Source organism: Lathyrus oleraceus, chromosome 5 (genome assembly GCF_024323335.1).
Source record: "Lathyrus oleraceus cultivar Zhongwan6 chromosome 5, CAAS_Psat_ZW6_1.0, whole genome shotgun sequence".
NCBI lineage: Eukaryota > Viridiplantae > Streptophyta > Magnoliopsida > Fabales > Fabaceae > Lathyrus > Lathyrus oleraceus.
In genome coordinates this window covers 111,348,051-111,420,139 of record NC_066583.1, presented here as the reverse complement: position 1 = coordinate 111,420,139, position 72,089 = coordinate 111,348,051, and the positions used below count along the sequence as shown (strand labels likewise).

The following is a 72,089-nucleotide window of genomic DNA, read 5'->3' as shown; positions in this document are numbered from 1 at the left end:
ATAAGAGTGAAAGATGCCCACATATGATAGCTCAAATAAGCACTTTTGGGCATCTAACAATGCCATGCCCAGAAATATTGAAGTTGGATTGGTTGATTTTCATGCGCGCACTGTTCTATTGGATCATAGCCAATCACAACATTTCGTTGTGTGCTTCAAAACGCTGCAGTTTTGATTAGTGATATCCAGAATTACATTTTTGCCATTCCTTTGACCTATGTTTGACCACTTGCTTTGCTATTGTTTCATGTTTCACCAATTATTTCACTCAACTTCAACAATTAATTTCTCCTTCATTTTTCATCAAAAAATTATGAAATTTTTTACACATGTTCACAAATGAGTCTAGAATTTAATTGTGAATTTTAATTAATTTTCCATTGGTTGGTTTTTAGTTGACAATTATTTTCTCAACATGTGTGCATGAATGATACCCTTGGCCATTTCAATTGTGAAATACTCATGTTATATCCAATGCCTTTGAGTTTTTTTTGTGGTGAAAATAGACTCCTTGACCTTCATGTCCATATAGACTTTGTGCATTTATCATTGGTGGATTGAGAGTGATGAATTTTTGAAGTTGTGTATTGCATTGGGTGTCATACCATGATCATGTATTTTCACAAATTTTGTTCACACACTTCCCCACATCCAAATGACTCCAAATTTTGCATGAATGATCCCTTGTATGTCTAATTGATGTATGAATTTTCTTGGAATTAATCTTGCTGTTTTTTCATTTGATTGTGAATTTTCTTCCATGCTTGGTCATTTGTTGACTTTTTGTGCTATGCCTCGCCAAATCCTTTGTGAAATTCTCAAATCATATTGTATGATCATGAAACTTCATATGTGATAACTAGACATCTCAAGCTTTGCGTTGGTGTTAATCTCATTCATTTCTCTTCTGTTTTCAATTTGATATGATTTTTTGAAGTTGACTTATGCTTGTTGACTTTCACCATGCTTACTTGAATTTGGTTTGACTTCATGATTTTATTTGACTGCCTTCCTCTCATCCAAATGCCATGAAATTTTACATGTCTACCATGTTAGATGTTAGGATTGAGTGTGATTTATTTGGTGATTTTTGAAAATGCTTAGGTTGACTTTTGATGCAAGTCATTCTGTTGACTTTTGTGTGCTTCCCTTTGCCATGTTTTGACTTCAAATGTTCATGAAATGATGATGATGCATGATTTGATTGTGGGCCCAAGTGTGTTAGCTTCCCAAATGTTTGACTTTGACTTTGAGTTGACTTTTCCTTGCTGCCTTGACTTTTTCTTTCATGTTTGACCCTAGGCTAGTCCTAGTGGTCCTTTGGACTTATGTTGAGTTCATCTGTTTCAGGTTGAGCACAATGCTTCAAAGATCACTCAAACTTGTTTGAATTTGATTTGTTTATCCCATGCTAACCTTTGTTTTGCAGATGGTTTGACTCATAACTTGAGTCTTATGCTTTGCTCAGTTGATCCACTGTGTTGACTGTTCGCCATTTCTTTTGATTTAAGCTTTTGATTTGTTTACTAATAAGTTTGACTTTTTCAGGTACTTTAGTTGCTTAAGTTCTCTGAACTTGCTTGCTTTGCTATTTTAGCATTTGCTCTTGAGGTATAAACCTTTCTTTCTTCATGTAGTCTGGAGACCCGGTCTGTTATTTGACCGGGCAAACTGTCTGAAGTCCTCCTTAAGAGGCAATGCCTGTGTTTGTTTAAAATTGTCCCAAGCAGGAAAAGTCCTCATTTGAGGCTATTGGTGGAAGGTAGGGATAAGCAATCTATCCCCCACTATTCAGTGTGTCCTCTCTCTGCTCCCATTACATGGTTGAAGCATCGAGATAAAAACCCAAGATCTATCGAGTCAATAATGGGGAAAGAGTTCCATCTTTCTGAACTCCCCCACTTTCTATTATTTGATGCTCTCCCTGATTAGGGATAGAAGCAATGAGGCACACCCCTCATCTCCTTTCATCTGCTTCACCTTAGCCTCTCAATGGCAAGGTTAAGAGCAACACTTACCCCATTCCAGTTGGCCCTAGTGCCTAACCTTTGATGTTTGAGCCCCCTTGTTGGTGTGTTTATTCTTATGCTGTATGTGTTTGTGATTGCCTTGTTTGCTTCCTTAGGCTTTAGTTTGTGCTTGCCCTTGTGCAATAGCTTTGTGCTTGACTTGCTTCCTGTGCAAGTCAAGTCTGTGTGGCTTAACCCTTGTGTGAGCCATGTTTAGGGTTGTTTGGCCGAACTACGGCAACTCTGATTCTCATATTCAGATGAGATACGTAGGCACGAGACGCGATGTCTTGCCGAGTTTGACTGACGACTAACAGCTAATCCTTGCTTGCTTTCGCCCTCGTTGCGATCCTTTCTCTCGCCCTCGTCGCGATCGAGACTTTTCCTTTCTCTCGCCCTCGTTGCGATCGAGACTTTTCCTTTCTCTCGCCCTCGTTGCGATCGAGTCCTTTTTCCCTGACGGCCGAACTACGGCAACTCTGATTCTCATGTTCAGATGAGATACGTAGGCACGAGACGCGATGTCTTGCCGAGTTTGACTAATCACTAACACTAACTTCTTTTCTCTCACCCCTGTTGTGACTGAGATATTCTTTTCTCTCGCCCTCGTTGCGATCGAGACCTCCCCTTTCTCTTGCCCTCGTTGCAATCGAGACCCTTGCTTCCTGTGCAAGCCGTGTCTAGGATAGGTTGGCCCGTGTGCCATTTAGCTAGAAACCTTAACTTAGGGTTGACTTTGCATGACAACATCTAGGCTCGAGTCGTAGTCTCCCTAGAGTTGTGTCTCCCTCTGTTATCTGGTTAGGCTAGAACCTTTGTCCCTGCGTAGGGGAACTACATCGCCCTGATCTTCATACCAGATGAAGTATGTAGGCAGGAGATTGAGCTGATCTCTCCGGGCGCCCTTTTTTTTTCTTTTGTGTGTGTTGTTTGACCTTTGCTAAGCTCGAGTCCGTGACTCCTTAGCATTTGCTGTCTGTCTGTTTGTTTGTGTTTGATAGTTGTAGGCTGAGTCCCCGACTCCCTATCTATCTGTTGTGTTGTTTAGGTTCGGATGTCAATGTAAGTCCAGTGATTGGCATTTGGGCTCCATGTTTGCCTTTTTTGCGTGTGTTTAGGTTCGGATGTCGACATAAGTCCAGCGATTGGCAGTCGGGCTCCACGTTTGCCTATCTGTGTTTGTTTGTGTGCGTGTCAGCCGAGCTACGAATGCTCTGATTCTTCTCTCGTCCGAGAAGATACGTATGCATAGGATACGATATCCTAGCGAGCATGTGTCGTTTCCCCAGTCCGAACTACTTCGACTCTGATGTCTATGTCTGATAGACTAAGTAGGCCCAGGATGCGACATCCTGCCGAGTCAGTTTCAGTCAGTTTCTTTTGTCTCTTTCAGCCAGTGTGTGTGTGTTTGAGCAGTGTTTAGCAACCATATTCCTTCCTTTTGTGCGTGGATCCCGTAGAGTACTACGGATGCGTAGGGTGCCTAACACCTTCCCTTCGCATAACCGACTCCCGAACCCTTTCTCTTTGGTCGCGAGACCATGTTCTTTCCTAGGTTTACTTCGAGCGTTTCCTTTCCCTCTTTTGGGATAAATAACGCACGGTGGCGGCTCTGTTGTTTCTTTCTTTTCCCGCCGGTTTTTCGCGCGATGCGACACCGCGTACATGTCGAGTCAATGTTTAGTACATTGCATAAGTGTTGCATTTGTATTGGTTGTTGTTGATGTGTTGTTGAATGAGATGTTGTTGCATATGATGTTAATGATAATTGAGATGTGGTTTTGTATGATGTGAATGATAATTGAGATGTTGTCGTGTGTGATGTTGATTATGATTTGGATGTAAGAATGTGATATATTATTGTGCATGATTGTGTAGATGTTGTACTTTATTCTTCATTCTATATTGTTATTATTGAAATGAATTCTCACCCCTTCTGTTTGAATGTTGCCTTTACATGAGCATCATGCAGATACTCAAGAGTAGTATTGCTGAAGTAAATGGAAGGTAACTCTTGGGTTACTTCTTTATTTTGTCTCTTTTACTAGTGGTACCTTGCTCTGATCATGTAACATCGGGTTGGGTTAAACGCTTATTTCCTTCCTTATGTCTAATCATGTTGAAGTCATGAGACTAATTTTGTTGTTGAGAATTCTTAAGATGTTGAGTTGATTAATTACAACTCTCTTATTTTGTTATTACAATTGAAGTTGAGACTAGATGTTATTACTTGCTTTATCTTCCATAATTGTGATGATAATTCCGCTACGATGATACTTTAAAATGGAAGTGAGCATGCAGTGACAAGTTATGAATGTCTTATTATGTGAATATATAATACTGATCAGATGAGATGGATGTCGTGTAAACATCCCGGGTATGATTCAGATAAGTGGGATGTCGTGTAAACATCCTTATTACAAATGTGTGTTTTAAAATTTACTATTGAAACACGTTTTACGGAGCAGGTCGTGTGTGTTATGAATGTGTGACACCCTACGTGGTTTTATTTTATATTTAATTTATGTGATAAATTATGTGTGGGGATTAGGGTGTTACACTTATCGCTTTAGGATTCATGCTTCTCTTATTTACTCTAGCATGATCACCTTATATTACTCATAACTTGTTATTATCCATTGAACCTATTTCTTGAGATCTCCAGTCATTTAGGTTGGGTTATCATCATGAGAAACTCATTTTTCTAAAGGAATTAGTCACATCTTATTGGATGTATTATAGATTTTCTCTCTAGCTAATCCTTTTGTCAAAGGATCTGCTAAATTTTCATCTTTTAAATTTTATCTCTAGCTAATCCACTCATACAGCTCCTTTAGAGACACAGTCTCTAATAGTGTTGTGTTTTCTTCTAATTTGACTTCTTTTACCATTATAATAACGGTTCTAAATTTTTGTAATAGCTGTGATACTATTGTAGTGTATTAACACAGCTGACATAGGTTCTTCCCACACAGGAATCTCAGATAGCAAGCATCTTAACCAACTTGCTTTTTCACTAGTAGACGCTAATGCTATCATATCAGTCTCCATCGCGATCTGAGCAGGGATAGTTTATTTCTTTGATTTACAAGATATAACTCCTCCAAATATATTGAATATATAACCACTAGTTGCTCTGTAATCATCTGATAAGGTATTCAAACCTACACCATTGTATCCTTCAAGTACAATAGGAAATCTCTAATAATGCAAACCAAGATTCATGGTATTTTTAAGATACCACATGACTCTCTCAATAGATTGTCAATGCTTGATACTTGGTCTAATAGTAAACTTGCACAACAATCACACGACATATGCAATTTTGGGTCTAGTATAACCAGTGGCATACCTAAGACTGCCAATGATGCTCGCATACTCTGTTTGTTTGACACTTTCACCAGTGTTCTTAAACAGTTTCACACTCGGATTGTATGGTGTGCTCGCAGGTCTACAGTCAAAGTAATTATATTTCTTTAAGATTTTTTCCACATAGTGTGATTGATCCAAAGAAATTCCTTGCTCAAATATTATGATCTTGATACCAAGAATCACGCTTGCTTCTCCGAGGTATTTCATATCAAATTTGTTGCCCAACAATGATTTCACATCATTAACAGTCTGAATGTTTAATTCAAATATGAGTAGATCATCTACATAAAGACATATGATAGTGTAGATACGATTCTCAGACTTGTAATAAACGCATTTGTCACTTTCATTCACTTTGTACCCATTCGACATCATTAAGTTATCAACTTTTCATGTCATTGCTTTGAAGCTTATTTTAGACCATACATAGACTTATCTAACTTACAGACCTTGTTTTCTTGTCCATGAATCACAAAACCTTCTGGTTGGTCCATATATATTTCTTCTTCTAAGTCACCATTTAAAAACGTTGTCTTTACATCCATTTGGTGTACTATTAAGTTATAAATAGAAGCAATTGAAATTAGTACCTTAATGAATATAATTCTAGTGATGGGAGAAAAGGTGTCAAATGAATCTATATTTTCTCTTTGCCTAAAACCTTTGGCTATAAGGTGAACCTTGTATTTCAGTTTCATCATATTTTAGTTTCTTTTTCAAAACCCATTTACAACTGATTGATTTGCAACCAGGAGGCAAGTCTATAAAGTGGCAGGTCTTATTAGATTCTAGAGAATCTATCTTATCATTAATAGCTTCTTGCCATAAATCTGCATCCATGGATGACAAGGCTTCTTGAAGATTCATTGGATCTTTTTCTACTGTATATGTCGCATAATCAGACTCATAGTCTTTAGCAAATCTTACTCGTTTACTTCGTCGAAGTTTTATTTCTACTTCTTTATTGCTTTTAGTGCTTCTTATCATATGAATATTGTCATACCCCAATTTCCCCCCTTATTCAATAAATAAATTCATGTACCACAACATTCACATCATTTGAATAACATAATATGCATTTCATTTTGCATAATGCCTGAAGTGTCAATCAGAATAAATTTTCGGATTTACAGACAGACCGGTCGAACTGGTCCTTAAATGTACGTAAAATTAGCGAGCGAAAATTTTCAAGATCTATCTTGCAGACGTCAATTTTATTAATCTATGGTTCGTGTAGTTTAAACTGACGCACTCGTTTCAATTTTTCGACTACTTTTTTCGGTCGCATTTTGGTCAATCTAAGCCTTTTATTTTGATTATATATATATATATATATATATATATATATATATATATATATATATATATATATATATATATATATATATATATATATATATATATATATATATATATATATATATATATATATGACATTGAAGGGGGAGAGACCGCTAAACAGAACTAGTTGTTGCGCCTCTAATTTCCACATCTTGAAATCTTTTTTTTTTCAATTGACAAAAAAGAAAGCATACCCCTTCATTATTCTTGGCTGAACATGTTATTTTAACATTATTCATCGTATTCCTCTCCTTCGATACACACTACCACACCATTAGGAACATTTCTTTTCATTCTGATAACATATACCTGCTATCACATAATATACTCCCACATCTCACACATAGAATTTACTTGTTTTTCCACTAAAAAATTGATAAACCAACCACATCTTTCATTTTAAAAAAATACTACTAGCTAACCTTTCTATTTCTTCAAATGCAATGTGATTTTTTTGTCCATTGTTTTCACTGTTCCCTCTCTCATATACTCCCTCACAACATCGGTTATTTTCGCACATACTCCATGTAATGCAAACTCTTTTTTTAATTATTATTTCATTTCTAATTTATTTTATGATTATTATATATTATTATTATTATTATTATTATTATAGTAACTTTAAGTGAAGTTTTAAGCTATTATTCTTTATATTAAATTCATTAACCATTTTTGCATTTGTTCTAAATAATTTAGTGTTTCTTTTTTTAAGGGAAAAACAAAATAAGATGGATATCAGTAGAAATTTAGAACTTTTTCTTTATATCTATTTTTAATTTTAATTTTTTTTAATGTTTAGAAGTTCTCTTTTATTCTTTTTTTTTTAAAATACATGAAAATTATAATAATAAAAACATAAAAAGATTTCTCATTTTCTTTTACCTTTTTGTTTAGTATTGATATTTATTTAATTTTTTTTAGAATGATTTATTTATTTGGTCATTATTAATTAATTATTTGCTACTAGTATTAAATTGAATAATATGATTAATTAACCTTTAATTAGTTTTTATCATTCATTTTATTATTAAATTAATTTTTCTATTTATTTATTTATTTGTTGCAAATTAAATAAATAATTGCGATGATATTTGGGTCCAATACCAAACTTTTTTTAAACCCGATTAAATCGTCTCTTATCCGATTCAAACGTCTTAGGTTAAAATATTAAAATCCTTTTTCTAAGCAAACACGAAAGAAGGGGACCGTTGGAATCTAGCATTCCGGTGGGAACCCTCGAATCACTACGCCAAATAAGGGAAAAGAGGGCGCTTATTTTGGCCTATAACAGCGCTTTTAAGCGCCCTCTAAAGTGGCGCTGGCATAGGTAAAGACAGCGCTTTGTTTTCCTGGAGAAAGCGCTGTCTAAAGTGGCCACATTATAGTGCGCTTTCAGAAAAAAGCGCCCTCTGGAGTGGTCCATAAAGGGACACCTTAGAGGGCGCTTTCTGGAAAAAGCGCCCTCTAAAGTTGTCAATGTAAAGTGTTTAGAGGGCGCTTTCAGGAAAAAGCGCCCTCTAAAGTTGTCAATGTAAAGTGTTTAGAGGACGCTTTCAGGAAAAAGCGCCCTCTAAAGTTGTCAATGTAAAGTGTTTAGAGGGCGCTTTCTGGACAAAGCGCCCTCTAAAGTGTTAGTTATTTTAAAAAAATTTGTTTGAAAAACAGTGGATATTTAATTGGTAACCTGTTCGCATGCTGCAAAAGTGTAAAATTCATATTGATTTCATCCTTTAATCCAATGTTATACACCATTAATCCATTGATATATACAACATGAATCCATTTATATACAACATTAATCCTCCATATATACAACATTAATATATGATTCTTTGATCAACAATATACAACAACATATTCATGATTTAGTAAAAGTACAACAACAATATACAACATATATACAACAACAGCATACAACAACAACATTCCATACATATATGTACAACAATATACAACCTAGCTATATGATTCTTTGATCAACAATGAATTGACACAATTCATCCTTCATTTCATCCAAATGAGCTCTTGAGTAAGATTTGTATTCCTCAAAGTACTACAATTAAGAGAATAAAACATATTCATGATTTAGTAACAAATTAGATGAAATATCCGATAATATTAAAATAAACCCTAAGTTATTATTCCATACCATTTTTGGGATGTCTATACGATTCAACGCAATGATATCTCTCATAAATCTCAATACAAAAAATCCGCAATCGACCGAATTATTTTGCTGAGGACACTACATAGAAAAACAAACAATATATATATAGTTAATTTCTTACAAACACTATTATAAGCAAAAAAACAAACACTATTGTCATACGGTGAACTGACTTTAATGTGTTTTTAATCGCAATGTCGCGGTTAGCAAGAGTCGCCACCGACTTTTCTTTTATCCAATAAGGAAAGGTGGAAAAGAACAGGAAAGACCTCAATAGATTTTGGGTTCGGGAGGTACATTATACAAAGGGAAGGTGTTAGCACCCTTTGTATCCATGGTTATCCATGGGCTCTTAATTGCTGGATCACTTATATTTTTGTCTGAAAAGTGTTCGTGAATTGTTTAAAAAATATTTCGAAAAGAGAGTTTAACTTTGTAATGATTCTCGTATGAATGTATACAAAGTATTTATCTCGTTTGATTTTGAAAACGGTTTAGAAAAATGTAACTTGGTAATGATTCTAGTATGAATGTATACCAAGTGGTGATTTTCTAGGATTTGCAAAGTGTGAGGGGTGGGAAATGTTTTAGGTTATGATCCAGCAATTGAGAGTTATACCTTCCTAAGGTCGTTATGAACGTTTCCTATCCTTATGAGGGTAAAACTGTCCTTACTATTGAGAAGTAAGTAATTTTACCCTTTGGATGTTTAAGGGTCATCGTAGGGTCATCGATAGGTCATTGAAGGCAACAGTTGTAAGGATACCTTAGCATTCGAAGGGACGATCATCATTTAACCGTAGGCTACACCGAAGGGTCATCGAGGGACGAAATCATATATTCGAAGCAACATCCGAGGGACCATGATTTATTTTATGATGATTTAACCGAAGGGTCTTTGCTAAGTGTATCCCTACATTCGCGGGACATGACCGTTATACCGTAATACCGTAGGGCAGCAAAGAGAGGTCCAAAATCACATGTTTAAAGGTCATATTTTAAAGTCAATTAGGTGATTAGGATGAATCTCCACATTAAAATCAATACATTAAAATTAATACATTAAACTTAATACATTAAAATTAATTAAGCAATTTAGGGTGGATCTTCATAAGGGTATCCCACAAATAAAGTGGAAGGCCTAAACAACACTCTTTTCCTGGGATATGTGAACCTTTAAAACATTCAGCAAACGGGTTAGAATACCAATCAGGGTGCAATCGAGGATTACACCGCAAAAGAAAACACAGCAGCATGAATGTCAGGCAAAACAGTGCATAATTAACATAGAATAGATCAGGTTACGCATAGAACATAACAAATATCAACGGCTGTCCCGTTCGCCTCTGCCTCGCCTAGCGAGATCCTAGCGAATGCTCGCTACATGCTCGCTTAGCGATGTGCTAGCGAGCGGCTGCGGGTTTTGAATTTCAGAACAGTATGATCTCAGCATGCTGCATGCCTTATTGCATTCAATTACATAAATAATATGGTCAAACACTCAGGATATTCAGGCGTACTGGAATTCACATGCAAAGTCTAATTACATATCCAAAAATTCAATCATGATGTATTATGTATTTAGAGATTTACAAATTGGAAGCATAAAACAATAATGATACACAAACCTGTTTGCAATGGAGTGGTAATGCTGAATTGGCAAGTCACTTTTGGTATCGGGTTGAGTTGGGCGGCGGTAACTTCGGTGCGGATGAGCGGTCGTCAGGGTTTCTTCACTCCGACTTCTCTGGGCTACTCTCCGGGGTTGCTATGCCAGGGTTTCCGGCCGTCTCTGTCTCGGTTTTTCGTTCTCCCCTTTTCGTTCTGGAGTTGGGGTATTTATAATACTCCTTTGATGACCTAATGGGCTCAGAATGAAGCCCGAAATTTTCTGTTGTCTGTCAGCTTCGCTAGGCGAGCGTGTAGCGAACGTGTAGCGAACGTTCGCTAGGCGAGCGTGTAGCGAACGTGTAGCGAACGTTCGCTAGGCGAGCGTGTAGCGAACGTGTAGCGAACAGGCCAATTTGGGCCATTTTCTGGATTGGGCCATTCGTGGGCTGGACCTTTGTTCCTTTAAGATCAGTGTCATAAAAATGAGTCGGAGTGCCCTGAAAAATGTCTTAAAATATTAATGGGCAAATTTTGGGGTATGACAGCTGCCCCTGTTCAATATTCTTGAACCGAGAGAGTCAGAATGGTATGTACGCCATTCGTGGTCTGGAGGTGGGAGATTATTGAACACTTAGAACGCCCCAAAAATTTGTACCTGTCAATTAGTTAGTCTGGATGGAGATGGGCTTAAAGATGCCATCTAGGAAGTTTGATGATGAGAGCTTCAGAGTGCGTCGTACGTTAGAAGATATCTGAAGTCATGGGTGTCACTAGGTCATACGCCAGACCGTATAGTGAGTCATTCATTAAGCCGTCGACTTCACTGGGGATTTAGAATGGGTCATACGCCGCTGGGGATAACAGATCAGAATGGATCATACGCTAGATCGTATCTGAGTTGCAGAATGGGCCGCCTGTTAGGCTGTATCTGACGAAAAGTAGTCGTACGCTAGACTACACCTCGGGATGTACCGTACGCTAGGTAGTATCTGAGGAATGAAGATCTGAATGGGTCGTACGCTAGACCGTATCGTTGGAGGAGTAATATGTTGTGCCGAATCAAAATGAGATAAGAATCCGAATGAGTCATACACTGCTGGGGATAAAGGATCAGAATGGATCGTACGCTAGATCGTATCTGAGTTGCGGAACGAGCCGTCCGTTAGGCTGTACCTGATGATGAAGGGGGTAGTCATACGCCAGACTACACTTCAGAAATATACCGTACACTAGGTAGCATCTGAGGAGATGAAGGTCTAATTGGATCGTACATTAAACCGCATCTGAGCAGAATGAGCCATCCATTAGGCTGAATCTGATCATAAAAGGGGGTAGTCATATGCTAGACTACACTTCAGAAATGTACCGCACACTAGGTAGCATCTGAGGATATGAAGGTCTAACTGGATCGTACATTAAACCGTATTTGAGTTATTGAAGGTCAGAATGGATCGTACGCTAGATCGTATCTGAGTTGAAGGAGTCATATGTTGAGCTGAATCAGAATGAACCGTACGCTAGGCTATATCTGATAGTATTTGTATATGTTGTATTTGCAATAAATGTCTGGGATGAGCTTATAGATGCCATCGTTAGGAGGATGTCAGAATCAATGTTGACATGGAGTGTGTCTGAAAGATGTATTTGAACCTGAACGTAATCGATGAAGATGTCCGTCTGAATGGCTCTCTATTTTGACTGTATCAGGAAGATAATTAACCTGAAAAATAAAGTTAGCTTCATGCCATGTCATGATGCATGAGATGTTTTATGCTTTCGAAAATAACTGCAAACGATGTATGCATGCGTATGCTGTGAAATGATGTAATGAATGAATTATGCATCTGAAAAGTTCTTCCTGAGGACTCTACTGGGGGAAACAAATCTCAATCTTCTGGTTGGGAGATACTGGTATCGATGACCCTTTCTTAGCCGGGGATGCTTGATTTCTGTCTGATGGTAGAAATGTTCAACAGAAGCCTGGCTAGGGGTGGAAGAGATGACCCATTTGTCTAGTAATGCCACTCTCCTCCGGGAATGACTGGCTTTGCTGGGGAATAGGATTAGCAACGGATTCATTGGAAAGCATGATTAGACCTTCTCCTCGATCCTGAAGCCTAGTAGTAATCGCTATTTCTATTTTATGCACGCATTTTAAGTAAACATCGATCATATCCAAATGCATATATTAATTCGAATTAAATCAATGGACGTTTATGCAAACAAAACAGAGAAAGTAAAACAAGAGCATTTTTTTTTTGAAACTAAAATTATATTGATTTCGACAGAGGGCCTATAAACAGGCAATTTGTGTACAAGGAGACAAAAATCCTAGTAAGAGGAAATTGTCAAGAAAACAAAGAGAAAGCTATGCCGAAAACGTCCTATTGACTTTAATTCCACTACTGCCATTATGTCTTCAAGCCTCTCATCTCCTGCTGTCGGATAGAAGTGATTAGCTTGTTCAGTCCTTTGAACTTGGATGAAGCTGTCTGAGAACGGGACATAGTCATACGCTTTGATCCCTAATTTTTGCCTGGACCGCCTTTTCAGGTTTTCAATCCACCAGGATACCCCTTTTTGCCCAAGCCGCCTTTTCAGGTTTTCGACTTGCCGGGTGTACATTTTTTTTATGTTTATCCCTAATTTTTGCCCGAACCCTTTTGGTTCGCCGGGATGCCCTTACTTTTGCCTAGGTATGTCGACCTAGCGGGTCTCTTTTATGCGTAGTATTTTTTAACTATGTCTGCGTTTACGGGATGCGGGAAGTCTTCGCCGTCCATTGTAGCTAGTATCATGGCTCCACCAGAGAATACCTTCTTAACTACAAACGGCCCTTCGTACGTGGGAATCCATTTGCCTCTGGGATCACCCTGTGGTAGAATGATACGCTTTATTACCAAATCGCCAATTCGATATACCTGTCTCTTGACTCTTTTGTTAAATGCCTGGGTCATGCGCTTCTGATATATCTGTCCATGACACACAGCCGCAAGTCTCTTCTCATCGATCAAGTTTATCTGGTCGAGTCGAGTCTGAATCCATTCATCTTCATCTAAGCCCGCCTCTTTCATGATTCGTAGAGAGGGAATCTGAACTTCCACTGGTAAAACGGCTTCCATTCCGTAGACTAAAGAGAAAGGAGTTGCTTCTGTCGAAGTGCGTACTGAAGTGCGATAACCGTGAAGAGCAAACGGTAACATCTCATGCCAGTCTTTGTACGTCACCGTCATCTTTTGTATGATCTTCTTGATATTCTTATTAGCAGCTTCTACAGCGCCATTCATCTTTGGTCGGTACGGAGAAGAGTTATGGTGCTTTACGTTGAACTGCGTGCAGAGTTCAGTAATCATCTTGTTGTTCAAATTAGTACCATTGTCGGTGATAATCCTTTCAGGGATACCATACCGACAAATAAGACTATTCTTGATGAACCGTGCCACCACATTCTTGGTGACAGAAGCAAATGAGGCGGCCTCTACCCACTTTGTAAAGTAATCAATAGCGACAAGGATGAAGCGATGTCCATTAGAAGCAGTAGGTTTAATCTCTCCAATCATGTCAATGCCCCACATCGCAAAAGGCCAAGGGGCTGTCAACACGTTTAGTGGAGCAGGAGGCACATGTACTTTGTCCGCATAGATCTGGCACTTATGACAGGTTCTGGAGTGACGGTGGCAATCAGCTTCCATGGTAGACCAATAATATCCTGATCTCAGAATCTTCTTGGCCATCGTATGTCCACTAGAATGAGTCCCAAAAATACCGTCGTGCATATCTCTCATAATCTTTTCTGCTTCCTTTTTATCCACACAGCGAAGCAAAGTCGAATCGTGATTACGTTTGTATAATACTCCATTACTCAGAAAGAATTTAGCGGAGAACTTCCTCAGGAATTTTCTGTCATTGATGGATGCCCCTTCAGGGTATTCCTGAGTTTCTAAATATCTTTTCACTTCGTGGAACCAAGGTTTCTCCTCTACTCCCTCAGTGTTAAGTTCATAACAGTATGCTGGTCCATCTAATCGTTCGATCGTGATCCTGGGAGCTTCACTATCCCATCTGACTCTGAACATAGACGACATGGTAGCTAATGCGTCTGCCAACTGATTCTCTTCCCGTGGAATATGTTCAAATGTAATCTCTTCAAAGTATGGGATTAATGTCATCACTCGTTCTCGGTAAGGGATGAGATTCGGATGCTTAGTGTCCCATTCTCCTTTGATCTGACTGATTACTAATGCTGAGTCTCCGTACACACTCAAAAACTTGACCCGCCGGTCTATAGCAGCCTTGAGTCCCAAAATACATGCTTCATACTCAGCCATATTATTGGTACAATGAAAACATAGTCTAGCAGTGAAAGGCGTATGGTAACCCTCGGGAGAAATGATTACCACACCAACACCATTGCCCAATGCATTAGAAGACCCATCGAAAACCATAGTCCATCGGGATCCTAGTTCGGGTCCTTCATCCGGTCCAGGTTCTTCATAATCAGTAACAAGCATGACATCCTCATCTGGGAACTCAAAATTCATAGATTGGTAATCATCCACTGCTTGATGAGCCAAATGATCGGCTAGCACGCTTCCTTTGATTGCTTTCTTGGTAGTATACTGGATGTCGTACTCTGTTAGAATCATCTGCCATCTTACTATTCTTCCGGAGAGAGCGGGTTTCTCAAATATGTATTTGATAGGATCCATCTTAGAAATCAATAAAGTGGTATGATTCAACATGTATTGTCTTAGTCGGCGAGCAGCCCAGGCCAAAGCACAGCAAGTTCTCTCGAGCAGTGAGTATCTTGTTTCACAGTCGGTAAACTTTTTGCTAAGGTAGTATATGGCATGCTCTTTTCGACCAGACTCGTCATGTTGCCCCAACACACACCCCATTGAATTTTCTAACACGGTCAAATACATGATTAGAGGTCTTCCTTCAACCGGTGGCATCAGGATCGGAGGTTCCTGGAGATACTTCTTGATTTTGTCAAAAGCTTCTTGACATTCCTCATTCCATATCATCTCTTGATTTTTCCTCAGTATCTTGAAGAGGGGTTTGCAGGTGGCGGTCAAATGGGAGATAAATCGGGCAATGTAATTCAAGCGTCCCAAGAAACCTCTGACTTCTTTATCTGTATTGGGAACTGGCATTTCTTGAATAGCTCTCACCTTGGCTGGGTCAACCTCAATCCCTTTACCACTGACAATAAAGCCCAAGAGTTTGCCGGATCTTACTCCAAAGGTGCATTTGTTCGGGTTCAACCTCAACTTGTATTTCTTCAACCTCTCGAACAGTTTGTATAAATGATCGAGATGTTCCTCCTCAGTATGAGATCTGGCTATCATGTCATCCACATATACTTCTATTTCATGATGGATCATATCATGGAACAAAACCACCATAGCACGCTGGTACGTTGCCCCTGCATTCTTTAAACCAAATGGCATTACTTTATAACAGAACGTGCCCCATTGCGTCACAAACGTAGTTTTCTCCATGTCCTCAGGCGCCATCTTAATCTGGTTGTAACCTGAGAATCCATCCATGAATGAGAACACCTTGTGTTGAGCGGTGTTATCTACCAGAACATCAATGTGCGGGAGTGGAAAGTCATCCTTGGGACTCGCTTTATTCAGGTCTCGGTAATCTACACACATTCGCACCTTACCATCCTTCTTTGGCACTGGTACCACATTGGCAACCCATTGAGGATAAGAAGTAACAGCCAGAAAACCTGCATCAAATTGTTTCATCACCTCGGCTTTGATTTTCTCAGACATTTCAGGACGCATGCGACGAACCTTTTGCTTAACAGGACGACATTCTTCCCTCGTTGGCAGTCGATGCACTACTATATCGGTATCCAGTCCTGGCATGTCGTCATAAGACCAAGCAAAAATCTCTACATAGTCATGTAACATCTGAATCAACCTTCTTTTGACACTGTTTTCCAAGCCTGCTCCTATTTTGACTTCTTTCTTGTCTACTTCGGTACCCAGATTTACAATCTCAACTGACTCCTCGTGCGGCTGTATAGTCCTCTCTTCCTGCAGTAACAGTCTGGCAAGTTCTCCAGGTACTTCACAATCTTCCACACTTCCATCCTCGGCTTGGTAGATCGGATTTTCAAAGTCATAATGAACAGTAGTAGAACTATTATCAACAGGATCCAGAGTGGGTATGGATCTGCAATTCGTTACGTGAGTGTGTGTAAGACAACATAGCTTGTTTGGAAGATGACAGAAAAGACAAAGAGCGCAATATTCGAATGCAAAAAGTCCATTGATTTATTGAATATGAATATGCTTATGAAAATGACAAAACCCTTAACAAATTAGCTATTGTGCCCCGGGCATAGACACAACGCTTGGAGAAGTTCAATTGTAAAAAAAACAAAAATTTGCAACACCAAAATAGACAATAACAATTACTCCTGACTAAAGGAAATCGGGATAGTGTCTTCAGCCTTCCAATTATTGAGTTCGTTGCCAATTGTTGGGAAAATCCAGCTATCCAGGTCGCAATCGCTGTCAGCGTCTTCTACAGCATTAATTTGACTCTTGGTTACCTTCTCAGAGTTAAACCCCAGGCCAAATTTGTCAGACTTGTACGGTACGTCGATCAGTTGACCCCAGCCAGTACAGCCACCATCTTCAACCACAGCTTGAGCATCCTTCAGGGAAATCATAGCAGGAGGAGTCCGAATAACCTTGGGCACACCGGAAGTTGGCTTAAGGGCAGGATTGGTCGGAGGAACTACTTCAAATGATTGACAAGGAGTCTCAATGAATTCACCATCCATCTCGACGTATCTGAAGGCATGCACACTACTGACAATGTACTCTTCTTCTCCACACACGGTGACAATTTTGCCCTCTGTGGGATACCTCAGCTTTTGATGGAGAGACGAAGCTACAACACCTGACCCATGAATCCAAGGGCGTCCCAGTAAGAAGGAATAGGCAGGACGAATGTTCATTACATGGAAGGTAGTATTGAAGACTTGAGGTCCTATCTTGATAGGGAGGACTACTTCGCCATGGACAACACTCTTCGCACCATCGTAAGCACGTACCACAATGTCACTAGGTTTCAGTTCGATGCTTTTACAGTCCAGCTTATCCAGCACAGCTGTTGGCAGCACATTCAAGGAAGAGCCATTATCGATCAACAGATGAGACAAAGTGATTCCCCTACACTCAATGGAGATATGTAGGGCTTCATTGTGATTCTTTCCCGCTGGTGTCAGGTCAGCATCGGAAAAGCCTAGGCCATTGTCAACAGCCAAGTGAGCAACATAATGTTCGAACTGATCGACAGATGTCTCCTGAGGTACATGAGCGGTCTTCAAGAATTTTATCAATGCATTGGCATGAGGTTCAGAGGATAACAACAAGGATAACATCGAGATCTTAGACGGGGTATGCCCCAACTGTTCTACAACATCAAAATCACTCTTGCGAATGATTTTCAGCACTTCTTCCATTTCTTGTTTGGCAACATCTTCGGGAGTAACTTCGACCGGTGTCTCTGACTGAGAAGGATTGACTGGTTCCTTTCCTCGAGTTTCAAGGACAGGAGGTGAGATTTCTGGAGAGAAGATCCTTCCACTTCGAGTAATTTTACTAGTCCCAACGATGCCATTAGGATTAGTAGCATTGTCAATTTTCTTTACGCCATGGACGTAAACATCACCGCCATAATTCCACGGAATAGCTTTGCTTGAGGAATACGGGATCGGGCCAGGTGCAGTAATGATTAGGGGAGCTACCCTGGGCTCAACAGTAATCTTCACAGGCGCCCTAGTAGCGGTAATCTTCATTGGAACTTTGGACCTAGCAATCACAGATATTTCTTCAATAGGGTTTTCCGCCTTAGGAATCTTTTCGAAGAGAACTGTACGATCATCCATCAGCCGTTGAATACCATTCTTCAATTCCCAACAATCATCTGGTTGGGATATACAGAGATTGCAATCTTCAGCACAACCTGGAAATAAACCAGCTTGCAATAAATTCCTCTTTATGATCGGGAGAGAAGATGTTAAGTCCGCCACATTGGAAACGTGATCGTCGTCATCCACGGAATTAACCGTTTTGTCATGATTAGGCATAGGAGCAGTGATGACATTAGGGGTCTCCGGAGGCTCAAACTCAATTTCTCCAGCTTCGATCATATCCTGAATCTTATTCTTCAATGACCAGCAATCGTTTGTATCATGCCCGGGGCTATCGGAGTGATATGCACACCTGGCATTAGGGTTATAACGAGAAGAAGTAGTGTTGGGATTCGTAGGAGGATCTCTGAGGGTGATCAAATTTGCCTTTAGCATTCCCTGCAGTGCCTGTGCCAAGGTCATATTGATCCTGGTAAACTGCCTTCTTGGCCTGTCTTGTTTGGGCTGGAAGTTTTGAGATGGTGGTGCTGCAATCGTAACTGCTCCGATGTCATGGTCACGGTTTTTCTTGTTACGACCCTTTTGACCGTACACAGCATTTGATTCATTCCTCCCCTGATAGGACCTTTTGGTGCTAGCAGAGGCAGCCGCCTGTATCTTTCCACTTCGGATGCCGCTTTCAACACGTTCACCTTTCAATATAAGTTAAGTGAAACCTGATGAAGAACTTCCCAGTAGATGGCTGTAGAATGGGCCGGTCAGTGTGCCCATGAACATATCCACCAATTCTCTGTCAGTCATAGGGGGTTTGACTCTGCCAGCCAAATCTCTCCACTTTTGAGCATATTCTTTAAAGCTTTCTTTAGATCCCATAGTCATATCTGCAGCTGTAGCCGGGTAGGTGCTAGTTCAGAGTTATACTGGTACTGTTTATAGAAAGCTGTTGCTAAATCAGTCCAGGTGCGGATGTCAGAGCTCTCGAGCTGATAATACCATTCCAACTGTGTGCCAGACAGGCTCTCTTGGAAGAAATGGATCCATAGCTTCCTGTCAGTGGTATGCGGCTGAATCTTTCTCACATAAGCTCTCAGATGCATCTGAGGACAGGACGCACCATCGTACTTAGTGAAAGTGGGGATTTTGAATTTGCGAGGAATGGTCACATCGGAGACTAGACCCAAACTTTCGAAATCCAGACCGGGCGCCTTCTGACCCTCCATAGCTAGCATACGTTCTTCCAGCAACTTGTACTTATCATCTCTTGGAGAGTACTGTTCATTTTCATAATCTTCATCGTCGTCCTCAGGGTTGAAGAGATCGACATTCTCCTCTTCTGAATCATTCTCTGTCTCCTCTTCTGGACCATTCGGGATCCCAAACTTGACTCCCGCGGCCTGTCCTTTACGCCTTCTTCCCGGGTTAATGAAACTCACAGCTTTCTTGTCTTTCTTCTTTTCGAGCAAAAGAGCCTTCAGTTCCTCCTGCCCCTTGGATAAGCTTAGCATCATCTCCTTGAATTGAGCATTCTGAGTCTAGAGATCTTTGACAGTTTGTTCGAGATCCATTTTTCTGTTTGCAAGGAAGACCGTGAGAACATTGAACTTGTAGAATACCTGTTATGCAGTGTTATGTTATGCTATGCAATGTATGAAATGTTTTCAAGGACTTTTGGAATTTAACTTTGCGTAAATCACCAACAAGAGAGAAATGTTTATTGCTAATTTCTTTGACCAATGTTCATTACAAAAGGAATAATAATAAAAATACAATGAAAGCTCAAGTCTCCCAGGGGCGGCTTCTTTTTGGGCGAAGATACGCATTGAGTCTTCGTTCCTCATTAAGCTGACTGGTAAGTTCTAACACTTTCTTCCTTTCTGCGACGAACTGAGTCTCGAAAGTATCCCTTTCTTCTCTCAACTGGATCCAGGATCTCTTTAGTTCCTCAACATTGGTAGGCATATCTGGATAAGGAATGATCTGAGGAGCGCCTCCTTCAGCTTCAGGTTCGACAATCTGAGGTCCGATTGCAAGATATGGCATGACAAGTTCACGAGCTCTGGCGCGTACCCATCTGAGATAAGGTTCCATAGGAATAGAATTTTTCTGTCCTAACGTACCTCTCTTCACCATGCCCCAAGCTTGTACAAATCTTTGACGGAGGCCTTGGGAATCGTTGTCATAGTCGAACATGATGCCTTCGATGATCATTTCATGTGGACCATCTCTTCGAGCACAACCAAACTGTCGCAGAGCTAAAGCAGGATTATAAGTAATACCTCCTCTTATTCCTAGGAGTGGTACATTAGGGAACTCGCCACAACGATCAATGATGGTAACATTTTCCTTGAACTGAGGACACCAACAGATGTCTGGGTGGGAGAGCGACATTATCCTTTGAGACCATTTCAAATTCTGCTCGTTCTTCAAGACCGATTGAGGAAGGTGCGAAATAAACCACCTAGACAACAAAGGTATGCAGCACATGAGAGTCCCTTGCTTCTTCATGGTACGAGTGTGGAGGGAATGCAAAATGTCTCCCAGCAAGGTAGGCACAGGGTTATGAGTGAGAAATATCTTAATAGCATTCATGTCTATGAATTGGTCTGGATTAGGGAATAACACCAAGCCATAGATTAGCAATGCCAGGATGTCTTCGAAAGCACGGACATTCATAACTTTTAAGAATTCTCGGGCCTTATTTGTCAGGAATTTGGCAAGTAAACCCTTAACTCCACTCCTTGTTACCCAATTAGCTTCAATGTCGGACTTCGTCATGTGTAAAGCTGCGGCAACTTCTTCAGACTTCGGAACCTTTTCTAAACCACTGAACGGTAGTTGATCAAGGATAGGTATCCCAAGCAGTCTGGAGAATTCTTCCAATGTGGGTACCAACTGATAATCTGGGAATGTGAAGCAATGATGTTTAGGGTCGAAGAACTGGAATAAAACTCTCATCATATCTTCTTTGAAACCAGTGGTAACCAAATTGAGGAGAGAACCGTGTTTCTTGATGAACTGGGCATGATCGGGGAGCTCTGACACTAAATTCTTCAGTTGAGGAGAGATTGCTACAAAATTTATCCGGATGGTCTTCCTGGGAGCCATAGCCTTACAAAACAGAGCAAAGTTAAATCCCTAAGTCCTTGAAATGGTTAGTACAATGTTATGATGTCATGATGTTATGATGTTATGAGGTTAAACAAGCACAAGCAAGTCACACAACCATCATTCCTAGGTTTTAAGGCTTGCATGAGTTCCATAGGTAAGTACCCTCCCCACTGAAGTTTAGTTGGTTCAACCTGTCCTAGAATAGTAACCGGGTTCTAGAAGGATCTCAAATCACCGACCTTCCTTTAAGTCCACTTCAGTGCAACACCAAGTGGTTGACCGAAGCTTCCCTAAACTCCAATCTCAAAGAGTGTAGTATCGAGTCTCAACCAACCCCAGTCGGAACCGAAGTCAGTTATCTCACTACTTTCTAATGGCCAGGATGAGTCAATTAGGGTTCTAAAGGTCTGGTTAATGCTTTAATGACACCACGCGGAAGCCAAATTTTTCCTCAAGTGAACATGAGGAACATCAGGACATCCAAAGTGTCACATTAACCGTAGCCATCATTTTAACCATTCCAGTATACGCCGGATAGTCGCGATGATCTATTGCTACTTACCTAAGGTACACTAGATCCGGGTGTAGGATCTTTCACTCAAAAATACCCAAGCAATCCCTTAAAAGTAAATCAGACAATTTGGAATAAGTGATCTTGTTTTTAAGGTAACCTCTCTTTTTAAAGTGTCCCCAGCAGAGTCGCCAGTTCTGTCATACGGTGAACTGACTTTAATGTGTTTTTAATCGCAATGTCGCGGTTAGCAAGAGTCGCCACCGACTTTTCTTTTATCCAATAAGGAAAGGTGGAAAAGAACAGGAAAGACCTCAATAGATTTTGGGTTCGGGAGGTACATTATACAAAGGGAAGGTGTTAGCACGCTTTGTATCCATGGTTATCCATGGGCTCTTAATTGCTTGATCACTTATATTTTTGTCTGAAAAGTGTTCGTGAATTGTTTAAAAAATGTTTCGAAAAGAGACTTTAACTTTGTAATGATTCTCGTATGAATGTATACAAAGTATTTATCTCGTTTGATTTTGAAAACGGTTTAGAAAAATGTAACTTGGTAATGATTCTAGTATGAATGTATACCAAGTGGTGATTTTCTAGGATTTGCAAAGTGTGAGGGGTGGGAAATGTTTTAGGTTATGATCCAGCAATTGAGAGTTATACCTTCCTAAGGTCGTTATGAACGTTTCCTATCCTTATGAGGGTAAAACTGTCCTTACTATTGAGAAGTAAGTAATTTTACCCTTTGGATGTTTAAGGGTCATCGTAGGGTCATCGATAGGTCATTGAAGGCAACAGTTGTAAGGATACCTTAGCATTCGAAGGGACGGTCATCATTTAACCGTAGGCTACACCGAAGGGTCATCGAGGGACGAAATCATATATTCGAAGCAACATCCGAGGGACCATGATTTATTTTATGATGATTTAACCGAAGGGTCTTTGCTAAGTGTATCCCAACATTCGCGGGACATGACCGTTATACCGTAATACCGTAGGGCAGCAAAGAGAGGTCCAAAATCACATGTTTAAAGGTCATATTTTAAAGTCAATTAGGTGATTAGGATGAATCTCCACATTAAAATCAATACATTAAAATTAATACATTAAACTTAATACATTAAAATTAATTAAGCAATTTAGGGTGGATCTTCATAAGGGTATCCCACAAATAAAGTGGAAGGCCTAAACAACACTCTTTTCCTGGGATATGTGAACCTTTACAACATTCAGCAAACGGGTTAGAATACCAATCAGGGTGCAATCGAGGATTACACCGCAAAAGAAAACACAGCAGCATGAATGTCAGGCAAAACAGTGCATAATTAACATAGAATAGATCAGGTTACGCATAGGACATAACAAATATCAACGGCTGTCCCGTTCGCCTCTGCCTCGCCTAGCGAGATCCTAGCGAATGCTCGCTACATGCTCGCTTAGCGATGTGCTAGCGAGCGGCTGCGGGTTTTGAATTTCAGAACAGTATGATCTCAGCATGCTGCATGCCTTATTGCATTCAATTACAGAAATAATATGGTCAAACACTCAGGATAATCAGGCGTACTGGAATTCACATGCAAAGTCTAATTACATATCCAAAAATTCAATCATGATGTATTATATATTTAGAGATTTACAAATTGGAAGCATAAAACAATAATGATACACAAACCTGTTTGCAATGGAGTGGTAATGCTGAATTGGCAAGTCACTTTTGGTATCGGGTTGAGTTGGGCGGCGGTAACTTCGGTGCGGATGAGCGCTCGTCAGGGTTTCTTCACTCCGACTTCTCTGGGCTACTCTCCGGGGTTGCTATGCCAGGGTTTCCGGCCGTCTCTGTCTCGGTTTTTCGTTCTCCCCTTTTCGTTCTGGAGTTGGGGTATTTATAATACTCCTTTGATGACCTAATGGGCTCAGAATGAAGCCCGAAATTTTCTGTTGTCTGTCAGCTTCGCTAGGCGAGCGTGTAGCGAACGTGTAGCGAACGTTCGCTAGGCGAGCGTGTAGCGAACAGGCCAGTTTGGGCCATTTTCTGGATTGGGCCATTCGTGGGCTGGACCTTTGTTCCTTTAAGATCAGTGTCATAAAAATGAGTCGGAGTGCCCTGAAAAATGTCTTAAAATATTAATGGGCAAATTTTGGGGTATGACAACTATTATAAGCAAAAATAAGATACTTAATATATACCTGAACTCTGACCCAGGTAATGTCCTTCCTATTACGATAATTCTTTTTCGATCTAAATTTTATTATTGCCCTAACAAAATAAAAACGTATATTGAGATCAATCTGACAGACATAATTAAATATACAAATACACACGAATATTTAGGGGAATTTCACTTACGCGTCAACCGTCTTCTTCATACTCGGATATTTACTCCAATCACCCGATAACGAATCGAGATAATACACTATTAGTCTCGAAAGATCCATAGCAACCAACACCCAGTGACCACTGTAAAATAAAACAAAAATTTAGATGAATGAAAATTTTCTACGTAAAAGATATACATAGATTAGAATGAAATTATTAGAAAGAAAATCTAACCCGTTGCCAGAATTAAATGGTAAAAAATACAAACTGGGTGTAGTATTATCGCCGGCCGCCATGAATCTATCGACTAGATCATTCTTTACGGATGTTGGATTTTTCGTTATTAACGTTGCGTTGATACGGGAAGCAGCAATAAAATTGAAACGGTTACACAATTCAGTTCCCCGCATCAATGTTACATACATATACCTTAAATAGAAACATAATAAACATTAGACTACTCATTGAAATGTGTAAATAAATTATTCAACTAAGTAAATTATAGATTGATCGGAGTACCATATGTATGTATGAATGACAGCGATGCCCAATTCGTCGTGTTCAAAAAGTTGTTGCATGTCCTCCTTTGCAATTATTTCGAAATGAGCAGCTCCGAAAACACCTTCATCAAAATCTATACTACGAATGGCCCCGTGCATAATATCGGACTCATCCACCATTTTCTCAAGACGCATCATAATTTGAGATTTTGTCCCGGACGTCGTTGGAATATCCTTAGCAGCGCTTTTCAACTTTCGACCGGGAACCTAAAAATTCATATAAAATAAATCATGACTTTTTGTGATGCAACAGAATCGTTGCGTATATAATTCAATGGGTATATATATTTGTACCTCTTTTTGAGATGCAACCGACTCGATGCGTCTTGAAATCCCTTTACCAACTTTATGTGTGGGTCTTGTAGGAGTCTAACATTACCATGTAATAAGGATTGATTAAATATCATAATTGTAGCTGAATTGAAATGTGAATACTAAATATTCATAATCATTTAGAACATATATACCTCGGCATCAGGGAAAATTAGATCTGACGGCCAACCAACAAAGGATCCGACTGCATCTCGCATCAACGTTGTCTCTGAAACAACGTCAGGTAATGGTAGAAGGGCGTTCGTATCTAATACAAGGTCAACCGAAACTTTCATATATCCCACCGGGAGGGGATTATGGTGAAGTAATTCACCCGAAGTATTGTGCACTTTTCCCTTGCCAACTATGCGATAAGTTGGTGACGATAGATACAACTGACAAGGTGAAATGCCCTAAACCAATAATAAATGTTATTGTTAACGTGTATATGTGTCAAGTAAAAAAGTGCTATTTTAATTTCATAATAACATATATAATTACCTCGGGAAATTTCGGTTGACAATTGATACTAGCTCGGTCACTAGTATCTTTTGCCTCGGAAGCGCACCTTTCCTCTCTATACCTTGCATTCTCGTTTTGCAGTTGGAGTACTTGTGCCCTTAACTCCACCAAGGTCTCCATCACCTCTTTGTTGGTAGGATTTTTTGTTTTTGGTTTTTTATAAAATGACGACGGAGTCACACCAAAACCCTTACCCCTCACACGACCGGAATACTCAGGAACATTTAGTACTCGACTAAGTACGCTCCTGCAATCCTGGACCTCGGTTGAAGGTAAGGTTTGGGATAAAGTCTCCTGAAATATTATTAGAGGAGATTAAAAATGAATTATATGTCTAACAAAATTTTCGATATAATTAAAGAAATAATGTTACATATACTTACACATTCGTCATAAACATTTTGGACCGCTTCAACGACAGCCCCATCCTTCCCAACCCGAGCAGCCTTCCATAATACGTGCTCCGGAAGAGATGTTGCGTCACTTTTCTCCTCGGCTAGCTACACATTGAATTAGATTATAAGATCATCAATTATAACATATTGTGACAATGTATAAGCTCATAGCATTTGAATATACTCACAATTCTTTGTTGTAACCGTGCATATCCCGTACGCCCTTTTTTGTACGGATACGCGGGTTTTGATGCCCTTTTCCGATTTTTGTCGCTTACTTCCTGGATAAAAAAGTTTAAGGCATATTAGAACCAAGTAACTTAACAATTGTATAATACCATAATTAATAGACATTACATGGAATTTTTCGTTTCTTCGTTTGGCGACAAAGTTATCCCATTCATCGGCTGAAATAATCTCGGCATACTTCATTGGCCGTTCTGCTTCAACAAATTTTCCTTCCTCATCCTTGAGAAATTTGTTGGACAAAAAGGATCGAAATCCTCGGAGTCTTTTTCCGGCCAATTGAATACAATATTTTTGCCGGCTTTCATCGATGTGAAAGGATCTCTAAAAAACATACACATGGAGTGTGTTATTATAAAGTAATATTATAACAATATATGGTCAACAAATAGTCAACAAAAAAACATATAACAATATATGGTAAGTACCTGTATCTCCGACCATATTTTTTCTTTGCCAACCTTCAAGTCCGGACTTCTCCAATTATCACATGTAATCGGAATATGTTGTCGAACAAGGAAACCAATGTAACTTGCCAACATTGAACCGTTAGGCTCAATTAGTTGGTCTTCAGCACTCCAATGTACTTCAAATTTTACACCCTTGTCTCTTGCACGAATGATTGACTTCATAACAGTCAATCCTCGTTTGGTTTCTTTTTCAACATTGTTACGTGATCCATTCGCGTCATGGGTATCGTCTTGGTTAGCCATTTTATCTGTAATATAGAAATGATTCAATAAGACCCAAGTAAGACAATGATTCAATACGTGAACACATTCATATACCTTCCATTTCTCTCATGTTACAACAATCTAAACTCTTTTTTTTATCATTATTGAATACAAACTCACACACACCTACTGCATGCAAAAGACCAATGCAAACTTATGGTGTTTGGAACATGAACAAACTTGCATCCATAATCATCAAACTTCCAAGCACAAGCTCAAACACACTTCAAATGATATCAGTTTTCAATCAGAAATAAAAAACTCAGTTTGCCCTAAACAACATTAATCAACATAATGCACAAAATGTAAAACTAAGTTTAGAAAATGCCCTAATCAAACACATGAAGAAAGTGAACGGTAACGATGGAGAAGAGAAATACCTTCAAGGTGACGGTAATGATGGAGAAGAAAGTGAACAGTGACGGTGGACGCAGATAACTCAGTGAACGTGAACGCAGCAGCAGAAAAAGGCGACGGCGACGATGACGGTGAGGAAGGGAGAACGAACGGAGGACGAGAGTAATCGCAGTAGAGAGTAATCGTAGTAGAGAGAAAACCCAGTTACGTAAACGAAATAGCTTATAGAGAGGGAAAATAAAGAGACATGCAATATATGTTATAATTTTAATGTTTACTAAAGGGGACCTTAGAGGGCGCTTTTGTAAAAAAAGCGCCCTCTAAAGGGGGCCTAAGAGGGCGCTTCTGAAAGCGCTCTCTAAGGCTTTCCAAAAGCGCCTTCTAAACTGGAAATGTACATGGACTTAGAGAGCGCTTTTTTAAAAGCGCCCTCTAAGGGTAACCTTAGAGGGCGCTTTCACTAAAGCGCCCTCTATTGTTGTCCCTCCATTTCCTCATTATTTTTTTTTTGGCTTCACTTTAGAGGGCGTTTTGTTACAAAAGCGCCCTCTAAAGGGGGCCTAAGAGGGCGCTTCTAAAAGCGCTCTCTAAGGCTTTCCAAAAGCGCCTTATAAACTGGAAATGTACATGTACATAGAGAGCGCTTTTTAAAAAGCGCCCTCTAAGGTTACCCTTAGAGGGCGCTTTCAATAAAGCGTCCTCTATTGGTGTCCCTCCATTTCCTCATTATTTTTTCGCTTCACTTTAGAGTGCGCTTTGTTACAAAAGCGCCCTCTAAAGTGCGCTGTCTATTCCAATAGTATGCTCCTTATTTTTTCTCTTCACTTTAGAGTGCACTTTTGTAATAAAGCGCCCTCTAAGGGGCGCTGTCTATTCCAGTTTTTGGCGTAGTGAATAATCGGTCTCGAGCCACGCGTTTTAAGTTAACTGTTCATTCTTTTCTTTCGTTCTTAAAATACTTAAGTTAACTTGGACAAAGTAAGGGTCATTGGGATCAAGCATTCTGGTGCAACTCTTTGAACAATTGATTCTTATCAAGTGTTCGTTGTTCATCAAATAATTTTCTCAATTAACCTTGAATGAAAACGGACCATTGGAACCTAGCATTCTGGCGTAACCCCGAATGTTTGATCCCGAGGCTTATGTCTCGTTCTCATCAAACGTTTGTCATTCACCTATAAAATATATCCAACCAATCAAACTCTTTTCGCACCGTCGTGCGATTGATCTCGAAAACCTTTTCTAAATGAAAGATATCTTGTTTTAAGCTGATGCGAAGCAATGCTTTATCCATAATTGTTGAGTTGAGATAAGTGACGTTTTTCCGAATAATGATTTGTAAATCCATTTGATGTGATGTATCCGTGCTCTCCTCATATGTTTTGGGTAAAACAATGTTTCTCGTCGATTAATACAAGACAACTTTCGCTAAAATCGACCAACAAACAAACATTTTATATCCAGAACTACGTAAGCCTTGATTTCTCTATTGCATCCGGAGATACGTAAGAGCGGGATTGCGAAATCTTGTCAGGCTCATTAATAAAATGTTTAGGTTTAGTTCCTTCCTGCCCCCTAATAATAAAAACCTTTTTAGGACCTTTCTAATTAATAAAAATTCAAAAACATTTCTCTTCTCTCTTTTTCTATCCCAAATAAGTAGAAGATCACAAACTGACATAAGTTAACATTCAATCGAAACTAACTAAACGGTTCCCGTTGAGTACAACGGGCGTGAGGGGTACTAATACCTTCCTCTTGCGTAACCGACTTCCGAACCGTGATATTGGTTGAGATGACCATATCTTATCATTTCTTTTAGGGGTTTTATCAATATTTTCCCTGTCCCTCTTTTTGAATAAATAAAGTTCGGCGGCGACTCTGTTCAACCCATCCCGTGAGCGAGCGATTGCGCTTCGTGAGTGTCGTGTTCTTATTTTTCAAGGTGCGACAAATGTGATCCGATTCAATGCCCTCACTATTTCTCAATTTAAAAAGGAAATTTGTCTTCATAGAGTTCAACATCATTCGATTCTATGATCACTTTAATATTTAGGTCATATCACCTATGTGCTTTACTTTTGTTGCAAACCCAATGAATACACATTATAGGCTCTACTAAAGAGTTTAACTCGTTTTGGATCCAATTTCTAATATATCCCAAACAACCCCAAGTTCATAAATAAGACAAGTTTGATTGTCTTTTCTTTAATATCTCATAAGGATATATCTTACTTTTCGACTTGGGAACTATATTCAGGACATAGCAATTAGTCAACAAAGTTCCTCCCACCAGTGAAGAGCATCACCCGAATTCATCATAAATGCAACAACAAGTTCAGTAAGAGTTATATTCTTTCTTTCTGTATTACCATTCATTTTAGGAGAATATGGTGCAGTCGTTTCATGTATAATTCCATGTTTATAAAACTCATTAAATAAACAACAATCATATTCGGTTCCCTTATCACTGCGAAGCCTCTTAATCTTCTTACTATATTAATTTCATTCGCAAAAGTCTTAAACATAACAACTTCACAAAAATATCATTCTTAGTGGTTGTGTAGAAATCTACCCCAATAGACGGACTAAACCTTCCCTTTTTTAGAAGAAAACCATAAACTAGATTCTTTATAATCTTTGAAGTACACATGACAGCTTTCAAGATTAAAGTCTTTTTAGAGGTCGACTCTGCTCCACTTCTCCTATACCGACAACATTAGTGGTGTGGGTAATCCCCAAAAACACTTTCTTATTCGTGTATGTTAGAACATTGCATGATCATTACAGACACGACAAGAAGATCCACTACCTATCCACCAACCATCAGATTCACCAATCATGTTTGTTTTAGTGATCAAAGCAATAAATTGCTCATCAATAAGGTTAACCTATGTATTATGGGCAACACAAGGTTTAAAATCGATCTTTTATTTCTTAATCATATGTCCCGATTTTCTACAATTGAAGCAAGAGAAAACACCAGTATCATGTCTTTGTGGTGGCGGTTGTTGCCTATCAATTGGAGTAATTTGGTTCAGAACATTGCGATTATGATTCTGTAATTTTTTGCTAAATGGCTTCAGAACTACACCAAATTTATGTTTATTGTTTGTTGTTTGAAACCAATACTATTTTCTTTGATTATATTCTCTAAGATTCTTCTTCAATTTGAAGGAGAATAAACAGACTCTCAATTAAAAATTCTTTTATTTTATAGAAAAGTATAATTTTTAAAAACTTTCAAATTAGGGGATAATTTTTCAATAATAAATGAAATTTGAAATTGCTCATCTAAACACATACCTTCAGTGATGATCTCATAAGCAATCTTTTGAAGTTCGTGACGTTGATCTCCATGTACCTTTCATCCTTACCATTTGATAATTGAGGTAACGGCTAACAACATAAATCTTTGCTATAACTTTTACGTCATACTTCTTTTTTAAAGTCTCCCAATCATGTTTTGCAATATCGCATCTACTGTAATAGTCATATAGACCATCTGCAAGTCTATTCAAAATAAGATTTTGTAGAGATTATCATTCTCTTTCTATATGGTGATTTCTTTTCTAAGCTGTAAATCATTCGCTTTAATCTGTGCAGCATATTCAACTTCAATACTATTAAGTGTTCCATCTAAATTCACCAATTTTTTACCGTTAATTTCGTATATATCCATGGCACTTTAAAATGTCTTAAAATTATCGTTTCATAGTTTTGAAAATCAGCCAGAGAAGAAATTATCGGGTCGAGTTGCAGACTACATCACTCTCTTTAAGACGTTTCGTGGCACTGCCCAAAATTATGCAAAGCAATCAAACTACCACGCCGCCTCCCGGATAAAACCACCCAGTTCGGTATTGTACAATTACTACTTGTATGGTAGATAATTGGTCTAGAAATATACCCTTTAATGGTACAAAGACCATTTGAATATGGTATAAATATCACTCGTAGTATCTGGTGTAACGACCAATCATAATAATTTCTCAAACTAAGAGAAATTCCAATAATTCTCCAAAGAGAATACAATAATGGTCATTTGACCACTCAAAATGATTTCTCAAACAAAGAGAATTTCGAATAATTCTCTAAAGAAAGTCCAAAAATTATACTTGATAATTTCTCAACTCAACAAGGAGAAATTAACATAATTCTCTAAAGAGAATTCAAGAAAATACTCGAAAAATTCAACAAGTAGAAAGGAAAGGGGAGAAGTTAGTATTTCGACAATTCGAAAAATGCAAAGTTATGATAGTGAGGAAGGAAACAAAGAATTTTCTTTTATAATGAGGTGGGTTAGTTAAGATATCTCACCTAAGTAATGTGAGACTAAAAAGTTTTTTTTTCAACTAACACACATTGTGGGACTTAGGGAACTAAATCATCTCCCTATATTAGAATATTGACATAATGTTGCAACACTTTTCATTCAAGAATTTAGGCCAACTCAAGTATTTCATTTGTCTCATTTGCCTCGAGGTTGCCCATTCCAAGAATGAAAGTACCTTTATAACAGAAAAAATATTATTTAAACTCCCTTTTTGATGCATGGTTACTTGGTTCTAAACTTATCACCGCACTTGTTGATCTATTAAACGAGCTTCACCAGGATGCATGTTATGCATTTCATGACAATCCAACGTATAGGTGTTTAATTGGCAGGTTTTTGTATCTCACAACTACAAGACATGACATTACATAGACATGACATTACATATACTACACATTAATTAAATCAAATTCTCTCAAACTCAACCACTTCTCACTACAGTCCTGCCATTAGAACACTCAAATAGTCGAAACAATGCCCAACCAGAGATCTCCTTTTTTATAAAGGTTCATGATAGCAATTGACATACATCTCAAAGCTAATTGGACTGGTTCTTTAAAGTCTAGAATACCTCTCTTGGCCAATGTTTTTCTTGGAATATATTTCATCTCATGTTGTTCCAAACAGCAATTGAATGTGTCTCGATCATCCTTAGAAGCAATTGAATGTGTCTCGATCATCCTTAGAAGTTGAGTATCAGGCACTTGCTGCAAACAATTGTAAACTTCAATGGATGCCTTACCTTCTCAAACATAGTAAATCATATGTTTCAAATCACGTGTGTTGTATTGTGATAATCTAATAGCAACTCATATCGCAACGACTTTTTTTATCGCAGTGCCCTAATTTTGAAAAAATATTCCCAAAATACCCCATTTTGAAAATTAATTCCCAGAATGCCCTACTTTTTGTTTTGACTCGCCCATTGAAAGGACGAGTTGCTGAATGACGAAAATTGGATGTATTGACTCGCCCATTGGTTGGACGAGTACTGCCATCAATTTTTCCCCGTGCATGAACTCGGCCAATGGATGGGCGAGTGAATGAAATGTTTTTTTTAAAATTAATTTAATAGGTTTAATGAATTAATATTGTTTTTAAATAATATAGATATTACCAATGATTTTTATTGTCCGAGCAATTGCTTTGTGTTTATACTGTCTCGACCAATGATTGGCCGATTATTCATGTTTTAATTTTCTATAAATAGCAGGACTTGTAGAAATGTAATTCAGATTACACGTCAAATTATTTTGGGAAGAATGTCTATTTGGGGTCTTGTATTTTATGGACAAGGTGAAAAAATCAGTGTTTGCCTCGATCCGCAATTGAACTTCAGAACACTGATTGCAACCATCCACACTGGCTTTCAACAATTGGGCGGGCGTCGCATGAAGGTGAGAAAAGTAGAGTATCATTGTCAATACATAATGTTGACTGATGCAAGTCCCGATAGTACGTACATGTATTACTTAGATCGTATAGAAAATGATGAAGATGTTCAGTGTATGTTTTTGCCACATAATGGTGAAGTTAACAGAGGAGTTGAAGGTCCACTTGTGTTGGTTGTTGTTGTTGATTAGTTAGTTAATAACCTCTATGAATTTAAGTTGTTGTGATTGTACTTTGTAACCAGAAGCCTTTGATTATCAAATGTATTTCATAATGTTTGTTTCCAAAATACATTATTAATACACAAGGGTTGATATATAGTACGTGCATAAGAGTGGATAATAAAAAAAAACATAATCATCTAGAGGGTCCTGCAACATTTGGACATTTCCTATGCATGTGTCCTATTTCACAGCAAATCCCACACCTTCTCTTTTCCTTTTCAACGTTGTCCATCTCGGTTCTAATCTAGGTGCTGTTTGGGCGCCCTTTCTTCCTCCTTCTCATAGAGTCGTCGTGGCAAAGAGTAAATCCTTCATATTGTGTCCAATTCTCCTCATGAGGAATTCCTAGGAAACTCTCCTTATAGACCTTAAAGACGTTAAGAATTTTGAACACGTCTGATATGTGAATGAAGTAGTCCTGACATATACTCGAACATGCTGCGATTACATGGGAGCAAGGTGAGTGAAATGCCTGAAATTTCCCATAATCGCAGTGTTGTTTCCTAAGATCAACGCTGAATGTACCGGTTGGTCGACCATCATTCTGATTAATCTTCTCTTAGACCATGAAATAGAATCTCTTGCGATCAAATTGCATGACGTTATGTGTGTTTGCTTTACTGACTTCCTCAGCCATCCCCTTGTTGCAGTTATTAGTGAAAACTTGCCCAAAGGCTAACATTTTTGTCCATTGATGGGCTCTTTTACCAAATAGTGATCATAATCGATAGTACGTTGATTTGACCAATGCAGTGATTGGAAGGTTTCAGGTTTCTTTGAGTACGAAGTTCATTGCCTCTGCCAGATTAGTTGTCATGTGACCCCAGCGTTGCCCTCCGTCAAATGCCCTTGCCCACTTATCCCGAGGGATGTTGTCTATCATGATAAAGCGTCATGGTTTGTTCTTAGGATTTCCCCCCGATAGTAGTTAGATTTCTCCTTTGTCAATGCATAACCCATGTTAACAACTATTTTGCGCAGTTCCTTGACTTTAATCTCACGCATGAAGTTTTGCGCAATGTGTCTAATGCAATAGACGTGTGAAGACGGAGGATACTGCCATCCATTTTCCGGATTGTTATATGCACTCTTTATTGATTCATGATTGTTTGATATTAGACACAAATTTGCTTGTGGAGTAACATGTATTCTCAAATACTTAAGAAAGAAACTCCAAGCATCCTTTGTCTCACCTTCAACCAATGCGAACGCTATTGGAAAAATGTTCCTGTTCCCATCCTGTGCCACAACCATCAACAGAGTCCCTCTATACTTTCCATACAACCATGTTCCATCAACCTGCACAATAGGTTTACAATACGGGAAACCATGTATACATGGTCGAAACGCCCAAAAAAGACGATCGAAGATCCTTTGGTCACCCAAATGTGATCCATCATATGAAATCACAGGTAAGGATTGCAATTCTATAATAGTACCTGGAAGATATGTTTTCATTACCAGTATCCACTGCGGCAGATCGTTGTAAGATGTCTCCCAATTTCCATACAGCGACTCAATTGCCTTACACTTTGCAATCCATGCCTTTTTGTAGGATATTATATACCTGTATTTTTTCAGCAACATGAGCGATGATCACCTTCACCTTAAGCAAAGAGTCGCGATTTACAAGCTCCATTATGCTCTTACTAATCATTTCTGAATTGAGTTTTGTATGGTCTTGTGACATAGAAGTGGTTGTGCATGTATGAGGCCCGCCAGACTTACCAACTCTCCATTTTGAGTTGCCCTTATGCAAAGAAACCCTGCATTTGAAATTGCATGCAAAATTTTTACATTTGATAACATAACGTACATTATCAGATTTATTCACAGAATAATCTAGACTATGTTTTATATGCCATTGTTGCAACGCAACAACATACACTTCCTTATTTTCAAACTTGATGCCCTCCTTTATTTCGTCAGCATTGTGAATTGGTGTGAAACTTCCAAAAACAGAATTGGTTCAACATCATCCAAACTTATATTTTGCATATGAACAGGTGGGTTGTACAAACTAATCGGCTGAACTCTTAGTGCTACGGTCGGTGTGTCGATAATATCTTCATTGCCATCGTCATCGCTAGCACCAAATAGATCTTCAAATCTGACCTCTTCTTGATCATCCTCACTATTTTCGCCAACCTCTTCATTCGGTACGAAAGGTTCATTATTTTGAGTCGGTTCTTCGTCAATGGTTTGACTCATTCCGTACTGGTGTGACTGTATGAATTGCGTTGGATATGTTTCAATATTTTCAAGTAGACGAACATATATCTCAATGGTGGGTAATTGAGAAAATATTATATGACATTAAAACATTAACTTGACATCTTCGTCATTCTCAATAGGTGTCATTACGTAAAAGACGGTATCATCGTCTCCATTAATTAATGGATGGCCAAGATAGCAAGTGAAGCCAAGATAACAAGTTTAAAAGTAGACTATAAACTAGTTGTTGCTTTGTTAGAGAGATGGAGACCCGAGACACATACGTTTCATTTACCAACTGGTGAATGTACTATCACACTGGAGGATGTGAGTATGTTACTCGGTCTCCAAATTAACGGTAAAATTGTTAATGGCCCAACAAATGTAACTAACGATGTTTACATGGAGAATTTGGGCGTCAAATCGACCGCTTCAGATAAAAATGGGGATTTTGTCAAAATTGTTTGGTTAGAAGCTCTATTAACACAGCTAAAAAATAACTCTACCCCGACGGAGGTGGAAAACATTCTCCATGAAAAAGTTTATAATTTACTATTAATTGCTACTTTTTTAATGTTAGATAAGAGTCATAATTTATTGCATTCTTCTTGGTTACCTTTAGTAGGAGACCTAGAAAAATGTAACACATACATTTGGGGTTCTGCTTGTCTAGCAACATTATATAGGCATATGTGCAAGGCAGCCCATAAAGGAGTGAAGAGCATAGGAGGCTGTGTTGTATTACTAAGTGTTTGGGCATTCACACGCATACCCTTGTTTGCCCCAGTTAGTAACGAGGTTCCATCACATCCGTATGCATTAAGGTACTCATTTTCATTTAATGCAATTTATTTTTCTCAAAATTAATTATACATCACGTTAATATTTTTTTTTCAATGAAAGATGGCGCAAACGAGGAATGCATTACAGAAATAATCCTTGTCATCATCTACGTGGGTACCGTGTTGCAATTGAACATGTGGAAGAAAATGATGTAGTATGATTATATATTCAACTTATCTAAATTTCTTTTTTACATTCTAATAATTATATTACTTATAACAATTTATATGGAGGTCGTACATACAATATCCAGTGTCTGATTATAGTGACAGCCGAGTCTGGAGTGCAACGATATATATAGTATGTTTCTTTACTGTTGAGATGCATCAGAAGGATCGGGTCAAACTCCAATTTAGATTCAATCAACACATCTCGTCTCAACCAAGATGTCTAAGTGAACACCATAATATGACTATGGTGCAAGCTTGGGATAAACATTGACAAGATTTAAACAAAGAAGAGCTCAAAGAATGGAAAAGGAGAAGGCATTTGGTGTTACAAGGTAACTCGGTACTTGATGAGTCTAAGTCGGATAGAGAATAGATGAATTGGTTTTTGTCAATTCCTTTTAAGAACGTTGCTCCGACACAATTTTTGATTGGTCCCCGTCAACATGTCTCTTCTTCAACCCAACAAATTTACAAATTTTCGATGTGGGCCAATTATACTTCATTATTTCTTATTTAATAATAATTATATGGTTCAATATCTTATTTCACATTTCTTGTCAATGCGTTGCTATTGTTTGATTTAGTCATCAATCAGTTTTTTTAAGTATCAACATGTTGTTCTATTATATTAAACTTATAAGTTTATAAGAAAATGAAATGTGCCAAAAACAAAATTTATTATTTTATTTAAAAAATATATATTTACTTATTAATATATCATCTCCTAATAAAATTTCTATGTATTTTTTTAGAGGAATAATTTATGTTTTATACTCTATTAAGTTTGTCGTGTATATTGTCTTCAACTAAATTCATGGTTGTATGAGTTAGCAATAATTTTAAAAAATAGAGAAATTTTAGCAATAGAAAAGATAAAAAAAAAATTTATAGTTGTATTTGTCGAAATATTTCTAAACAATTGTTTATTTATTTTTAGTTCTTATGCTACAATTTAAATGATATATTTTAAATTTTTTATACCTTATTGTAGGCTTAATGCATCATTTGGTATCTTAAGCTAATTTAAAATTTCATTTCCGTCTCTTATTTAATAAACGTTCGTTTTAAGTCCCTTAAATCAAGTTCAGTTAGACATTGTCATACCCCAAAACTTGCATTTTTATTTTTATTTTTTATCTGAATTTTGGTTTAAGATTCATCTGCATACATTTGTGCCAAATAAATGCAATCATTCACTCATTTTAACAAACTCCAATCATTCTTCATAGATTCAAAGGCTGGTGGATATTTATGCCTAACCAAAGCTAGGGTTTTGCTCGAGCATCAAGCCCTAGGGATGATGGTGTTGCATTCATCTAGATCAAGGTTTAAACCCTAATCCTTGAGGCTTGGGTATGGAATTGCATCATGGTATTCATTGTGCATGAACCCTAGTTCTTGACTTTGGGTATTCATTTTGCTTTGGATGGTATTAAAACCCTAATTTCATGGGCCATCTGGTTTGATTTACCTAAAGAGCATTCTTGCTTAAGTCATGTGGCTTGCAACCTAAACTTCCTTGGTTCATATCATTGATGGTTCTTGGATTGCTTGTCCATATAGTTTGGTTTGATTGATTCTATGATTTGCATGAAAACCCCAGTCATGTATGCTTGACTATTGTGGAAAGCATTGGTTTATTTACAGATTTTTGTGATTCTCTGATTCATGCATGGTGGTATTTGGTCCTTATGGTCTAGAACTTGATTCTTGGTCCATTTGATACTAGACATTGTTGAATTCATGGTTTCATTCAATTCTTATTTCATTAGTGCACTTATAATTATTTCGTTCATAATGCATATCTTGAATTCAAATTGGATTTTTGGTGGGAAAGTTCTCATTTTTTTGAAAATAAAGCATGGATTCAAGAAACCATTTTTCATCTAAAATTATCTATTGCATTACATTCAAATGAACATTGTCCATACAATTACAAAAATGAAGATTTTTGATACAGTTGACTTTTTAGTCAACTGCCGACCTTTTGCTCAACAGTTGACCAAAGTCAACTACATAATCCTAAAACCCTAATGAAGCTCTTTTTCTTTCATCTTCAATCATGCCTTTAGCATCTTTTCATTGACCTTTTCATGCCATGTGTGCCATAACCTCTCCATGTGCCATAACTTCCTTCATGAGCAAAATGCCTTGATCAAGTGTTGTTCATCCTATGACAGCCCTGCAACCACAACAACAATGCAATTAGACTCCATTCATATATATATGCAAATACAAGCCACAACCATGAACCAAATCATCCATCCGTACTTTGTGCATTTCTACTATCTCATTTAAACCTAGTTTTATTAATATTACACTAACATTTGACTTAACAGTGCAGCTAATATTCAATTCAATAACAACTAATTTTCACTTAGCCAAATCACTTACATTTCACTTACAAATAACATCCGACAAAACTAAGTCAACTAAATCTAGTTAGTTATCACAAACTTTTGCTAACAGACAGTTTTTACTAACATTTAACCAATTACTTTCAACTAACTTTACTAACAAATTGACTCAACAATTCCTAAACTCAAAAAGTTCTGTTTTAATCCATTACAGGCCCTACACCTCACTAACTACTTCATCCAAACTTCAACCTCAAATTCGATTTTATTTCAGTTCTATACCATTAATCATTGCAGCAAGCAAGCATGTCATAATAATAGTATAGCATAAAGATAACTACACACATTAACTCTAATATGAATGCATTCACATAACATCATAACAGCTAGCCCTATAATAGAGCAGAGAGAGACGATCATTTTGGTGTAAGGTTAAGGTCCATTGGAGGCGGGGAAGTTTTGAACGAGAGTGAGTTGAGTTGCGTCTTCCCCCTCTCTTGTCAACTTTGTTTTAGGCCTGAGGTTCTGAGGCCCGTTAGATTTGTTTCACTTCACACTTCCTTCATAACATAGACCCCTCAGATCTGCATGGGCCAAGGCTTCCAGGCCCAAGTCTGGATTTTCTAACACACACCACCATTATATGGGCTTGCACCGCCTTCCTAAACTTTTTTGTTTTGTGTAATCACAATTAATTATTGTTAATCATTTTCTGTTTTTTCCTCTTAATTACAATATAGTGTAATTATATTAATTAGTTAATTATAGGTTAATTCATCAACTTTGATTAATATAATAAATTTTAATTATAAATAATCGATTAATTATTGTCTTTAGAGATTTTAGGCTTTGTTAGATTGAACTTAACCTAATTTTATTTTCATCATATATTCACATATTATTCTTAATTGATTAATTGGTTTTGACTAATTCTAAATAATCTTGATTTTTGTTTCCATTTAATCAATTTGTGTATATTGACCATTTTGCCCCTAGGTTTAGGAAACTCTTGATTTTTGCATGATCCCCTAGTTTAGGGTTTACTTAGAACCACTTGATTTAATTAACCGATTAATTCATTAGGGTGTAGATAATTCAATTGATTTCCTTATATCCCATTGATTAGTGTTGATCAAATGTCACTTTGATCAACCAAATCTTTTGCATTGTGTTTAAATCTCCAAGCCTTTTCAAGTGATCAAAAGATCCTTGATCACTTGATAGGAAAGTCCATTGTGCTCAAGCTGTATTGGATATGCTAAATCTCAGGAGCTCAAGACCTCAAGGTTCAAATCCAAGATCAAGAGTTCAAAGTCAATACCAATCAAGCATAGATGACAAAGTGAACTACTTCTCAAGCACAACAAAGATATCAACATTTGTCAATCATAATTTAGATTGTGTGGCATGACCCTTAAGAAATAAAGAAGGAATGAGAGTGGAGCATTCGATTAACTCATTCTGAATATCTTTGGGTACGGGACAAATGACCCAATTGCCCATCGTATTCACCTCTATTCATAGACTTTAGCACAATTCGAATTAAATGATTGTTAACTCTCCTTCCACAACAAGCAACATTGCATCATTAGGATCAACAAGCAGGATCTCATATCAGCAACTTTTCAATCATGATTCAAGTTGTTTGCCATGAGCCTTAAGTAACAAAGAATGATGAGAGTGGAGCATTCATATCCTTATCTAGAATATCTTTGGATACGGGACAAATGACCCAGTTGCTCAAGGTATTCACCTTTGTTCATAGACTTTGGTTCAATTCGAATCATACAATTGACAGGTCTTCTTCAGGCAAACACATCAAACATCCAACACTTCAACGGTGAAGCACCATTGCTTTATCCATCATACTCTCCTCTTTGGATCCAGTGCCATATTCCCATCCTTAGTCTTTTGGAATCATTACCTTAGGGTCGCACACCCATTTCCTAATCAATAGGCGCATGCACTGCCTACAGTTATAGACTATGGCATCCTCCTTTCAGTGCCTATACAATTATAGACGGTGGCAAGCTTTCTTTTTCCCTATGGAGTTACAGACTCTGGAAACTTCATTTTTGCCTATACAGTTACAGACTATGGCAAATCCTCATTTCATTTTGCCTATACAATTATAGACTTTGACATTCTTTCTCTTTGCCCTTATGGAGTTATAGACTCTGGCAATCACTTTCGTCTGCCTTATATAGTTACATACTATGGAACATAACCTTGCTTTTTGCTTATACAGTTACAGAATTTGGAAAACAGACATTTCACTATAAGTTACAAACTTTGATCTATTTTCAACTTGCCTACCCAATTACAGACTTTGGCATCATTTTTATTTTCCATTATGGAGTTACAAACTTTGGCAACCCTGCTTTTTGCCCTTATAGAGTTACAGACTCTGCCATTCAGTTCCTTCCGCCTTGCATAGTTACAGACTATGTCGCCACACCTACGCACCTTGCCCGTTAGAGTTACATACTCTAGCAATCTGTTTCTTGCCCTTGTATAGTTACAAACTATTGCACATCTTTATGCTCTTGCCTTGTAGAGTTACAAACTCTGGAAATCTCATGTTGCCCTATAGTTTTACGGACTCTAGCATTCATTTATTTCTCTCCATGGAGTTACAGACTCTGGATATCTCTCATTCCGCCTCGTTGGGTTGCAAAACTTGGCAAACATCTTTCCCTACCTTGTAGAGTCTCAAACTCTGGTAGCATCTTTAGTTCAGACCATGCCTTCACAAATCCAATCATATCTCATTTGTTACTGTGGTTGATTACCATCATTGGTTAATGCCACACTCTTGCTTTTTAAGCAATTCACTTTGCCTCTTGAAAATCCAATCAAATATATTTCTTTGTTCTACATTAATTCCACAAACTACGGAACTCCGACTTTCTCATTGCACGGTGAGAAAACGTAAGCACGAGGGTTCGAATCCTCCGCGAGCATATTTATTCTTTAACATTTCATTCACCATTCATCATCCAATATTCCCTACCTTCATTCACTTCATGTGATATACCTCTCTCTTTGAGCCAAATACACTATTTCTTTAAGCTTCATCCAGTTTCTGCATGTGAACCAAGTGATGTTTGCCCTGATACTAAACACTTAATCCTCTTTGTTTTCGGCACGACTAGTACAATGATACCATGCCTTAGGCCCCTTACTTGTTGGTTCATGCCAATTTTCCTCTTGGATTCAGATTTCATCCCTTTTTTGGAGTCAAACTATATTATTCTTTGGTTTAAACCATACTTGTTATCACTCTTCTCTTCATCTCCCATCATTAGTTCTATGAACTACGGAGCTCTGAATTCCTTATTGCACTATAAGGATACGTATGCATGAGGACCCTAATCCTCTTCGAGCATTCTATCTATTTCATTCTTTTTTCCTTTACTATTTTGCGAGTAACCTTTAGATATAACACCTATCTGAGCATAGAATAATCAAAACGGTTCACGTTGAGTACAACAAATGTTAGGGGTGCTAATACTTTCCCCTTGTATAACCGACTTCCTTGCCCGGTTATCTCGTTCCCCCGGGTTTTATTGATGTTTTCTCTTTCCTTTAGGAATAAATAAAGTTTGATGGAGACTCTGTTGTATGTTCGAACGTGCGATGCGTTCAGGTATATTTCCGCTAGCTTCAATCACATCTGTCATTTATGTTAAATTTTGTCAAAATCCATTAACTTGGACGGACGCGATACTCAGCTAATTCAACTATGGTTGACATGAATTTTTTTTATTAATATTTTATTATTTATAATTTATTAAGCATTATTTTATCCATCATCTAAACTTCTCTTCTCATTTCTTCCCCCAAAAATCCTAGTTGTCACCTCTTTTTGTCTCTTCTTCTCCTTTCTTTCTTCTCCTTCTTCCACCACCACATTAGAGATTTTTTCACATACTTATCCTTCTCAAAACCCCATTTAATTTTTATTGCACTGCTACACAAATTAGAACATGCATGAGCTATTATGACTAACATAAACAAAGTGGGTTCCACATCCTCAAACCGACATGCATCAACGATGATGGGGTTCCATGAGAAGTCGCCTCGTTGGAGATTCTGTCAAACACGCAGTGTGCAACGTGGATGTCGCTGCACTTACCATGCATGTTGACAAGGTATTTGGGGATGACGTCTATCGATGAAGCGAGGGCTTGAGCGAATTTGAAGACATGGGCGTGGATTTGTTTGCCGAGATTATTCACTGTTTGGAGAATTTCATTATTTATGCTTTTTTTTTGTTGATGCCGATGAAATTTTCACTCTTTAAATTCAGGGTTTTTCGTATTGATTTGATTAAGTTTTCTACTTTTTTTATTTATTGTTTGAACAAATGGATTCAATTTGGTTTGGGTAAAAAACAGTTCTTTGTTTGGTTTTGTTTTGGTTTGGATGAAGGTTTTAATTTGATTATGTATTTTTGAGATTAGGTTTTAGTATATGTTTGTAAGGTTTTGTTAATGAGGATTTGGGGTTTTGGTGAAGGTTTGTAAAGGATGTGGCTGAGGTGAAATCAAAGGAGTATTGTTTTGAGAATAAGAAATTAATTGTTGCTTCTTGCTCCTCTTTGTATGAAGATAGTGTCAGTGTAGTTCATAAGTCTTTAGGGAAATGTAGCCTTTTTTTTTAGTGTGATATGAATATGAAGTTGTTATGTTTCGGCAGTAAAATGTCTCTTTTCTAGAGATGTTTATTGGAGAAAAATTGTTATATTTTTCTTACACATTATTAACAATTTGCGGGAGGTTTTAACCTCCGAAAACAAAATTCCTCAAATTTAAATAAAATATCAGTTTTTTTTAATACATATGTTGACTCAGTAATTCAACCATTGCCTTGTTGTCATGCCATATAGATAGAAGTTAACGTTTTTCATAAAATTTGATGGAAATGACTAATTCAACTAACATAATAGTTTATAAGGGACTAACTTATAATATTTATTGGATAAAAGATTTAAGTAAAATATAAAATTAAGTTTAAAAAATTCATCACTAATTAAGCTTTTATTTTACTATGAGTCTATTCTTAAAATAGGGTAAAAAAAACGAATTATCACCAAACAACTACTTCTATAATCTTTCAAATTTCTTCGATCCAAGTTGAACATAATTAACATCTATCCTCCTCCAATTTAAGAACATATTATACTACGATGTTATAATTTTTTTAATCAAATAAGCTAGTTGAAATTCACCAATTAAATATAATGTATTACAATTTAATTTACTAGTTAGATAATCATCTTAGAGTTTGAATTCTCTTAGTATGATGAACACCACCATTATTATTATTATTATTATTATTATTATTATTATTATTATTATTATTATTATTATTATTATTATTATTATTAATTCAGCAGCATCAAATTGACTAGTGATGATTTTATTTTAGTAGTTCAGTCAATGTGCATGTTTTCAAAGTCGTCGCAAATTCTTTCATTTTACTTTACGAATATTCTCTGCCTGCGTTGGCCATTTGTTTGGTGCAATCATTCCCATTGACCATATCCAATTCGAGTTGGAGTGTTTTAGACGTGAAATGTTTCAACTACATATAAAGTTTTTTTCTTGTTCTTTTGTTTATACGTTACTTTTACTATGTTTGCTTCTTCCTTTTTTTTCTTCTAGAACCCTCTTAAATAATCTTAATGGAGATGGAGATTCTCTTAATAAATGAAAATACCAAAAAAAAAACACCATGGATTATAATGCAAATACATGAAAATTGAAACAATATAGAGAAAAAAAACAAAACTAACGAGGTTGTCCTTGTCCTCTAACTTTTTCATGCGATTGAAGAAGCATCTCAACAACTTGACTCATGGTTGGTCTTTCATTCATGTCATCTTTCACACACTTCAAAGCAACTCTAACCAAATTCTCAACTTGATTCACATCATATTTCCCTTCCAAATTACCATCAACAATCTCCTCAATCCAAAACATTGTCGTAGGTGCATTTTTCACCTTATCCATAACCCAGCTCACCATTCTATGATGCTCAATTCCTCCACTATTATCAAGACTATGAATTTCCATTGGACTTTTCCCACTCACCATTTCAAGCAACACAATCCCATAACTATAAACATCAACCTTAGAAGTGATTCTAAGATTATAAACCCATTCTGGTGCCATATAGCCTCTTGTCCCTCTTATTCTTGAAAAAGCCGAACTATCGCGTTCGTCTCTATTCAAAATCTTTGATAAACCGAAATCAGCTACTTTTGGTTGAAAATTTGTGTCTAGTAGAATATTTTGAGGCTTCACGTCACAATGTAAAACCCATTCTAAACACTCTTCATGTAAATAAGCTAAACCTTTCGCTGTTCCAACAGCTACATTAAACCTTTTGTTCCAATCAAGTGAATTGGAACAAAGATTTTCTGCTAAAGAACCATGTTCCATGAACTCGTAAACCAGAATCCTATGTTTCCCTTCGACGCAATATCCCCACATGTCAATCAAGTTCATGTGGTTCAACATACCAATTGTGCTTATCTCGGCTAGGAATTCGGCTTCTCCTTGATCCGCTTCGTTTAATCGTTTAACAGCTGCGACGCGATCATCTTCGAGTATAGCTTTGTAAACGATCCCTCCTCCTCCGCGGCCGATCTCTTTAGTGAATCCCTTCGTCGCGATTTTGAGTTCGGAATAGGAGAATCTTTGAAAGCCTGTTGCTGATAAAAGATGTCTTTGTATTTGATCAACATTATCATCATGATTTTTATTGGTTCTAAACAAAAAGAACCAAACAAAGAAAATCATGGAAATTTCAAACACTCCTATCCCATATGCAACCCAAGTTAAGAAACTCAAAGTTGAGTTTTTACTTGGTTTTTCATAGAATCTATTCAAGGTTTGAGAAGAATTTTCAATGGAACACTTCATAGGTGTATGTTTAATTGGCATAGTGGAATCTAAAAGAGTAACTTTTGGCAATTTCAGATAAACATCTCCATCAATATTATGAGAATCTCTTCCATTGAACAACAATGTTTTCGGAAAACAATCGTAAGTAGAATCGCGGTTGAATTTGAATTGAACACCTTTGCATTTCTCACAAAGATCCAAACATAATTGTTGACATTGCTTCAAGCTTGTGACTTTTGCTATTCTCAAATCATAGCCATACAATTCCATGTTTTGAAGATGAAGAAAACCGTAAGACTCACCGCGATTACATGAAAGATCAGAAGGTTTAAACTCAGGCTCACACCCTTGTGTCCAATCATTATGATTCTTCAACTTGTAACCTTTTAAACAATAACATGTTCTTCCATTCACAGGATGATAAGTACACATGCTATTTTCTCCGCAAAGACCATGAACCGAACATGATTCGGGAAGAGCTTGCCATGAAACTTCCCATGTTTTAGTTTTCTCATTGAAGCTGTAAGCACGCAAGTTACCATCATGATCCATTTTAAGTAATCTACGAACTCTTTTAGGATAATCACTGGTGAAAAATTCGAATGCATCGGAGGACATAAAATGACCGAATGAATCGATTAGCGCGATTTTAGAAACATTATAAGTTGACCTTCCTACATCAATTGGTAATAGCCAAGGTGCTGGCCAGTATACGCTAGATAACAAAGGACCTTTGAAAAGAAGACGAAGAGCGTTGTCGTTATCAAAATATAGTTTGTAGAAGCCTGTGGAATAGTTTTTATCGCTTTTGGATGAAACTAAGCTTGCTTGTTCAGTAACTTGTTGGCCAAGAAGAAGTGTATCGGTTGGAGAATCAAAACTTTGCCAAATGACAGTAACGTTGCTGGTAACCGTTTCGAGAGCGAGGTTACCATCGTTTCGAAGCTTTAACTGTAAAGGAAAAGGAGAAATATTCGAAATGGACCAAGGTGACTTTTTTCTTTTTGCATCGGTTAAAATGAGGTTACCGTTTTTAAAAAGTGAGAGTTTCGAGTATTTTCCGTTTACTGGTTGGTCTCGGTTGGCCATCCAAACAACGGTTGGTTGTTTGGATTTCGTGAAGTAGACGGAGAAACAGAAAGCGTTGTCTCCGACCGGGAAGAAACCGGCGGAGAAATCTCCGTTGGATGAAATGAGGGTGTCATTAGGATTCTCAACTGCCAGAGATGAGCCTTGTTGGAGTGTGTCTGTTGTTGATGATAATGAAATAGTTTTGGTGAATAAAAAGAGAAAGAAGAAGAAGATGATTTGGATTTTCATGGTTAGAAAGAAGTTAGAGCAAATTGAATGGGCATGAATGGATGGAGAGGATGTATGGCTTATATCAACTTGCCATTGTGTTATTTGTTTATCTTTTTGATTCAATGTTTTGATACTTGACTTATGGAATATCTTTTTGTTTGTACTTAAAATAACAAGTTGAATCAATTCTATATTAAACTACACTAGATGATAAAATTTCATATTCATATGCATTGTTGAAAAAGAACTATATACAATAGAATAGAATAGAATGGTAGTTGTTGATAAGAGCTGGTTGAATTGAAGTAGCTGTTTTTTCTACCCTGGTTTTTTGGTTCATGGGTCACCATTTCCATGTTCTCTAATACAAACAATTTTATATATACATATAATACATTGATAGCTTTGCTTATGAGTTTTTTTGATTAAATATTTTATGCAAAGTATATTCAACTAGCATCTTGATTTTGTATACATTAATAAGTGACTAATAAATGGGGTGAGTTTTATCTCTTAGTTCAAGTAAATATTGCTAGTGTCACACTCGGTTAAAATATTAGAGGCTCTATAACCTTGATGATGTAAGGTGGTTGGTGGTGGATAAAGTAGCTTGAACTACAAGGTTCAAAATTGAATTTAAAAGAATACACACGTGGTCAATATATATAGTTCATGCATTCAAACAATATGCTGACATGGAGGAGAATTAAAATATACTTTCTCACTTGACTATAATAATTTCCGGTTTTTCTATTAGAGTATAACTAAGAGAGAGAGGTTAAGTCTAGTTTACCTTGTAATGACTGACATGTGTCAAGTCTCAGCAACAGGTAACCTGCTATAGCAGGTCACACAGTTGCTACTATAAATGCAACTGTGTGCTACTGTTTGTAAAGAACTCATAACAGAATTCTGTTATAACAGATAATGAAAAGTTCTTCACTACTATGAATTCTAATATGGTATCAGTTAGTTAGGATCGATCCATGGCATCGCCGTCTTCTCCGGGATCGCCGTCTTCCGCTCACGTTACGCCACCGTCCTCGCCACTCATGGCGGCGACTGATGATTCGCGTCGGCTTCAGTTCTCTCTCAAAATCGCGCATAAACTAGATGAGAAAAACTTTCATCTATGGCGTCAACAGGTGGAGCCGTACATCAACGCTCATAGTCTTACAGATCTCGTTGTTTGCACTCGCATTCCTCCTCAATTTGTTGATGACGAAGCTCGTCGTAAAGGTACGGTCAATCCTGCGTACTCGATTTGGCTTCAGAAAGATCAGTTACTGTTATCGTGGCTTCAATCCACACTTTCGAGCGAAATTTTGTCGCGAGTGCTTGGATGCTCTCATTCGCATCAGCTCTGGGATCGTTTGTTCACTTATTTTCAAAAACAAACTCGTGCGCGTGCTCGTCAATTACGTGTTGAATTGCGTGCCCTAACTCTTGATTCACAATCTGTATCTGATTATTTGTTGAAGATTCGTATGATTGTGGATGCTTTAGCCTCCATTGGAGATCCTATTCCCAATTCACATCACATTGATGTTATTCTTGAGGGACTTCCCAGTGAATATGCTTCTGTTGTTTCCGTCGTTGAAAGTAAATTTGGTGATATGGATTTGGATGAAGTTGAGATTCTTCTCACTGCTCATGAACTAAGGCTAAACAAGTTCAAGAAATCAACTGTGCCTGATCTGGGCTCTCTAAACCTTACACACACAGCGCCTCAATCTACTTCCCCTGAGGCGCCTCAATCTGGCAGCACTGACTCTCCTAACCCTCAGGTGCCACCTTCTTATGTTGAACCTGAATATTCTAGTTTCAGAGGTGGTAGGTCTAATAGAGGAGGTCGTGGAAAAGGTAGAGGTGGCAGAAACTCCAATGTTCAATGTCAGGTGTGCTCCAAAGTTGGACATTCTGCTCTAAATTGTTGGCATCGGTTCAATCAACAGTTCCAACCTACTGTTCATCCCAGCAATCCTTACACTGCAACTCCATGGCTTGTTCCTCCAGTGCCTTATGGTCAATTTCCTGCTAATGTGTGGACTAGACCTCAAGCTCCTCAACCTAGGTCATCAAGTGCCTATCCTTCTCCAAGCACCTTCATTGCCAATACTGCTCCCTCTACATCAGCTGCTTCTTGGTACCCTGACTCAGGTGCTTCCTATCATGTCACCAATGATGCCAATAACTTGCAACAAGTTACTCCTTTTGAGGGACATGAACAGATATACATAGGCAATGGTCAAGGTTTGGTTATTAATTCTGCTGGTTCTAGTCAATTTTTATCTCAAAATCATCCACACACACCTCTCACTCTTAATAATCTATTACATGTGCCTTCAATCACCAAAAATCTCATAAGTGTCAGTCAGTTTTGTCGTGACAATCGTGTTTATTTTCTTTTCACAGCTGATACATGCTTTGTGAAATGTCAGGTCTCTAATGCTGTCCTGCTAGCTGGTAAAGTTGGTTCTGATGGGCTCTATGAGTTTCCAAGTCTGCTTAACGTTTCCAAGTCTGCCATGTCTCTAGATTCTTCAAATAAAATTGTACCTTCTGTTAATTCTGTTAGTATTTCCCCTTCCTTATCAAATGTTTGGCATCTAAGATTACGCCACCCCAATGTTAATACTTTGAGGTTGGTGCTACAAAATTGTAATCTCTCTTTCAGCAATAAAACTCATGAATTTTTCTGTTCTGCCTGTTGTATGGGCAAGGCTCATAGACTGCATTCACCATCTTCACACACCACTTATAATCATCCTTTAGAACTTGTTTACTGTGACTTATGGGGACCTTCTCCTCAACCCTCTACACAAGGGTTCACATATTATATATCCTTTGTTGATGCATTTTCCAAGTTTACTTGGCTATACTTACTGAAATCCAAAGCTGAAGCTCTTGGTGTTTTTAAACAGTTTAAGTCTCTTGTTGAACTGCAACTTGGCTTTTCCATTAAAGCTGTTCAGACTGATTGGGGTGGGGAATTTCGTCCTTTTAACAAATTTTTGACTGACTTGGGCATAGTCCACAGAGTTATTTGTCCTCACACACATCACCAAAATGGTGTGGTGGAAAGAAAGCACAGGCATATTGTGGATTTAGGTTTAACACTGTTGAGTCAAGCATCCTTACCTCTGACCTACTGGGATTATGCTTTTCCAACTGCTGTTTTTCTTATCAATAGGCTTCCCTCTGCAGCCATTCAATTTCAAGTACCCTATTCTATGTTGTTTCACACTACACCTGACTACAAATTCTTGAGAGTATTTGGTTGTGCCTGTTTTCCTTTATTGAGACCTTATCATTCCCACAAACTGGATTTTAGGTCTCAAGAGTGCTTGCTTTTGGGTTATTCCACTTCTCACAAGGGGTACAAGTGTCTTTCTCCCTGTGGAAAATTATACATTTCCAAGGATGTGCTTTTTAATGAGTCCAGGTTTCCTTACGTTGAACTGTTTTCACCGCCTAGCCCTCCTACCAGCAGTGGTAACAGCCCTGCCACACAACATTGTGCATCTTCCTTAGAGTCACTTTTCTCCACTGTTTCTCTGCCTAAACCTGTTCCTCTGACAGCAGTGCCCTTTTCCCCTGCTGTAGACATCTCACCTGCCTCTACTACCTCTCCAAGGCAGTCCGCCAGCTCTCCTGAGTCCACTCCTGCACCTGCAGTGTCTCCTTTGCCTCTCACACCACCCTCACTCCCCACAAATGCTGTACCTATTAACTCCAAACCTGTTAACCAACACCCTATGCAAACCAGGGCTAAATCAGGGTTTATTCAACCTAGACAGCATTTCACTTTGTTACTCACTCACACTGAGCCCAAATCTGTCAAACAAGCTCTCACTGATGATAATTGGAAAGCTGCTATGCAGTCTGAATTTGATGCATTGTGTAAAAATAACACTTGGTCTCTGGTCCCTCTTCCTCCCAACAGGCAGTCTATTGGTTGCAAATGGGTTTTTCGCATCAAGGAAAATCTCGATGGCTCAATCAGCAGGTATAAGGCACGCCTGGTAGCCAAAGGCTTTCACCAGAAACAGGGTTTTGATTTCAATGAGACCTTCTCCCCTGTGGTAAAACCAGTAACCATCAGACTCATCCTCACCATGGCTCTCACACATAAGTGGTCAATCCAGCAGCTTGATGTTAATAATGCCTTCCTCAATGGGCTGCTCCATGAAGAGGTGTATATGGATCAACCCCCAGGCTTTATTACCTCTGATTCTTCTCTGGTGTACCGGCTACACAAAGCTCTTTATGGCTTAAAACAGGCCCCTAGACAATGGTTTGAAAGACTACAGGCAGCCCTGCTCAAGCTGCAATTTAAACCCAGCAAATGTGATCCCTCCTTGTTCATCTTTGCCTCCCATGGCAGCACTGTTTACTTGTTAGTATATGTTGATGATATAATCATCACTAGCAACAATACTACTCTGCTCACCTCCATTATCAACAAACTCAACTCTGATTTTTCCCTCAAACATCTTGGTAATTTGGATTATTTTCTTGGCATTGAAGTCAAGCCTTCTGCTCAAGGATCCATGTTTCTCACTCAAACCAAATATGTTAGAGATTTACTGCAGAGAACTAACATGGCTGGCTCTAGTTCTGTAACCACTCCTATGCAGTCCTCTTGTAAACTCACCAAACTTGGGTCACCTGCCCTTGCTGATCCATACATGTACAGGTCTGTTGTTGGTGCCCTCCAATATGCCACTATCACCAGGCCTGATATTGCCTATGCAGTCAATAAAGTTTGTCAATTTATGTCTCATCCTCTAGAATCACACTGGGTTGCTGTCAAACGAATTCTACGGTACCTCCAGGGCACTATTCAGTATGGGCTTCATCTGTCCCCTTACACTTCCTCTAGTCCTCCCTCTCTTCAAGTCTTTTGTGATGCTGACTGGGCCTCTGACCCAGATGACCGAAGAAGCACCTCTGGTGCAGCCATTTATTTTGGAGGCAACTTGGTCTCTTGGTGGTCTAAAAAGCAACCTGTAGTTGCTAGGTCCAGCACAGAAGCTGAGTATCGAAGCTTAGCTCAAGCCACTGCTGACCTACTATGGCTTCAAACTTTATTATCTGAACTGTGTGTTTCTACTCAACAGCCCTTGGTGCTCTGTGACAATCAATCTGCAGTGATGCTGGCACATAATCCCATCATGCACTCGCGGACTAAACATATGGAGATTGATCTCTTTTTTGTTCGAGAAAAGGTTATTGCAAAGCAAATCAGAGTTGCTCACATTCCTGGTGTGGATCAAATTGCGGATGCCCTCACTAAGCCTCTTTCTTCTACAAAGTTCCTGGAACTTCGGCACAAACTCAGAGTTGCTAACAGTAGCTCCCCTTGAGTTTGTGGGGGGGGGGGGTATTAGAGTATAACTAAGAGAGAGAGGTTAAGTCTAGTTTACCTTGTAATGACTGACATGTGTCAAGTCTCAGCAACAGGTAACCTGCTATAGCAGGTCACACAGTTGCTACTATAAATGCAACTGTGTGCTACTGTTTGTAAAGAACTCATAACAGAATTCTGTTATAACAGATAATGAAAAGTTCTTCACTACTATGAATTCTAATATTTTCTAAAAGCTTATTATGCTTGTATTATTCTAAATAGCTAATGGTTGTTAATGTTAGGATGGTAGTTAACTTTTGGGTCGGAAGATCATGCCATCACAATAAACAGAATGATCGTGATTTAATCTTTTTAAAATAAAATTAATAAATCTTCAAATACACCAATAAATTGGTTATACGCTGATAACATAATTTTTTAAACGATCAAGGTGAATCAAAATAAGTATATTTAAAATTATCTCATTGAACATATCAAGATGTATCAAAATAAATATACTTATATGTTAATCTAGATATAAGACAATCATAAACTATCTAAATATATTATCAATAAATATATTATCCTCGAAAATTTCTTTCCAAAATTGTATTCTTGTTGATCCATCCACATTATCATCAATTTGTCTGGTTTGTGTCAAACTACTCATGTATTTTTCCTGTACAACACAAGATTAATGTGTCAGAAATTATTGTAAATAGATAAATTCAATAATGTTAAGAACGCATAACCCATATAAAGGTACATTAAGTCAAAATAAAAATAAAATAATAAATTATTGATTTATTACCATATAAAGGTATAAATTGAAGAAGCTTCAGACACAAATCATAACCAATACTACATAGAAAAACCAAAGCTAGATAGATCCATATTGAAATCAAGAAGATAAGAAAAAAATATAACAAGGGAAGTGGAAAAGCAATAGAACAAAACAGCGCCAAACCAAGCTTTCCGAAATTATTCAACCTCGTTGCTGGCAGACAAATATTGTATGCTTCAACATTCCACCTCTTGATACAAAAACTCTCAACACTACCAAGACACACCATCAAAGGACAAATATCTCAATTGCAAAACAAATACAAATGTTCAAAAAAAGACTGGTTTTGTCAAAGAGGTTGAAAGGAATTAGATTGTATGTTAACCTCCACTTGCAACAGAGCCAAAGCGCACCAAAATTTATAACAACGCCAAACGAAGCTTTCCAAAATATTTCATCCACGGCACTAGAAAACAATTCTTGTCTGCTTCAATATTGTAACACCAAAATGAAAATTAAAATAACTGAGAAAAATAATTGATGTGTCAACAAAACATATTAGAGTAAGAACAGAATTAAGTTCATTAGTTCGTCAGTTCTATGTGCTTGTGTTATCTACTCTAGCAAGTCACCTTGTTACTCTATAAGTAACAAGGTGCATTTCCATTGTAACTAACTTCTGATTTCATAAAAGAATTTTTTTATTGAATGAAAACAAAAATGAAATTCTATCATTGTTTGGTTTCTAACATGGTATCAGTTTAAACCACCATTGTCTCTGATGCCTTCGTCGTCGGCCTCCGCTCGGCTCTCCGGTGCGACTACATCAGAAATGGCAAAATCTTCAGACGATTCAAATCGCTTTTAGTTCGCGCACAAACTCGATGAGAAGAATTTTGACTTGTGGCGTCAACAAATTGAGTCGTACATCAATGCTCACAATCTCACGTAGTTCATTGTTTGCTCGCTCATTCCAACTCAGTTTGTTGGTGATGAAGCTCGTACTTCTGGTATTGTCAATCCTAACTACACTCGCTGGTTGCAGAAAGATCAAATGTTGTTGTCGTGGCTACAATCAACGTTATCAAGTGAAATCATTTCACGTGTACTTGGTTGCACTCACGCTGATCAACTACGGGATCGATTGTTCAACTTCTTTCGGAAACAAACTCATGCCAGAGCAAGACAACTGCGTGTTGAGATTCGTGCCCTAACTCTTGAAAACTCCATTGTGCAGGAGTATTTTCTCAACATTCGCAATATTGTTGATGCACTTGCATCCATTGGAGATCCAATTTCTGGCTCACATCACATTGGTGTCATTCTAGAAGGTTTACCTTCTGAATTTGCACATGTTGTCTCAATCATGGAGAGTAAATTTGGTGTGATGGATCTTGAAGTGGAGATTCTTCTTCTTGCACATGAACTGCGTCTCACTAAGTTCAAGAAGCAATCACCTCCGGATCTAATGTCTCTCAATCTCACACATGTTGCTTCTACATGTTCCAACATTGAGGATAACTCCACTGCACCAGATTCAGTTCCATCAGTAGTGGCACATAATTCTAAGCAGAGGTCCAAGAGGTGGTCACTCAGGTCGTGGTAGAGGTGGTAGGCTCTCCTCTGTGCAATGTCAGGTGTGTTCCAAAGTAGGTCACCCAACTCTCAATTGTTTACACATATTTAATCAACCGTTTCAACCTACTTCTAGCTTTGGATCCATTTATCCTTAACAACCTTGGAATGCTTCTACAACGACTATTTGATGTACAATGATTCTAGATGGCGGACGATGCGCCATCTGGGATGGAGTGTGTATCAAATTATTATTATTTTTTTTAATTTTAGAAATAATTTAAAATAATTAAAATAATTTTTTAATGTAAAAAATTAATTAAAATATTATATTTAATTAATTTTTTTTTAAATTAACTATTTTGATATATAATATTTTTCATAATTATTTAATATTAATTAGTTATATTACCTTTTATATATAATTTGTAATAAATATATAATACTAATTAAGAATTATTATTTATAATAATTAATTAATTAATTAATTAAAATTTCGAAATTATATAATTTTTTTTGTAATATTTGTTATAAATATTTAATATTACATAATATTTTGAAATTAATTTTAAAATAGAAAACTTTAAATTTTTTTTAAGAAATTAAATTAATTGTTACATAATATTTTTAATAAAAATGAAAAATTAATGATACTTACAATAAATTTATTAAAAATAAAGTTATTAATCGATGATTACATATTAATTTTAGTAAACTTTAAAAATTAAATAAAAAATATAATTTCATATAATATTAATTAAAAACGATAATTACAATGAAAAATAGATTAAAAAAAATTAATTACGACGTTGATTGTGATCTTCATCGACGAAATGACTACCAGTTCCACATCTTGCACGTACTCGAACGCGGTGACCACGATCTAATGGTTGTGTTGAGGTAGGTATAGTAGGGGTAGTAGTTGATGAGGGATTATCAGTGGTTTGAAGAATGGGTGGTTGCTCACGAAAAATTTCGAATGCCTCAAAATTTTCAAAATCCATACTAGGAAAAAAGTTATTTAATATTTGTGTGAATGAGGTTGGGTTTGGGTTTGAAGGTTCTATGGTTGCGATGTAATAGTCGTTCACATCGGTGGTTATTGATTGTTGATGTGTAGTAGAGTAATCAAAGTTAGGTGGTGGGATGGGTGTGTAGTTATGTGGGGGACGTAGGCATAGTTGTTGTTGGGTTTGAGAAGTGTAGTGTATTGGGTTTTGTGGTGTTTGGTATGGGTAGTTATTAGGTGTTTGTTGTGTTATTGTGTGGAAGTTTGGTTGTTGGTATGAAGTGTGTTGTGTTTGGGTTTGATAGTTTGGTTGATGGTATTGGGTGTTTTGTGTTTGTTGTTGGTAGGGTTGTGTCTATTGACTTTGTGGTTCATGTTGGGTGGAAGTTGAAGTTTGTGTATAATATTGGTTGAGAGGGATTCTTGTTCGGGGGTTTCTTAATGGTGGTCGCGGTGCAGACGACATTTGTGATGTGTTACAATGCTGACGGGGGTCAATAAGTAGTTGCTCAATTGACGCGTATTACAATGGAAGATGTCGTAGCCAATTAATATATTCTTCGGTTGACTTCATTTCTCCCTGAAACGTTACCCCAGTCAAACATAGTCGGTGTCTGTTTTCCCAAAGTTGTTGTTCGTTTCTATTCAACGTTGTGTAACTATAATTCCATGACTCTTGCATAGTCATGGTATGTTCTTCTTGTAGGCATTTAGGTGGATTGGGTATGTCTTGATAATATCCAAATTGCAATTTTACCCTATCTAATTGATGCATTTCAACGATCCAAAAGCACAAGATTGGTGTTGTTGCGCTCCAAATCAAATGATCATCATTCTCCAAGGGGGGTATCCAAGATATGGCCTCCATATAAACTGTGATTGTATTAAAAGAAATACGTAAGTTTACCATTTATTGTTTGAGTGACATGTAATAAAAAAAACTAGTCAAACCAAAATTACGTTTGTTGACGACATGTGATCGAACATGACACGATACCCATCAAGGTAATGATGAGGATTTCTAGAGCAATTTTTTTTCTTGTTGGTCGAAGCCCATCTAAAAAGTAGAGTAACATTATATTGAAAGATTAACATCTTATATGACACAAAGAACAAAAATGTAAAAAAATGGATTTGCATGGAAATATTAAGACTTACATTGATGCATATGGATGACTTAGAACTGCAGAAGTAATTGGTGCTATAAATGGGAATCGTGTAAATCCCCATGTTTGTAGCAGAATAACACACACCCCATACCATTAACATCAACGTCAACTGCTTTGCACATTTCCCTATATAGATACGCTAACACAGCTGATCCCCAACTATATTCACCACACTGACCCAAATCCTGAACAAATGGTATCCACATACTATGTACATCTTTTGCCTATTTATCAAGGAATAAAGTTAGGGAGATGCACAATATAATATAAATTCTTGTGTATATAATGAGTTCGTCATGGGAGGTATTTTCAGATATTTGAGTTTCTTCTAGTATTTGTTTTAACCAAGAGATACAAACACGTCTACCTTTAATGTGATTTTCTAGAGGTTGACGGCCCAAAAACGTGGTCCATGCACTTGCACTAATCTCGGATGGTCCTACGAAGGATCTACCATTGACGCGTAGACCCAAAAGCATACTTACGTCTTCTAAAGTTATAGTGCACTCACCGGTTGGGAAGTGAAACGTATGTGTTTCGGGTCTCCATCGTTCAAGTAGAGCATATATGAAACTTGTATCAATAACTATATCCTTCAGTTTTACGACGTTTGCAAAACCAGAGGTATCCAATAAAGGTTGAATATAATGTGGGGCATAAATTAACTTATGGTTTCGGGTTCTAAAAGCTCTTTCAGGTTCCACCTGATACATGTAGCGAAAACAGTAAACAAAATAACACATACATAATATATTTTTATTTGTAAAAAAAATAACAAAGCAAATGTTAAACAATTATCAAAACAATAAGTATCACTTACTAATGCTTGAATGTTATCATTAGTTCCCCTATGTTTATCACCCATCCAAAAAAAAGGAGTTTGAGACATATTGAGATTTGTGGTAAAAATGATAGAAGCTTGAGTTGTGGTAAAAATGAGATGATGATAAAGAAGTGAGTTGTGGTAAAAATGAAATCATGGAGGAGTATTTATAGATATATTTTCATGACGTATTCTAGTTTTCATTTTTACATAATGATACAATTTCATCTGCTGTTCTACCAAGACTTACATACAACTCTAATGGCCCTAAGTTAATGAAATTTAAATAAAATTGTCAAACATTTCACGTACATCTTCATCATTACAAATTCGAATTTCTTCATACAGCAGCATGCCATTTGAATTGATGTATGGTTTTCAATAGTGCAGAGCAACAATTTCTCTCTCAAATTCGGTAACATGAAGTATCTGAGTTTGGATGTTGTCAAAACCAAAGTTTTCCAATAATCTGATTGATATTGGATCAGAAATAGCATTGCAAGAATCAACTTTTTTAGATGATTTTGGCTTAATAATGTATATTAGACCGATTAAGAGAGCCATGTGGGTAGCTTATACGTTTGAATTGCTCAGGTCTGGCTTCTACACTGTGTTTGATAAGGCCAAACATGCAGTATATATACAACTTCCAAGATGGTGGACAAAAATAGTAGCTTTTCTGAATTTTTTTAGAGGTACTCCAACCAAGACGGCGGACCCCAACGTTGCACAATTCCACGCGCCAAGGTCCTCCAACCAAGACGGCGGACCCCAACTCCACATGTCCTCACGCATGGAATCCTACACGCGCGCTCCAACCAAGATGGCGGTCTCCTGCACGCGCGCGCCAACCAAGACGGCGGACCCCAACGCATTAAGGAACCCCACACGCTGTCCCTTCATCTCAAACGGCGGACCCCTTCCTACTTTTCAGAGGTAGTTTAGGTCCTCCATCTCAAATGGAGGACGTCTACTGCATGGCTACAACGTCCAATTCTAGACAGCTCTTGTATATAATTGAAGCTTTAATTTTCAAATTAAATCATACACAAAATGACTCAAAACAATATCACAGTTCAAATCCATTATAATGGAAGTATTTTTCCAGATGTTAATGTCAGAGTCATATTTCAAAACACAAACGTACAACAACTCAAAATACACCCCAGATCCAATTACATGCGTCTAAAAGAAAGACTCGAAAACAAGCTCCAACAACAGATAACTGATATTTATTATCGATATCCATGTTTTAATGACGGCGTTAACAACGTGACTTATACAACAACGAAAATAGAAGACGACAATGACGTCGGGTTAATGTTCCAGTGCCATTCGACGTATAATTTGTCAGATGTCATTAAGTTATACGTATGCTTAGTAGACAGCGATGAGGGTGATCAAGTAACGTATCTGACGCAAACTTCTCAATCTCATCAATATCAAATGAGTCAAGAGACTATACTGTCGTTGACACAAGTTCCAGAGACTATACTATCATTGACACCGGTTCCAGATGAGGATGTCGGGGATGATAGCGACTATGAAGAAGCGCGGTACGTAGAAACGCAGAACCAGTGGAGAAAGTGACAACTCTGACAACGATATCCCCGTGGTGCATCAAGATCAAGTGCAAGATCTGTACAATCCACCACTACACATGAGAAATCCCACATACTCACTTGACGAAGATGCATCAATTTTTGAAACCACGGAGCCACTTCGGATAGAGGGGGGGGGGTGCTTGGCATGGAATTTAATAGCAAAGAGGGATGTGTATTCGCCATTCGCCAATTTCACATCAGAAACTGTCTTGATTATTTCGTTTATAAGTCTGATTCTAAACGACTCATAATTAAGTGTGTTAATGAAGAATGCGCCTTCAAATGCAGAGCATATGTGGGGAAGGGGAGTGGTAAATGGGTGATCACTAAGGTTAGCGGTCCGCACACATGCATGTCTTCCACAATGTCTAAAGATCATAGAAAACTTGACTCTAATCTAATATGTAACTGTATCAAGTCTCTAATCAACAGTGGTGCCTCACTGAAAGGGAAACACATCGTCGCTCATATTCGGGAGACATTCAACTACACAATCTCTTACAAAAAGGCATGGATTTCAAAGAATAAGGCTATCACTGCTATTTATGGAAACTAGGAGACTTCATACAACGACCTGCCGCAATGTTTGTTGGTCATGAAAACATTTCTACCAAGTACTATAATAGAACTCGAGACCCTTCCTATATTTTCAAATGAAGGGACTCAAATCAGTGGTGCTAGAGTTTTTCACCGCCTTTTTTGGGTTTCCCAACCATGCATCAAGGGTTTTGCATTCTGCAAACCGGTGGTTCAAGTAGATAGCGCATGGTTATACGGAAAGTACAAGGGAACTTTGTTAATGGCTGTGGCACAAGACGAAAATAGGAACATATTTCCAATAGCTTTTGCATTGGTAGAGGGTGAAACTGGAGAAGCATGGAGTTTTTTCTTGAGAAATCTTAGAATGCATGTGACACCACAACCCAACCTATGTTTGATATCAGATCAACATGAGTCAATAAAGAGTGCTTATAATAACCCGGATAATGGCTGGCAACACCTTCCCTCCTCACACGTCTATTGCATTAGACATATAGCTCAAAATTTCATGAGGGAATTCAGAGACAAGGAACTTCGGGAAAAAATTATTAACATGGGTATCTTCCAAAAAATATCTTTGTTACCATATCTAACATTAACTTCCACATACTAATTTAGGTTTCCTTTTCATTTTCAGGGTATGCATTAAATGAGGCAACATATGAATACTACAGGGGAGAGATACATAAGGTTAACATAGAAGCGTTAGAATGGGTAGACAATATTCCAAGAGAAAAATGGACGAGATCATTTGATGGAGGGAAACGTTGGGGTCATATGACTACCAACCTCGCAGAATCGATGAACTCAGTTTTAAAATCCACACGCAACCTACCTATTACCGCTTTGGTAAAATAAACATATTATCGAATGGCCACACTGTTTGGGAAAAGAGGACATGATTGGACTAAAATGTTGGGTTCTGGCCAACTGTTCACTGAAAACTGCATGAAGGGAATTGAGGAGGAAGTAATCAAATCAAATAGCCACACAATTATGCAATTCGATCGTGAGAGGTTCTGCTTCCTGGTCCAGGAAACTATTCATCATAGTGACGGCAGACCGACTACCCATTACAACGTCGACCTTCAGAATCTTACGTGTGAGTGTGGAAGATTCCATATGTTTCATGTCCCTTGCTCACATGTTATTGCAGCGTGTTCAAGCATAAGACAAGACTATTTTGTGCATATAGCTGACGTGTTCAAAGTTGTAAACGTATTTAAGGTCTACGAGGAAAGTTTCCTCGGGATCCCGACCGAAACAAGTTGGCCACAATATGAAGGTGACACGCTATGCCACAACGACCGCATGCGGAGAAACAAGAAAGGTCGCCCAAACAGTTGTCGGATTAGAACTGAAATGGACAACACTGAAAAAGAAAAAAGGAGGTGTGGTATTTGTCGAGAAATAGGACATATGCGCAGAAAATGTCCAACCAAGCCTGGCCCTTCTACTTAGTTATGTCTGAAGTTTTAGTATATTCAATCTTCATTATATTTCGTGTATTTCCTTTTTCCAACAACAAGTTCTATTAAGAGCGTAACATTATCTTCTACAACACAAGACATATTACAACATAATAATAACTTCATTTAAAGATAAAAAACTACAACTATTCCAACACGTTATAACAACTAATCACTACATCACCTTTGATCATATTATCATTTTAAACAACAACAGCTAGAACAAGTGGATCTTCAACACCTCGACTAACTTCTCCACTATGCACAGAAAACATACAAGTAACACCCAAATCATTTTCTACACGATCCCAATAATGCATGTATGTTCCGTTTGGGCTAGCATCCGTAAGAGTTATGTAAGGACAATAATATTCAATTTTTCTAACACGTCGAATCGGACCACCCAGTTGTCCAAAACTTCCGTTGATGGCAGAAACCAATTGCATGAACTTCCATTGTGGATTCAAACAAACCCTCATCTGCTTATCTGTTTCAAAGAAAACAATGCAACACACAGACATCATTCACAACTGATATATTCATCTGTCATATGCTTCCAATATTTATAGGATACCTACCGGAAATAAAAAAATAATATTATACTATGGTTTAAGCGGGAAAAGTCTATATCAAAATATTATTTGGGCAGGAAAAAATAAATGTAACATTAAATGCTTATACCAAATATTAAAAAAAAAGCTATATAATTTCAAAATCTTAATTAATTATTATTAAATATTTTGCTAATAATATGTCACTATTTATTATTTATTTTAATTTTAGAACAATTTATTTTTAAAACAATTAATTAATTAATTATTATAAATATTAATTTTTAATTATTATTATATATTTATTACAAATATTAATAAATTTATTTTTAATAAATGTATTGTAAGTATCATTAAAAGTATTCATTTTTCTTTAAAAAAATTAAAGTTTTCTCTTTTAAAATTAATTTCGAAATATTATGTAATATTAAATATTTATAACAAATATTACAAAAAAAATTATATAATTTCAAAAATTTTATTAATTAATTATTATAAATAATAATTCTTAATTAGTATTATATATTTATTACAAATTATATATAAAAGGTAATATAAATAATTAATATTAAATAATTATGAAAAATATTATATATCAAAGTAGTTAATTTTTTTTTAAAAAAATATTTTTTTAATTAAATATAATATTTTAATTAATTTTTTATATTAAAAAATTATTTTAATCATTTTAAATTATTTCTGAAATTAAAAAACAAAAAAAAAAATTTAATACACACTCTATCCCAGATGGCGCACCCCAACTGCACCTCTGGGGGCGTCCGCCATATAGGATGGAGGACCCTGAAATATATTATTATACTCCCACTATATGACAAAAAAGGTGGCATATTGGGAAATTATTTTCAGCAAGTGGCATTTTGAGAAAATATTTTCACAGGAGTGGCATGCAGGTCAAATACTCTCTACAACTCCCTTTGCTTTGTTGGTTGCAAATGTGTGGACCAGGCCTCCATCCATCAACAAAACACTTCCACAACTTACTTTGCCTAGTGCCTTTGTTTCCAACTCCCAACAATCTGCCTCTCCAAGTGCATCTTGGTATCCATATTCTGGATCCTCCTATCATGTGACCAATGACTCAAGGAATATGTAACAAGTGACACCATTTGAAGGTCCTGATAAGATCTTCATTGGCAATGGTCAAGGTTTGTAAATCAACTCAACTGATTCTAGTATTTTTTTATCTAACACTCACCCTACACTCACCCTAACACACCTCTCACCCTGAATAATCTCTTACTTATTCCTTCAACCACTGAGAATCTTATCAGTGTCAGTCAGTTTTGTTGTGATAATGGAGTCTATTTTCTATTTACATCTGATAAGTGTCTTGTCAAATTCCAGACTACTTATGAGGTGTTACTTGATGGTGATGTTGGAACTGATGGATTGTATAAGTTTTCATCTCTCAACTTGTCTAACTCTAGTCCCAAGACTTCTCCCAGTACTGTGAGTTCTACTGGTTTGTTTCCTAGTGTTAATTCTACTTTTGTTAGTGTTAGTCCTACCACTATGTGACATCTCAGGTTAGGACATCCTAATATGCATGCTCTAAAACATGTATTACACGGTTGTAATGTTTAATTCAATAATAAAGATTGTGCTTCCTTTTGTTCAGCTTGTTGTATGAGTAAGTCTCATGGAATTCCATCCTCACCCTCACACACTACACACTCCAAACCTTTAGAATTAATTTATGATGGTCTTTGGGGACCTTCCCCTAATGCATCTAACTTAGGCTTCAAATACTATATGTCATTTGTTGATGCTTATACTAAGTTCACCTAGTTTTACTTTCTTAAAAATAAGTCATATGCCCTATCTATCTTTAAACAATTTAAGACTATGACTGAATTACAACTTGGTCTGCCTATTGAAGCTTTTCATTCTGAATGGGGTGGGGAATTTAGACCATTTAACAAGTATCTAGATAAACTAGGTATTTTGCACAGAGTTATTTTCCCTCACACACATCATCAAAATGGTGTGATAGAAAGGAAACATAGACATATTATGGACACAGGTCTTACTTTGCTCAGTCAAGCTTCTTAGCCTCTCACCTATTAGGACTTTTCTTTCTCTACTGATGTTTACCTAATTAATAGACTTCCCTCTGCATCCATCAACTTTCAAATTTCTTACTCCCTCTTGTTCAACACCAGACCTGACTATGCTTTTCTCTAAGTGTTTGGGTGTTCATGCTTTCCTCTCTTAAGGTCATACACCAGTCACAAGCTTGATTTTAGGTCTCAATAGTGTGTCTTCCTGGGTTACTCCATATCTCACAAAGGATATAGGTTCCTAGCCCCTAGCGGCAGGCTTTATATTTTCAAAGATGTGTTGTTTAATGAGTCAAGGTTTCCCTATGTCGAACTTTTCCAGTCTCCTATTCCAACTGTCACACATAACTCCTCATCCGCTCTCTCTATTTATCCTCTACCATGTTTCACTCATTCCTCCTTAGATTCACCTCTTAATCTATCCTTTAAACCTACTCATAACACTCCTTCAAACAACTCTGCAGGTGCTAATAGTCCATCTACTTCACATACTGAAAGTTCAAGTCCTTTCACAACTCAATCTGCTAGAGGTGTTCATTCAGAGGATGACCCTTCTTTATCTGCATCTCCCTTTATTTCTCCTGGTTTAGGTTCCACTCAATCTATGTCACCTACTGAGTCTTCCAGCTCCACTAATTCAGAGTCCTATACTCATGTGGTTATCCCTCTTAAGGTTGTTCATGTTGATGTTAGACCAGTCAACAATCATGTTATGCAGACTAGAGCCAAATCTGGGTTTTCTCAACCTAGATTGGAACCTAAACTCTTACTTACCCTGTCTGAACCTAAGATAGTTAAACATGTTCTTGCTGACTTGTAGTGGAAGGAAGTCATGCAAGAAAAGTATAATGCTCTCATGAGCAACAATACATGGACTATAGTCCCTCTTCCCCCTCAAAGGTAGACCATTGGCATCAAATGGGTGTTCAGAATAAAAGAAAATCACGATGAGACTCTTAACTAATACAAGGCTAGACTTGTAGCCAATGGATTTCATCAAAGAGAAGGGTTTGTTTTCAATGAGACATATAGGCACACAAAATCCATCATTAAAAATAACCAACAACATCAAAATATCATAGAAACTCAGAATCATTCACATCTCAATTGTCCTAAAGAGAGTAAGGACCTCTCATCTCTACCCCATCATACAATACACCTAATTATATGAATAGTTTCTCCCCCTTACCTTAGATTTTAGAATTTGATGAAGGAATCCATGAAAATTTTCTCTTAAGCCCTTCTTCTCCTTCCTCTTACCCTAGCCCTTCTTTTCTCTCTTCCAAGTTTTCACGTACTGTACAAACTAACCTTTTTTTCCCCACTTTTCTCCTTTTTTTAAATAATTATATCCGTCTTAATTATATTTTCTCTCTATTGCCCCAACTCACCACCCACAATTTACCAACTTACCTTTAATTCCTCTACACCTCCTTATTTTCATTATTATTTTACTATTCCCATATATTCACCTAATTAAATAAATATTCTTATTATTTAAGAATAGCTCTACATCATTCCATTAATTTATACACCACCTAATTATTTTAATTGATTAATTCTACCCAACCAACTAATTAATTCACATAATTCAAACAAAATAATTATTTAATTAATTTCACACGTAATTAAATTAAATAAATAATAAAATAATCGATAATTCTAAATCGGGGTGTTACAATTTTCTTTTAACAAGTTGATTGCATTCTTGAGTTAATGCTACAATGGCAAACTCTTCCACTCTATTCCTCTTTGTAAGAACATCCTTCATGAATTTTGAATAGTTGGACATTTGTTGAATTGCTTCAATCAATGACATGTTGATGTGAAGCTGCCTCAGAATCTCCATGAATTCGCCAAATTGTTGTTCTTCCTTAGCCTTTCTAATTCTTTGAGGAAAAGGGGGTGTGGGTCTCTCTTGGACAAATCCGGGTGCCCTGTCAACCTCTGGTATGCCAATTAGTTGCTTATCTGGATTATATGTTATGCCAAGAGTCTTCATTGTGTTCCTCTCTTGTGTTATCAGTTCCTCAATATGTTCCAATATAGGTGTATATTTAGTGGATTCAGGCACTTCCTTTTTTGAAGTGTCAGGAGTAATCAGATTCTCTTTTGGTGATTCTTCCCTTGTGGATGTTGTTCCTCAACATTCTTTTCCACTTCTTAACTTGATGACCTTTCATGTTTCAATACTCTTGGTGAATATTGATGAAAAATTGAGAATGGTAAGAACTTAATATGATTGTGATGAGCACTATTGCTAGATTTGTAGATGATAGAGTTAAATGCGAGAAGAAGCTAAAGATTGTTACGCCTAAGCCTCCTAAGAAGAATACTGAGAAGTCAAAGCATAAGTCTCATAAAGAAAAGCCCATGAAAAAGAGGAAACTAGAGGAAATGGTTACCGAGAATAAGTCTCTCAAGAGAAAACTTGTGCAAACAAGTGACTCTGAGATAGATGATGAACTAGATGTCCTGTACATTCTGACCTCTTCTAGGAGAAAGATTGGAGGAAAAATAATTCATGTTAATATATCAGCTGCTCTCTTGGATAATGTATCATTCCACTCATAAGCAAAGTGTACAGAAGTGGAAGTATATGTTTCAAAAGATAATTGCTCATGAAAGAGAGATTAAAAAAGAAGCTCTTGATTCACAAGAAATTATGGATTTGCTGAAAGATGTTGGACTAACAAAGACCGTGTCAGACATTGTTTCTTGTTATGAGAAATTGGTTAAGGAGTTAATTGTCAACATATCCATTGAATGCAGGGCTGAAGAAAGCAAAGAAATTAGGAAGGTGTAAGTGAGAGGTTGTTGTGTAAAATTCTCTACTGAAATCATAAATGAGTATTTAGGCAAAAACAAGTTTGTAGATTCTGATAATGTACCCTCTGTTGACAAGATAGCTAGAGATATAGTTGTTGGGCATGTTAAGAAATGGCCAAAGAAAGGTTTACTCACTTATGGAAGTCTAAATGTGAAGTATGAAGTAATAAACAAAATAGGTGCAACCAATTGGACACCCATCAACCACAGTTCAGGTGTAACTTCTTTCTTGGCCAAGCTGATCTTTCTAATAGGAACCAAGTCTAAGCTGAACGTTGGAGAGTATATGTTTGACCAAACCATGAAACATGTTGATTCCTTTGTTGTGAAGCTTCCCATAGTTTTTCCTTGTTTAATCACTAGAATAATCTTGAACTAATACCCTAATATTCTGTATGATGAAGAAATTAAGAACAAAAAGGCAGTGCCTTTAACTCTTGATTACAGGTTGTTTATTTGAACAAATGTTCCAGATATCATGGGGTCAAGGAACCAAAATAAATTTATTGATGGAAACTCTTTACCTTTATCCAAATCCAACAATAAGTATGTATTTATTGAACTCAAGGAAGTCTTAAAAGCCCTTGAAGAAACTATCAGATCAAGCACCTTAAGAAATAAAAATATGGATATGTTGATTAAAATGGTGGCTAAAGAAGAGGATGTTGAGGAAGGAGAAGAAGCTGGAAGCTCAGAATCCTCAAGTGAAAAGAAAATACTGAAGTCATCAAGCTGGAGTTGTTTCTGAAGAATGTTATTTTGAAGTTTGATGTTTTGATTGGGTTAAGATTGAAGTTGGTTCAATTTTTGTTTATTTTGCCCTTGTTTTTTGAAATGTTTTATTTTGTGTGTTCATGGGTCTGTAATAGCCTTTTAACAATAACTTCTTAACTATAACCTTGTTTTGGTACTCATATTGTTTTTTATGTAAATCTCTGATTTTCAAACCTTTGCCAAATTATGGAAAAAAGTAGGGAGTAATGGTTTATGTACGTACATGCATGTATACCTAGCTTATAATGCAAGCTTATGTTGGATTTGACCTCTTGAGGTGTAGCAACCACCTGCTGCTGATGATGATCTAATATTCTGACGTGGTGCTACTTGTGCTCATAATTTTTTTGTTGTGTGCTCACTTGCTGGAACATTTGGCCTGAGATCTAGCCTTCAACTATGTGAGCATGTATGTGAGTAAACTTCTATTGTTGCTGATGTACACTCTAATTTGTGTGTATGGGTGTATTCTCTTACATGAGTTTTTTTTTAGATTTACTCATGCACATCTTGTAAGATTTATAAGAGTCGTTTTAGCCAAAATTTTCCAAAGGAGGAGATTGTTGTTCCTTTTTATTTGTTGCATTAGGTAAAAGTACATGGGTAGTACAAGATGTATTTTTGGTGAAAATGCAACTTGTAGGACAAGATGTTCCAGCATGTGTGCATCATCTGGCCTCATAATGTAGGTCAATGTTTGTGAGTTATTTTGGACGAAATTCTATTTGATTCAAAGAAGATTTATTGTTGTATCTTTTAGCAATTTGTTATTTAGTAATATTTTCTAAAAATATTTAATAAGATAAAATTCAATTAAATGAAGATTTTATTTGAATGAAGATCAAATCAAATCAAATATTTTTATGGATGCTTTTAACGTAAATCAAATCTAAATAAAATCCGGCTGTCCTCAAATCTAATGTCGATTAGAGAAAATCCTAGAAGATGGATTGTTATTTAAAGAGACTCATTCCTACCTTTAAAGACAACAAGTATTGAAGATCTAGTATGCTAGGGTTTTGTTCTTTGAGTCTTTATATTCTTGTTGTTTGTTTTACACCTCTAAAGAATCCTAAATTAAATATTCAAGGCATAAAGGTTGGTTGTTTGTTAAGTTGTAATTCAACATCTTTAAATTGTTGAAAGCTTTGATCACTAGGGTAGTGACTGCAAGAAAGTGAGATGGGCTCTCATATTTAGGGGAAGTCCTAAATAGAAAGATACATGTAGTATTATGAAGTATCCATTGAACAACCGTTGTTCATCTAATACTAATTGTACTAATATTGTTGAGAGTAGATTTCCTTTTTTAGATTGGACCCCCCCCCCCCCCCAATTTAAGTGATCTTGCATTGAACTGGGTTAACAATTCTCTTGTGTTCTTTATTGCTTTCTGTTTTTAATACCTTAGTATATGTCAATATGGTTTAAACGGTTGTACACGTTGTCCCAGACATCATGTCAAACATCTTTCATGCGAAGAACAAAATTTTTAAAGATACGCCTGTGGAGAACTCTTACGCTTTCTCGGCCTGACTTGAGAACCATATATGGTGTTTTAGCCAATAGCAGCTTGAGTGTCTTCGACCTCCCTTAGTTGTGCTATTGTTGCTCTATGGAGATTGGTGCCACTTTTCTAGGTATTTGGATGGGGAGATCTAACTTTTGTTCTCTTTTGGTGCTCTATATATGTATCGTCTTCCCCTATTGGGTTATTTGGTTTGATTTGTTGCATTTCCCTTTTGGTTGTTGCGTTTTTTTTCTTCTATTTGCTCGTTTTTTGGCACTCCTTGTTCCGCTATCTACTACTTGTATTATACTTTAGGCCTCTAGTGCTTTGTTATTTTTATATATAATTCTATTTGTTTTAAAAAACATGAAAAATAGCATCATTTACAGTTTTTCATATTGACCGTACCACTTAATGAAAATCATAGTTTGACACCCCCTCTAATTCTAGAAAAATTATCCAAGATATAAAAACCTTAAAAATAAAAGAATTATCCTAGAAAGGACAAAATACCACCCAAGCAAATTAAAGATCATATACTAGAGATTAACCACAACCTCACTGATCATAAAAATGGAAAACGACAATTATGTCTTGGAGGTGTTTCCAAGAGAAGACCATAACTTTATAGGGAGCCAAATTATCTCAATTGTCTCTATTTAGAGGAAACGTAATGCCCTTGATAGACAAAAGGAGACTATCAGATAACATATATTCCCATAAGATAAACAAGGTCTCATCCACCAGAGGCCTCAAACCAAAGTATGACCTTCCTAAAGACCAATCTAACCTACTTTCAAACTCGATTAAACATAAATAAAACGTAGTATATGGAATCTCACTTTAAGAGGGGTTAGTCTCACCCAAGGGTTGTCTCAAAAGAAGGTGAAAAGCTCGTATGTTGCCTTTTTAATTAAACTATCAACAAACTAATGAGAGGAAGCCTTAGGAACAAAACCTAAAATAAAGACTCATTTCCACCAGGTTGATGAAGTTCAAAAACTAGAAAACCTACCTCCTTTAAAGAGGAAAAAACCCGATCCCCATATCTAGCATATTTAATATCGTGCCACATGCGAGTAGCATCAAAAATCAATTGTCATCCATTTGTCTAGCATGGGCAAATTAACCAAGTGAAGGTCGTGAACATCCAACATGCCTCACTACTTAGACTTACAAACATCATACCATTTAACCCAAGAAATCTTAGACTCGCCTTTCACCACATCTCAAATGAACCTTCTCCAAATCATAAAAATCATATTTCATATCTTAATAAACACTTTTTAAAAATTTAAGAAAAAATATGGATTAAATTGTGAACCAAATTGAGAAAACCACCATTACCCGAGCTTACATACTACTGGATCCACGAGATAAGCATCCTAGTAATAAAACTAATCAAAGGTTCTAAAGATAAGGATTAAGATCCATTTGGAAACTAATATATCTAAAATGGAGGGTCTTGTGTTTACAATGAATGAAGTATCGTGCTAAAGTCATTAAAATTGGGTCAACATTAACCCTAATTAGGATACTCTTATAAAATTTCACACGGAACCAAGAGGAAAGCTCTACCACTGCATGGATAGCTTTAATAAGCCAATAATGATCAACCAAAGGTTCTTCCAAGATAAGGTTATCATTAACATACTAAAGGTGAGTAATCACCAAATTCAAGGACCCTATCATAAACCCAGAGAAAACGTCAAACCCCGCCACCATACTAATTATCATCCCACCAAGCCTTTCCACCACAAATAGGGAGAGGAAAAAGGCTAAAGGATCCCCTTACACCAACCCCATCTAGATACTAATCTGTTGGGTTAAACAATCATTACAGAAATATTATCTTACAATAGACAAGCACGCATCCAAGCATGCCATTTGTCATCAAAACCAAATCTTACAAGCATATCATTCACGAAACTCTAATTAACCAAATCATAAGCCTTTTTAAAGTACACCTTAAAAATAAAGAAGTTTTTCTTGATTTTCTTGGCCAAGTCAACCAACACATTAACCATCACCATCCCATCAATCAAAAGTCTTCCTTTTAGAAAAGTAGACTGAGTATGAGAAATTAATATTCCCATTACCTAAGTTATCCCGACCTCTTGGACTTTCACCATAAATTTGTACACAAACCCCTAAAGATATATAAAGAGGAAAATCCCTAGTTTGAAATAACTATCAACCTACGAATCAATATAACAAAATAAGAGGGAAAATGACCTAGAAGAGATGTTAGGCAGAATGAGTGGCCAAACATAATTCCTAGGATATCCGTGAGGAGATACCAGAATCTCATAAAGAATGAGAAGTTAAAAAAATCATGACCAGAGATCATCCTCCCCTCACAATGAGAGACTGTTAAGTTTATTTCAATAAGAAATAATGGATAAAAGGGTGTAATATTAACATATAATTAGAGAGATTGAAAATCCACCTCATCTAGATGAGACTGGTCAACTAGATGCTCACGAAAGTGTTGAGGAAATAAATTACCACCTCGTGCTAAATATAAGCCACCCCTTTTCTGCAAGCCACTTGGTCCTAGACCTTTGAAACATTTAAGAATCTTTAACTCTAACCATATACTAGTGTTAATGGCCCTAGTCCTAGCAACAATATAAACTTGCTGAAGGACTTCATGATCAACTTTTAAGTCCAAAGATATAATTTCTTCCCTAAGAACTTCTATTTGAAAATCTAAGTTACCAAAAACTTCCTCATTCCAAAGTTTCGACGCCCCTTTTAGGGTTTTGAGCTTTTATGTAAGGACAAAAGTCTCTCAACCA

General features: G+C 37.2%; 2 protein-coding genes across 2 annotated transcripts; one reads left to right on the top strand and one right to left on the bottom strand.

The window, feature by feature from the left end:
• Positions 1–35,817: 35,817 nt before the first annotated feature.
• Positions 35,818–36,634, top strand: LOC127079067 (protein MAIN-LIKE 2-like). The gene is made up of 2 exons (XM_051019476.1): positions 35,818–36,455; positions 36,535–36,634. Exons 1-2 carry the CDS (start codon positions 35,818–35,820, stop codon positions 36,632–36,634), a joined length of 738 nt encoding a protein of 245 aa, XP_050875433.1.
• An 8,048-nt stretch (positions 36,635–44,682) lies between these two features.
• On the bottom strand, positions 44,683–47,386 carry LOC127088079 (putative receptor protein kinase ZmPK1). Its single transcript, XM_051028992.1, has one exon. The coding sequence runs from the start codon at positions 47,233–47,235 to the stop codon at positions 44,797–44,799; it is 2,439 nt and encodes an 812-aa protein (XP_050884949.1). The 5' UTR covers positions 47,236–47,386; the 3' UTR covers positions 44,683–44,796.
• Positions 47,387–72,089: the final 24,703 nt, after the last annotated feature.

Excerpts from the sequence above, each read along its gene's own strand:
- LOC127088079 (XM_051028992.1), bottom strand. The coding sequence starts at position 47,235 with ATGAAAATCCAAATCATCTTCTTCTTCTTTCTCTTTTTATTCACCAAA.
- LOC127079067 (XM_051019476.1), top strand. The coding sequence starts at position 35,818 with ATGGCCAAGATAGCAAGTGAAGCCAAGATAACAAGTTTAAAAGTAGAC. Across the intron at positions 36,456-36,534 it reads TCACATCCGTATGCATTAAG|ATGGCGCAAACGAGGAATGC; the intron begins GTACTCATTTTC and ends TTTCAATGAAAG.